This window comes from Miscanthus floridulus, chromosome 1, assembly GCF_019320115.1.
Source record: "Miscanthus floridulus cultivar M001 chromosome 1, ASM1932011v1, whole genome shotgun sequence".
Lineage (NCBI taxonomy): Eukaryota > Viridiplantae > Streptophyta > Magnoliopsida > Poales > Poaceae > Miscanthus > Miscanthus floridulus.
Window position 1 is genome coordinate 9,496,047 of NC_089580.1, and position 72,089 is coordinate 9,568,135.

Genomic DNA, 72,089 nt, shown 5'->3' on the forward strand with positions numbered 1-72,089 from the left:
ATTCATCCTTTTGAGAGTATATGCGAAAATTATGTTGAGCCCGGCTCCTCCATCGATGAGTACTTTAGTTACTGCTACTCCTGCGATAGTCGGACCCAGTACCAGCGGGTAGCATCCTGCGTTTGCTGCACTGGTCCATTGGTCTTCTCTTGTGAAGTGGATGGGGTACTCTGACCAATCTAGATATCTTGGGATGGCTGGCTCAGCTGCCATGATGGCTCTATGAGCTAGTTTATCTTGTCTTTTGCTTCGTGTGTTAGGAACACCTAAAAATATCACCGCTAATTGGCGTTGGGGTTCTTGATAATCTCTTTCAGCTCTCTTTTCCTCCTTCTTGGATTCTTCTTCCTTTGGCTCTGAGTTGTTTTGATTTCTGTTTTCTCTCTTCATGAATTGCCGCTGAAAAGTGCTGCATTCAACTAACTTGTGTCTGGCCCTTGGGTGTATGTGACACGGCATGTTTTCTATGTTTTCCAGCGCTCTTCCTCGATAGTTGTTACTCTGATAGTTGCTATTACTGTTGTAACCGCTGTTGTTACGGTTGTTGCTATTGTTGTAGTTGCCATTGTGATTGCTACCATTGCTATCATTGCCGTTGCCATTGTATCTTCTTTTGTTGTCTGTGGTTGCCACCATATTGTCCTGCCTTGGTCTTTTGTCTTGCTGTCTGTAATCGGGTCTTCTATTCTCTGGGTTGTCCCTAGCAAATCTGTGCCGAGTTCTTTCTTCTGACGAAATTAGCTTCTCAACAACCCTCTTGAAGTCTTCATTTGTTCTTGGGTTCTCATTGAAATAGTCCTTGTATTGCCAATTTGCCCAGATTCCTTCTACAAAGGCCTCTATCACCTCCCTATCAGTAATGTCGTGGACTTGAGCCCTGAATTCTCCAAATCTTCTATAGTATTCCCTTAGACTTTCTCCTCTCCTTTGCTTTACTGCTTTCAATTCGGCTACAGTCATTGGATGGGTAATAATGCCTGTGAAGTTGTTGCAGAAAGCTTCTTGCAAGTCTTCCCAATACCTGATTGATCTTGGCCTCAATTTGTCAAACCATTGTAGCGGCATTGCTTCGAGGGCCATTGGGAAGAATAGAGCCTTGATGTCGTCGTCTCCTCCAGCTAATTCAATAGATTGGGAGTAAACCCTTAGCCATTGTCTTGGTTCGACTTTGCCATCATACTTGGAATGATTTGCTGGTTTAAACTTGTGCGGTAGCTTTAAAGTTTGTAGTCTTCCTACGAAACAAGGGAATCTGTCGTATGGTTCTGTTCTTCTGTAATCTGGCGATCTTGCCCTTCTGTAATAAGACCTGTCTTCTTTTAACTCAGACTCTCCGTAGTCATCTTCTTTGTCAAATCTTCTTGATATTTCTTGGTAGCGTTGGCTTAATTCTGGTTTGTCTCTTTCTTGTTGCTTTGAGTAGTGTTCCTTCCTTTCATTGATATCAGCACTTTCTACTGGTCCTATCCTTTGAAAATTCGATTTTTTGGGTGGCTGCTCCCTTTGTGGCTCCTGTGGAATTTCTTCGCCGAGTTGTTTCTCTGATCCCCCGACTTCTTTCTTCTGGTCTTCCTTTGCTTTCCCGTTATTCGTGAGGGTGTACAACTCCTTTGTTGATTCTTCAATTCTTTCCCTTTTTGTATTTTTTGTGGCTTCTTTTTCTGCCTTCTTTCTGTTGTATTCCGTTAGCTCCGCTTTGTATTTATTCTAGACTTGCTTCCTTTGTTTAGCCCGGTTCCTCCTTCTAGCTTTCAATTTGTTCTTCTTTAGCCTTGCTAGTCTTTGCTCGTCATTTTCGTTGCTGTCGCTTTTCTCATCTGGCGAGATGTTGCCTTCTGATTCGTTTGAAGATTTTATATCTGGTATCTGTAGTGGTTCCAAAGGTTGTTCTAACTGCTCCGCCATGTATACAGTATACCTCTTCCGAGCTCTTCTTGTACGGTATTCCATCCTTCGTTTGGTTGAGCTGTCTGTAGCTTCTGAACTGGATCCGAGTTCTTTTCCCTCTTGATAAGGTAGTTCTTCAATGCGCGTGCCAGTCTGGACTTTGCTTGAGGCGAAAGAACCTGGCCAATGCACCACACAATCTTGCGGGGTCACTGTCATGATCATCCCTTCTTGTGCTCCCTCCAGGAGTATTCTTCTTGCTGAGTTCATCTTGTTTTGGGTAAAGTGTTGATAGACTGATGCCGCGTTGCGCAGTCCGTAAGTTCCCAAGTTCTTCTTTGAGTTGTACGGGTCGTATCCCTTCGCGATCGTTGTTGTGTCTCCGAGTCCAATTAGGCTTGGCTCTTGTGCCATGAAGATTGTCTTGGAATCGGGTTGTATCTCTTTTTCAGAGTCGGTTTCGTATCCGCTTTCTTCCTTATTCCGAGTTGTATCCGAAGTTGAGAGTTTCGTCATCTTCTCGGCGAGTTTGTATTGAACTTTGTCATCGAATTCTTTTTCTTCTCGGAGACGGGTACGAAGCTTGCCATCGCCGTCAGCCTGGCGCGCCAGCTGTCGATGTTTTACCACCGATAGCCTGCCACGGGGGTACCCAGGACAGTTGTTCGGGCTTCGGTGAATAGCGGAATTCGGCGGTTACGCAAAGAGACTCACGATTTATACTGGTTCAGGCCCTTGACTTGGTCGAGTAATAACCTTACGTCTAGTTTTGGCGTTAGCCTGTTTGCGTTGTATTGCTTTGAGTATCGGGTATGCGTTCTTCTCTTACAATGGGTACCCTCACCAGCCCTTTATAGTCCAGGTGCTGAGAGGCGTTGTTTGTGTCCTATTTGGATACAAGGTCAGAGTCCTAAGCTACGCTTCGGGCGCCTTTCCTTGTATAGTTTGAGTTGGAGTTTTGGTTTTGCACGTTGCTTTGCTCCGCGTTCTTCTTGGCGATTGGGCTGTAGGCCTTGTTACCAAGGCCTACCTCCCTACAGTATGGTCTATGGGGGGCCCGTAGGGTTCCCCATCGATAGTAGTATACATGTGATGCTCTATGTTTTTTATAATATTCACGTGTTATACATGAGATGTTCTGTGATTTTTTTATGTTCACGTGGTATACATGTTATTCTATGATTTATTTTGCGATGTTCGCCTAATATACATGTGATGTTCATGCAGTATACAATGATGTTCACGTAGTATACATGTGATGTTCTATAGTGTACTTAGTGATGTTCACTTAGTATACATGTGATGTTTTAGGATGTATTTAGTGTTGCTCACGTACTATATATGCGATGTTCTATAATGTATTTAGTTATGTTCTATGTTGTATTTAGTGATGTTCACATAGTATATATGTGATATTCTAATATGTATTTAGTGTTGTTCACGTACTATATATGCGATGTTCTATAATATATTTAGTGATGTTCTATGATGTATTTAGTGATATTGACTTAGTATACATCAGATGTTCTATAATGTATTATCTTCATAAGATAAATATTCATTAAAAAATTTATCTAAATATATCCATGTGGGATCTAGTTTTAAAGGATTTATTGCAAGAAATCTTATGGTGTAATCGAAATTTAATTTGAATATTTGATTTAAACGTTATAACTTTTTTTAATTCGTTAAAAGTCATTGCATGTGATGTGGGTGGGTGGGCCCTACGTGATGGGACAGCCTGCAAGAGGCCAGCCTCGCGTGCTTGTTGCCACAAGAAGTCAGTGTTGTTCTGCAACAAGAAATGTATTGTTCCTATAGTTGGCCAACGGGCCGGCATGGCACGTCGTGCCTCATAGGGCCACGGCCCTGGCCTTCGGCCCAGGCACAGCCCTATGGGTCGATTTTCGTGCCGGGCCGGTTCACGAAGCATAACTAGAATTACGGGCCGTGCTAGCACACGACCCGTTACCCTTGCATTCACAAACAGATCACAGTTTCACAGAATCTCTAAGACATTCACAGATCATATCACAGTTTCATACATTCACATAATCAAAGTTTCATACATTCACAGATCACAGTTTCATACATTCACAGAATCAAAGTCCAAATGTCCGATTCCGATACATTCTCAGTTTCATACATCCATAGAATCAAAGTCCAAATTTCCGATACATTCATAGATCACAGTTTCATACATGATTTACCCAGACACCAGATTTACGCTTACCAAGGCATGAGGTACCATATGTGCTGTTGGAGCCGACCGGCGTCCCTGTCGCCGTCATCGACGGCGCCGGCTCCGCCCCTCCACCACCGTCCAGATCGATCGGAGCAGAGCTGCTACCGACATCGATACCCAACAACGCAGTAGCGTCGTCATGGATGTCGTCATCGTACTCTAGGAGCAGTCCTGCCGCGATCAGGTCATCGTTGCCGGTGAGTGGATAGACGACATCGTCGTCATCCGCCATGGAGACCTTGACCGTGGACGACTGATCTCTAGCACCGTTCCTCAACGGTGCGTGCGGCCGCCGTGCCCGGTCTATGCCACAAGAAGAGGACGACGAGGCATCGGCAACCGACCTGCACGGAGGAGAAAAACAGAGAGTCAGAGAGATAGAGATACAGATCCAGAGTCAGTCGTTCAGTGGAAGAGACACAAGAAGTGAAGAAGACAGATCTAGGGTTAGGGTTAGGGTTAGTTGAGTACCTGCGCAACTAGAGCCTGGTGCCGGAGATGACGAGGGCCACCCAGAGGAGAGACACCGATTAGAAACGACGGCGAACGACGGAGGAGGGACGAACGGAAACACGGTCACGAACTCACATAGTTCACCGAGAGCGAGAGAGGAGAGAGGGAGAAGGGAGGAGAGTGGAGACAGGGTCAGATAGGCGGATCGAGGTCACCGGAGTCGGGGACGACGGACGAGATCAGTAGATCACGAGAGAGAGCTCAGATTCGCCAGATCGTGGATGCGGCCGATGCGGGCGAGAGAGAGAGAGAGAGAGCAGAGATTGCGCCGCGACGAGCCAGCGTGCGAGTGTGGATTAGGGTTAGGGTTGGGAGTGGACTGCGGAGGCGCGGAGCCGGCCGCCGGCGAGGCGACTGGGCGAGCGGGGATTGGCTGCGCCGCGGCGAGCGAGTGGGGATTAGGGTTAGGGTTGAGAGCGGAGAGCGGGGCGGAGGGGGCGAGGGGCGAGGCGACTGGACTGCAGAGCGAGCGAGGCGACTGGGCGACGACCAGGGACTCCCTGCTTATATATGCGGGGGCAGCGGGGCGCGGGGAGCCGGCAGGTCGGGCCGCTAGCGGGCCGGCTGTTCTGTAGCAGGCCGTGCCGGGCCGTGCTTGGGTCAGGCCAAAAAAATGGGCCTTGGGCCTTGGGCCAGGCCGACGGGCTCGGACTGCATGGCCAACTATGATTGTTCCGCAACAAGAAATGTGATGTTCCACTTAATAGTGCACAGTCTGGGAACTTGGGAAGGAGATCCGCGGGAACTTTTTGGCGGGAAACTGCCGGACCGTGGAATCCGTCCGAACGGCCGCACTCCAGCACCCCCCCGGTTCACGGCGCTGAAGATGCAAGCAGGCGGGGCATGCTTAAACAAGCAACAATACTTTTCCCGTCGCCTGGACATGCTTCTATTTCTTATTAAAAAAAGAATATGTTATTACTAAATTACATGTCTTTTGTTCCAAGGGGGAAAATCAATTCTCAAGAAATTTCTTGGCCTCAAGTAGTGGCCTATGCCCTATTGTCTCGTGATCACCTGATCAGGTGGCGTTACCGAACACTGCAGAACCCGCATCTTTTGTGTTGGAACGGGTACGAATAACCAGACGATATATAGGCCTATAGTGATAGGCGTTACGTATGCATGGTTCGTTTGGAAATCTGTTCGGATCTGATCTCCAAAATAAACATAAAGCGGCATATAATGCATGTTACGAGGCTCTGTTTTGGAACGAAGATGCTGAAATTGGACGTGCTAACATGAGAGGATTTGTACAGTAGCTTTCGTCCTTTCGATGGGCACAACGCAACTTGACGCCGATACGATCCTGCTTTGTTTGACACCGTGTTCCACAGAAAATGCACGCACCTGTTCGCTCTCGATTCTGACGCTACCACTAGGTCAAAAAGGGTTTTTAGAGACGGTTGTGGACTATTTGTAGAGGCGATTTGTCCAGCCGCTCCTACGCAAGGGTCTCTACAAATCATGTATTTATAGGGGCGGTTTCCAGGCCGCCCCTACAAATCGATTTGTAGGGGCGGCTCGTATTATCAGTCGCCCCTATAAATCGATTTGTAGGGATGGCTTGTATTACCAGCCGTCCCTACAAACAGGTATTTGTAGGGGCGGTTCAATCTAGAACCGTCCCTACAGTACGTTTTTCTGTAAAAAAAATTTAAATTTACAATTCAAAATCGTGTTGTCGAACGTCCCACGACCAACGTTCCGAACCGCGTTCGCGTTGCCGAACGCCCCGCGACCGCGACTACAAGCACAAGAGTATTCTATAAACTACAATTACAAGTCCAATTCACAAGAATATATACAATCCATCATTAAATATATAAATTGTATACACATTGTTATCAACGTCCTAGAGCTAGTCTTTCAGTCTTACGAAGATGTTGATACTGAGGATTTGTACCTAACTCAGACTCTCGGTCATGGTAGGCGCCTCTGACATGTACAATCTGGTCCAATATAAAATTGCAAAGGTCGCCGATGAGCTCTAAGAGTTGATCATCCTTGTATGGGTCTCTTTTCATTCCTTTCTCTTCTCTCCACTACAAGAGAACAAGTTTCGGTTTAGTATTTCATACCATTTACGAAGTTTTTATACTACGGGTGAAGAGGTTCAAACTTACCCTTAAGGAGTGTCTCCTGTAGGCACCGGTGTTACTCATTATAGAACATATATAGTATCCACAATATACACTCCCAGGCTTCTGCTTGGAGCACTGTGTGTTTTGCATATGAAAATGTTAAGTAATGCTTTTGACAGCCATGTAATAGAGTACTAAAGAAGTAAGTTACACTTACCGTACATAGTGTTTTTATAGCCAGCTTTTCCTTCCTTGCTGGATCATGCCTTTCATGATGATTAGTGACATAGAACCTAAATGCCCTGTTCGAATTATTCTAGCAAATACAACTTGTTAGTATCCAAAAGTGAACGTTACAAATATGTATACAAACATATAAGCTAATGAGGATTGTCGATATGTATACGTCTTGAGAATCGATATGAAGTCTTTGTATGTCGTCGGGTCCTTATCTAATGAATCAAAGACCCATGCCATGCTCCTCCCGACATCGACGGCTATACAAATCCAGTGGTTGCTGCATGGATTTAATCATAGAACTAGATAAGCTCTTTTGCATCGAATCAAATATATCGAACAAAGCTTTAAGTATAGAGTTGAGCTTACTCGAAATTATATGGTAGCCATATAGTAGAGTGTTGTTGGAGATTTTTGAAAGCCAGGGCAATGTATGCCGTAATCTTAAGGGACTCTTCCCTTAGTTTCGTCGTAGGGATGTGCTCTTTCTCCCGAAGAGTCTTTGCAGCAGCTAGCTCTTTGACATCAAGTGTCCATCATTTAGGGTAATTGAAATTTGTTTGGGCTATAGCTTGAGGGTCTACATACCTGACTTTTACACTTGGTATTTGTTTGACAATGTGCACTTGCATTCTATAAATCACGGCATGGGTTAGTTACAACAAAATTCAAAGATGACATTCATATCATATCGAGAGGGCAAGGACTTACAGGCACCACGTGCGAATTAGATTCATCTCCATTTCTCCTAGGTGAAAGCATGTTTGCATATCATTTAAGTCAAAGACAATTTTCCCGGCTAGGCTTCCAAATGTGCCGGTGGGAAAGCATGCTTGTATGATATTTATGCTCGTTGGGAGAACACGCAAGTACCAATTATGGAACCTTCTCATTCCAAGTGGTAGGTGCTGGATATCCCAGTTTGGTAGGAAGGGCTTGCCTCTTTCATATGTTTTCGGGCAATTCTTTGACCATTTGATGGCATCAACATTTGGATACTGCTTTGCAATTTGGTGGAGTTTGCTAGTGACGGACTCCTCAGAACCTCATGATGGGACTTTTTTAACTTGGTTCTCAGGCTTGAACTGGTCATGGGAATACCACTTGGACACCGACGAGACGTCTTTGATCGGAACATAAACTGGCCTTATGATGATTGGATGCTTCTTTCAAAGTTCCCATTCAGGCACGTCCTCATCTTCTTGTGCTGCAGCTTCTTCAGGAGGCACTCGTTGTTCATGTATCGGCTGTGCTGGTTGAGAAGACTGTGGTATCTCATGATGCACTTGCTCGGTACGAGCTGGAGAAGGTTGTTGCATCTCATCAGGCACATGCTCGCTAGGAGGTGGGGAAGAATGTGACATCTCAGGAATGTGAGGGTCACGAGACAGTGAAAATATCTCCCTGACCTCAACAACTCGCTCTAAATTTAGAAGAGGGGGAGGCGGTGAAGAAGCAGTCAATATAATGTCCCGTTTGTGCCAGAGGATGAACTGCCCCATAACATCTCCAAGTAACACTAGCCCCTCGGGAGTTGCGTAGTCTATCCTCCACTGCATGAACTCGGGCTTCACTGTATGCACCTCGACCCTAGTATAGTCTGGAGGTATCTTATTATTGTGGTGTAAGCCACTAGGAGGATATGCCACACCCGTTGCCACCTCCATCACAGTGTTCTGCTAGCCGCTGAGAAACACCAAGGTGCAACTAGTTGGTTCCCATATGCGATCGACTGGGGTTGTGGCTGTAGTGGAACCTTGGCTGCTAGGAACTTTCAAAGGGCTACCAACTAATGCCAGTTCTCCTGGTGGCGTCTCTAATATTCGTGGCTCCGTAGACAGTCCTTGCTCCTCCAACGCCTTCGTAACTAGAGCCTTCACTTGGAGCTCAAGACTAGTCTCCCTATCTCGGCCATGTTTGTACATGTGCCTATCCTCTTTGAATCCTTGCTTCTAGGTCATCCTTTTCCCTAGCCCCCTGGTGTGGCCTGTGTGTTCCTTATTTCCCAAGCCAAGGCTAAGCTCGTCCCTCTCTCTGGAAGGATTGAATGAGCCCTTCTCCTTGTCTTCGGCATATTTCAGTATCCTTGATACTGCCTCTTGGGTCTCTGGCTTATCAAACTTAAGATTACTGCCGGATGATTCTGTACTCCTCGCATATATCCAGTTCCTTGAGCGTACCTTCAAATTCGTCACATCGATATTCCCAGCAGCTGTGGCCTCTTTGTCCATCTTCCTAAACTGTTCTGCCTTGGCATAGTAGCCACCAGGGCCTAGATGATGGTGGTGTTTGTTCCTCTTCGCTAGCTCGGTGTTACGGGCATTGAGCTCCAATGCCTCCGATGAAGTCTTCTGAGCCATGAGCTCCTCCCATTGACTAGGAGTTATTTTGCCGAACTTGTTGAAGGGAGTTAACCCCTTTTAGATATACTTCGTATTGAGCTCCGACCTCCAACGTCGGAATGACTCTCCCATCATCCTGATAGCATTTTTTTACCAATTCGTGCTTACCCTCCGGAAATCTAAAATTGACCTTCAGCTGCCTATCCCATAGTACATTCTTTGTGTTCTCTGGTACCTCTTTCCAGTTAGGGATTGCTGGGTTCAATTTATCTCTTACTAGGGCCCCGATCGCATTACGGAATTTTCCTCTTAATTTCTTCGGCTCAAGGATCTCCCCTGCTGGCTCGACCTCCGTTATCACATAGCATGCCTTATCTAGATATAGATTTTCTTTTCTATCCCCTCGTTTCCTCTTAGGCTTGGTAGTCGTGGTTATGTCTTGAGTTTGTGGAGCAGAGGCATCGTGATCCATCTCTGTGGTTGTTGCCTCTGCTCTCCTTTCCTCTACTCCATCTTGTCCAGTGAGATGTCGCGGACGTCGACATCGTCTTTTCTGAGTTTTAGGAGGACCTGTATATACGATAGGTCAAAGTGTTAGCAGAGGTAACATAGCCAAAGCTTTAGCAAAATTTACAAGCTAAGCCTTTTTCCCTACCTCCTCGTTTGGGTCAAAATTCTTGTCCAAATCTTTCTTCGTTGGCCTCTTTCTGGCTTCACGTGGGAAGGGATCCTCAGGACTTTCATATCCCTCTTCTAAGTCATCATCATCTTCTTCACCTTCAACAGCCTCTCCTGCTCTTTCTTCTGCTCCCCCTTCCTCCTCGTCACACTGCTCCTGAGTAAGCATCACTTCTAGATCCTTTTCTAACTTGTTACCGAACTGCTCCTGAGTTAGCTGGTCCTCTAGTGCTTGCTCCTCATTGGTTGGGTGCTCATCATGCTCGGGGCATCGGGCTGCACTGTCTGGTGTCCACAACATTATTTCACGCTTTGTTCTAATATATGCAAGAAAGTGTGCTTTAGATACGCGAGAAGGTATAAGAAATCAAAAAGAGCTATAAACCAAAGTAGTCATATAAAACAACAATATATAAAAAAAAGAGTAGTAGCAGTGGTAGAGGCCTCAGAAACATGTCAATCATCATCTGATCTTGAACTTGGAGCATCAAGGCATCATAACAGAGAAGAGAGGAGAAGGTAATGTAGAGACGGCTGCTAATGATGCCAAGTTCCTCACAAGTTCTTGATCATCAGCTCATATTCCATATAATGTATGGACTTGGACAATTTCATCATCGGCAAAACAAAGGAGATGAGAGGAGAGGGGAGATTTGTCAAAAAAAACCAACAGCTGCTTAGCAAACAAAGTGCAGCAGCTGATGGCAAAAGACAGGACAACAAGTCCTGGGCGAGTCCTGGGAGATTTGGCAAAAAAAGCAACAGCAGCCAACAGTTAGTAGCTAGAAGTAGTAGTAGTAGTAGTAGTAGTAGCAGCAGCAATAGCCACTACACACCAGCAGTATATAAGCAAAATAAAAATAGAGAAGGAGTGGTAGTAGTAGAGTAAGAGCAGCAGCAGCCACTACACACTAGCAGTATATAAGCAAAATAAGAACAGAGGAGTGGTAGTAGTAGAGTAAGAACAGCAGCCAACAGCAGCCACTTAGGAGTAGCGAGTAGTAAGAGGAGTAGTAGGAGTAGTAAGAGGAGTAGTAGTAGGAGTAGTAAGAGGAGTAGTAGTAGGAGGAGGAGGAGTAGTAGTGGTAGGAGGAGGAGTAGTAGTAGTAGCAGTAGCAGTAGCAGCAGCAGCCACTACACACCAGCAGTATATAAGCAAAATAAAAATAGAGAAGGAGTGGTAGTAGTAGAGTAAGAGCAGCAGCAGCCACTACACACCAGCAGTATATAAGCAAAATAAAAACAGAGAAGTGGTAGTAGTAGAGTAAGAACAGCAGCCAACAGCAGCCACTTAGGAGTAGCGAGTAGTAAGAGGAGTAGTAGTAGTAAGAGGAGGAGTAGTAGGAGTAGTAAGAGGAGTAGGAGGAGGAGGAGGAGAAGGAGGAGTAGTGGTAGGAGTAGGAGTAGTAGTAGCAGCAGCAGCAGCAGCCACTACACACCAGCAGTATATAAGTAAAATAAAAACAAAGAAGGAGTGGTAGTAGTAGAGTAAGAGCAGCAACAGCCACTACACACCAGCAGTATATAAGCAAAATAAAAATAGAAGAGTGGTAGTAGTAGAGTAAGAACAGCAGCCACTTAGGAGTAGCGAGTAGTAAGAGGAGTAGTAGGAGTAGTAAGAGGAGGAGTAGGAGTAGTAAGAGGAGTAGTAGTAGGAGGAGGAGTAGTAGTAGTGGTAGTAGTAGTAGTAGTAGTAGCAGCAGCAGCAGCCACTACACACCAACAGTATATAAGCAAAATAAAAACAGAGAAGGAGTGGTAGTAGTAGAGTAAGAGCAACAGCCACTTAGGAGTAGCAAGTAGTAGTAGTAAGTAGAAAGTAGTAGAGTAGAGTAAGTGTAGCAGTAGAGTGGTAGTAGTAGTGTATTTTTAATTTTTACTAAAACTTGAGGATCATCATAATACTGACAAATGATAATGTAAGAAGAATAATATAAATGCAAACAGTGCATAGCTCCTACTTGCGTAAAGTTGGACAGCAAGCGACGGCGTAAGCGATGGAGTAATGGTCTATGTGCAACTCACTTGGGCCATTCCTCTTATGTAACAAAACGTTCAAATTATGGTGCTGATGAGGTAGCTAGAGAGAGAGAGCTACTAGTGGGGATGGCTGCATGGATGTGTCATGGGTCATGAGAGAGAGCAAAAGGTGATGGCTCAAAAAAGGAGATGGCCATAGCAAACCCTAGGTAGCAGCTAACAGTAGGACAGAGAGAGAAGAATGGAGAGCTCAATCAGTGTGCAGCTAGGAGGAGAGGAGGAGGAGGAGGAGACATGGACGGCGCCACTAGAGAAAGCGGAGGAGGCCGGCCGGGCTCCAGCACGCAATGGAAAATGGGGATCGATCGAACACGAGGAGGCGAGATGAGAAGGCCCTCTGCTAGTGCAAGTGGATTGAAGACAACAGGCCAATTAAAAATGGCTTAAGCTATCCTGGCCAAGACTGGTGACAACAAAAACTGGGACTTGTGGCATGGGGCAAGTGACAATTTGTTGGGAACTGAAGTTTCTAAAAAGTGAGGAATAAAACTGGATGTCTTGGTAACAGCGTAATGCAAGCAGGAATATAGACAAGCCACTGCGTTAAAAAAATAGACAAGCCACACCTCAATCAACCAATGGCACGAGAAATGATTTGTGGTTGCAAAGAACATTGAGAAGCATGCAAACTCTGCAATGAAGTCAGAATCAGCAATAATAAGCACATAATGAAGTTTAGTAGTGACTAAAAGAAACATCAATGCATAGCACGTCATACTCATCATCTTCATATTAGCATGTATCAACTAAAAATTACCAGATAAGAACCAAAACAAATTGATAGAGCTTTAGAATCAGGGAAGGTGGCCTCACAAATAACTGCATTAAGTACTAGTGGTAACACTGTAAGTGCTATTTCTTCCTGTATATGAACGACATCAGCATAAGAGGAGAACATCCTATGTAAGCCATGCAATCAATCAAGTCAACTTATAAAAGCATCTATTTTCTTCTGTTTCATTTCTATACATCAAAAATAAAAATGCTTCAAGCATGGGCCACTGGGTCAGGGCGTCAGGTATATTGTTATCAGGCTGGGATTATCCAAAAGCAGCACAAAAAATTAGATGCATCCATAAAAAAAATCAGGTCAAGTGCAGACACATCAGCAAGAGCTATCTATCAGCCCATGCCTCCATTATTCAGCTACAAATCAGCAAGTAGAGATCTGATACTTACCAGTCCAGATGGACAATGTGCACTTGCGTGCGGGGGCGGGACGCCGAGGGTCGGCGCACGGGGGCGGGCGCCAGGGGCCGAGCGCGGGACGCCCGGGGTCGGCGCGCGGGGGTCGACGCGCGGGGGCGGGCGCCGGGGGCCGGGCGCGAGACGCCGGGGGTCAGCGCGCGGGGGCGGGCGCCGAGGGCCGGGCGCGGGACGCCGGGGGCTTGTGTGGGCGGGCGCGGGACCGGCGGCGGAAACCCTAGGCGCGGGTAGCCTGACGACGTCGGAGGAAGAAGACAACGCCTAGACGATGACTCCCGTGCGCTTCTTCCTATTTATACTCGGTACTATTTGCAGGGGCAGTTCCTGATCCAGCCGCCCGGTTCCTGATCCAGCCGCCTCTAGAAATGCATTTTTAGAGGCGGTTCCTGATCTAACCGCCCCTACAAATATTTTCTGTTTTTTTAAATTATAAATTATATATTTTTTATATCATAAAAACACAAAGTAATATAAAAAAATTATGTATATGCACAAATATAATATTTTGTATTATTCTATATACGAAGAAATATATATATAAACAATTGTAGTCAAAATAATATAGAAAACAAAAATTAAAAATTTGAATTTTAAAACTTCGACTACAATTTTATGACATTAAATGAAATAAAATGAAAATATTGTAAACATAAAAGTTGTATAACTCATCAACATGTACAACTTTTATTTTGGTCATCTTGTCATGTGACTTTGTTTGAACGATTCAAATTTTGAAATTCAAACAATTTTAACTTGAAACAATATTTTGAAATAGTAAATGATTTCAGATGAAAAACTCATGAATATCAAAGTTGTAGAACTCATCAATATGTACAACTTTTATTTTGATCATATTTTCATTTGACCAAATTTGAATAGTTGAAATTTTGAATTTTACTAAATGGCAACTTCAAACAAGATTTTAAGACCTTAAATGATTTCAACAATAAAAGTCGTGAACATAAAAGTTGTTGAAATCCTCACTATCTACAACTTTTATTTTGGTCACTTCTTCATGTGACAAAGTATTAGTAAACATTGTTCATAAATTCACATATGACTCATAGTTTCATGAACTATACGAGAAACATGTTGATTTTTGAACAATGTTTAGTATCACTTTGTCAGATGAAGAAATGATCAAAATAAAAGTTGTAGATCTTGATGAGTTATATAACTTTGGTATTCATCACTTTTTCAGCTGAAATCATTTAATGGTTGAAAATCTCGTTCGAACTTATCATTTTTTTAAATTTGAAAATTTGAAGTGCTCAAACTTTGTCAAATGAAAAGAATGACCAAATCAACACACTAACTTGATAGGGTAAGATTTTAGAAAATTTTAGGAAAAAAATCATCACATTTGGAGTTAGTATGAGGGAGAAAGACTAGTTACAAATTTTAACCAGAGATTAAAAAGAAAAATCACAGCTGTTCATGATGATAAATGATGAACAAGTGTGATTTCTCTTTTTAATCTGTGGCTGAAACTTGTAACTAGTTTTTCTCCCTCATACTAACTCCAAATATAATGGTTTTTTCCCTAAATTTTTCTAAAATCATGCTCTATCATTTTAGTCTAGTCATCTATCTTTGTCACTAATTTTGAATAATTCAAATTTTAAATTTCAAAAAATGACAGCTTCAAACCTGATTTTCAAACACTAAATGATTTCAGCTGTAAAGGTGATGAATATAAAAGTTGTATAACTCATCAAGATCTCCTACTTTTATTTTGGTCATTTCTTCATTTGATAAAGTGTTAAGTGATTTCATAAAGTTTTAGTAGTAATAGAGTGGATGTTCAAATAGAGTCATCTGGATGTTGCAAAGGGTAGTCTCACACACATGCATAAAATGTAGTTTTATACACATACAAAAATATATAGTCTTAAACACGTACATGAATATATAGTCTCACACGCATGCATAAACGAAGTCTTACAAACACACACTTACACAAACACTACATGTTCAACAACTAGCTAGCCCGCTGTAACGACTTTCCCCTTAACACCTTTTTGTTCCCATGGCATTATGTCTTTGGGGAGGTTCTTTTCCACAACGCTGATATTTTTAGAAAAGTCTGTGAATAGCGGCATCTTATCGTAGTTATTGTAAGCTTTAACATCGTCCATGCCATCAACTCCAATAATGTGCTGTTTTCCGAAGTCAACCACGTGTTTTGTCTTCTTCTTCGGGGGGAGGTTACTTTGTGGGTCAGACATATAGAAAACTTGTGCGACACGTGAAGCGAGCACCCAAGGGTCATCTTGGTAGCCTAGATTCTCAAGGTCCAGGACTCTCAATCCGATCTCGTTCAGTTGGTGTTGTTTGATCCAGCGGCATCGAAACAGGGCCACCGTTATATCCCTTCCATAGTCAAGTTCCCATATCTCTTCAATGATGTCAAAGTATTAGATCTTTCGCCCCAATCCATCGATAGCCTCTATTCGAACACCGTTGTTTTGGTTCACATATTTACTATCCTTTGCGTGGGTATAGTTCGTATACCCATTAATGTCATAAGCATTCTAAGATGTCATTTATCTCGATGGCCCCTTCGCTAACCTACTGATGGTAATAGAGTCTATGGTTTCTCCAGACGGTATGTTTTGGTCCTTCAACCATGTAGTTAGTCGTTGCTTGTGTTGTTTCATGACCTAATCATCTGAACGGCTATTTCTCTCCGCCATAATGATAACCAAGTGTTCATTAATGTACGGTTGCATCAGTTGTGTACTCTGTAAGACACTGTAATGCTTGTGTAGTTAGGCAGGTACCACGTTACCAAGGCAGGAATTCTTCTCTGCTTTGCGTCGTTGCCTAATGGAGTATCCTCTGGGGGCTGAGATTCTTATACCACCTTTTTTATACCCTTCTTATTCCTCTTTTTCTCTGTGGAGGTTTTGTCCCCACCGTAAAGGTCATTGTTCTTGTACCGGCTAGCCCCACACCGAGGACATTTATCTAGTGACTTGAACGTTTCGCCACGAAAAAGTATACAGTGGTTGGGGCATGCATGGATTTTTTCAACCCCCATTGTCAATGGACTTATGACCTTCTTCGCTTGGTATGTGTTGGTGGGAACTAAGTTTGGTTGTGGCAGCACCCATGACAGGAGATGCAATAGATCATCGAAACTACAGTCTGACCAGCCGTACTTAGCCTTCAGAATGAGCAGCTCAAGCACAAAACGTAGCAATGTCCAATGTGTCGGACAACCCTTTTCAACACCATACACAGTCTCCTTCGATGCTTTTGTCACCCTTTCCAAATTTTCTAGACCTTTCGGGCTATTTAGTAAAATCTCTGGTCTAAGGGCTCGAATCATGACCTCCAAATCATCTTCATCTCCGACACGTGCTCCACCATCATTATTGGCACCACATTCGTCGTTACCATCCCAACCACCAGCATCACCACCTTGTTCATTGTCAAACTCGAAATCCATTCGTGCATCAAGCTCTGCTGAATATTGGGACATGGATTCTATGGTTTCGTCGTCGTATTCCTCCTCATCCTCGTCGTTAACAATAACCGTTTCACCATGATGAATCCACACTGTGTAGTCCTCAACAAATCCTCGCATAATCAAATATGATCTGATGATAGTCATATCTGTCCACGTCATACGGTTCTTGTAATCTTTACATGGGTAAATAATTGTATCCTTATTCTCTTTTAATGTCATTGCATGCTTCTTTGCGGCTTCAATAAATTTATCCACCTCTTCACGGAAACCTGCCTTGAACCTTAACGAACCATACATCCAAGAGTTTCTGTACTCCATCTTTTACAACAACAACAAAACAAACATTAAAGGACTACTTATTTAGATATATATAAAAATGAAACAAATTAATAATTACTTGAGAATAATTATATATACTTCAGATATATATGAATATAAATCTAATATAATTACATGAAGCATACAAACACACCATGGTAAAGAAAAATTAATTAATGGCCCATTTATTTATAAATAATTAAAATACATAATTATTGATTACAATAAACATTTTCAAAGACAACAATTAGCAACAATTATACTTTACCCAATATCTTTCATACAAACCCTAGTCCAATTTCATCAAACATAAATTTACAAAAACGAAATTAATAAAAAAACCAAACCATAGATATAGATCCACATGCACATGAAACATCCATAAAACTAACTAATTGTTCACTAAAATCAAGAAACATGGACCAAATAAGGGTATGATCTTGTTCCCCTCCCTAATTTACCCTAGTACATTTAAAACTTGGGTCTAATTTGCTTCATAAGTAGCTCAAGCACCAAAGAAGAGAGAGAAAAACAAAACTCTAATTACTCACTAACCAACCATTAAAACTTTAAAAAAAGTATGGGATAGCATTTTCTTACCTTCTACAACTTCTCCACCAAATGATTTGAGAGCAAAACCTCCCCCCCTTAGTAGAGCAATTTTTGGGAGGTGCCCAAGGCCTCCCCACCTTTCTTTCACGGGTTGGAGTGAGTGACCCGAGGAGGAAGAAGGTGCTGCATCTGTTTTATATGGAGGGCATTTGTAGGGACGGCTGGTGATTGAGCCACCCCTATAAATCGGAGCTATAAATACGGGGCCATTTGTAGGGGCGGCTCAATCACCAGCCGCCCCTACAAATAGCATTTCCAGGGGCGGCTGGTGATTGAGCCGCCCATACAAATCAGATCTCATTTGTAGGGGTGACTCGTAACACCAGCAGCCTCTGCTGTTCCATTTGTAGGGACGACTGGTGTCTGGGCACCCGAGCACGCCACTGTAGGGACGGCTCCATCACCTGCCGCCCCTACAAAAAAATCGAATCATTGCTAAAAATCGTTTTTTACGTAGTGTACATAGCTCTAAATCGCTGGAACAAAAGAACACACATCATCAGTGCCGCGAAATCAAAAGAATCAGATCGTATACTGATAATAGCTTGGCCTTGAAAAGAAGAAAAAGAAGAGTATACTATACATATCCTGCAAGGAACACAAAAATGAAAAGTTGATTGGACCGATGCCAGCACGAAGGAAGAGGAAAAAGACATGTTCGTTTGAACTTATCAGCTAGAATATATAATATTTTTCTCTCACAACAAAACAGCTTCAGCCGGCTTTAATACCAGCCGAACAGGCCCTAGAGAAAGATTCATACTTGAGGGTATAAGTAGTTGCATGTGTCAAAACTCAAAACGTCGATTGTATCTTTCTTAATTCTTATTAGTGATCAAATAAAGGGAGTGATATTAGGAATCTAGCTGGGCAATAAAATTTACGTGACCTTAGAAAACTGGTGAGTACGATGTGAAAATCTCTGATCCAATTAACCTACTGATTATGTTGTGACAAACTTGCCCAAGAGGTTGCAACCAAAATCATCGCGAGAGAACAACTGGTAGTTTGGGTGGAGCGTGGCTTTTTTTCATAAAATTTGGGTGGAGCGTGGATTACAGCCTGTTCGCTCGTTGGTTTCAGATATAGTGTTTTTCTCTCACAACAAATTAGCTGTACAAAACAGTACGAGCGGCTTATGAACCAACAAAGAGGCTGTTAGTGGGACGCGTTGCATCTTGCATGGCAGAGCCGTACACGACTACTCGGTAGTTTGGGTGGAGCATGGCTTACTGGGATGTGTACACGTGTCCACGTCGACCGCCGAACTGTTCAAATAAATGACACTTGCTTCTATAGTACTGGTCGGTGGATTGCTCGAGCTCGATCAAGAGTCGAGTCTGTCCTTTTGAGGCTTTGACTATTGACTTCTATCGCCAAGTGGGATCCTAGCTACTTCCTGTGACTATTACAGGTTAATAGCATGTGGTTGTGGTTCGATAAAAAAAACTAACTAATAATGTACTTATTCGTACCTATAAAATTTCCATCAATAAAGCACTTGTAATAAGGTCGTCCTCAACAGTTAATCAACTGCAAACCCTCTTCCATGTGGTGCGGGCGCGTGGTTTCATCAGTGGCGGAAAAAGAGCAAGCTTATTATATATTTTTTTAGAGACACGGCAAGAGTTTTGCTGAGATTTTATTAGATGAGGAAAAAGAAAAAAAACATCGATTACAAAAATAACAACTTGGCTACTTTTACGGCTACAATACTACGGCGCGCAGGCCGTTGGACGAAACGCAACACCGAAGCTGAAACAAAACAAACAACTAGAGACCATCTCAATTCTACTGGCTCTATGTAACGTTCAAAGCTACTCTTTTTGGACTGTCGGTTGTGTTGCAAACTGGTATTGCACTATATCATATTTGCAAAGTAGAGCTACTTGGCTTGCTTGTAAGCATTTCTGTTGGACAAGCCTATTATATTATTATTAGGTTATCATATTCATTCTTTTGTGATGTCTCGTTCTAGAAGCTCTTGCACAATCACAGCACCTTTATAAGTAAAAAAAATATGTGAATGGTAGTGAAGATAGTGTGTTGATTTTGCTGCTGATCTTGTGATGCAACCTTGTTAGAATAGTAAGTTTTTGCTAAAAAGTAATGATTGTTATTGACCTTAGAAGATACATTGAAATAGGTAAGCTCGTCTGGACACTTACTTTCTGCAAAAGAAATCTGTGCTAGCTATAGTGATTGAAACACTTACTGTTAGGCAACTTATTCTTGCTGGAAAGGAATTCTATATTGTTGTAGGCCATAAAGAACAAGTAACTAGTAACTTAATCTTGACACTACTGATACAGACCTTATGCTACTGCTTGACACTACTGATACAGGGTTGTGTTCTCTTTAGGATTTTTTGCTTCTACAACTTGTGTTAAGGATACTGATATTGATTGCATCTTGATCCTGCAGGTACCATGCCAACAGAATGCTTAGCTTCTATGCACCAGGTGAGTTCTCTTTAGGATTAGAAACTGTTCTATGATTTCTTTTCAATGAACAGATTTTTAATTTTTTCATGGATGCTAAGTTGAATTTAGAGTAGTTTTTCAGTCTTGCATATGTTTAGCTGTGCAAATAACTAGCTTATAGCCTTATACCATGCCACACCTGTTTTAGAGAACCTGAAGATAGCTTGACATCTACAATTAAAGCTTTTGCTTTACTGCAGTTTTTTATGCAGATTGTATCTGCCATCTATAATCAAGTAATTGTATTTTCCCCCTTGCTCATAATGACACATGTGCTGCATTTCTACCAATTTAATATATATAATTTGAGTCCCATTCTGAAAAAAAGTGTGAACTCAAGTTTCATTCTGAAAAAATCTATCAATTAACCTAACTAGCCCAAACTTTGAGGAACATGTAGGTACCTAAGCAACATGTGCTTGCACTGCAAGTTCAAGCTCACTCAAAGTATTGGTTCCTAAGCAACATGTGCTTGCACTGCAAGTTCTAGCTTCTTTTCTAAATAGGGCATTTCACATGTTCTTTTTATAAGAAAATTACTAGGGGTATAAATGTGATCAAAATCTCAGGTCTTCACCATATAAACTACTGTATGTTTGCCTAATAGACTTGACCTCCACCTGACTGTTTCTGCTCTTTTTAGATGGGCCAACAAGGAGCATACAACCAAGGAATGGGTTATATGCAACCTCAGGTGATTGACAAACTTGAGCATGTTAACTAATAAGCCTCTTCAATAAGCCAGTGACAAAACATCTCACTTATTTAAGCATGTTAACTTGACAAAACATCTCACTTGTCAGGATAGATAAAATTAATAGCATGGTAAATTCAATAAGGTAGTGACTTATTTAGGTATCAGTAATGGTACAGTAGACAGGGCTACTCTCTGCTACCCCTGTGTTGGCTGCTATTTCCAAAAGTGTTGTGTTTGTCAGAGTGTCAATGTGGATGACAATAGTTGTATGATTTCTGTTGGTGCTTTGAATGGTTTACGGAACAATATTTAGAATATCCAAGGTGACACTTTCTTGATTTTCTCTTAAGCTGTAAATTCTATGTCTTAATTTGACAGCACTTTTATGGAGCTTTTGTGATTGATAATTCATTTCTTAATTTGTGTGCCTATGAACCTATCATTATAATCTAGCCTTGTTTTATTATCATTTAGATTTAGATTTAAAATAGATACAAGGAACATGTAGTCATCAACTAATTATCAAGGAACCTATAGTGAATTTGACTTGCCTAACTATTTCTGTTTTCTGGATACAGGCATTAGATTACTGCCATTCACAAGGTATTATGCACCAAGATGTGAAGCCCCACAATGTTATGATAGATCATGAGCTTTGGAAACTCCGGCCGATAGATTGGAGCCTTGCTGAATTCTTGTGAATTGGACTTATAATGGTAGTTTATATAATGCTCTTGTGCTTGTGGTCAAATTTGAATTATATATGTTCAGGTCAGATTTGAATTAGTTCGAATTTGAATTATATATATATATATATATTCCGGTCGAATTTGAATTATAAATTCAAATTTTTTTTGCCAAATAATGTACTGTAAGGGCGGTTCTAGACTGAACCGCCCCTACAAACAGGTATTATAGGGGCGGCTGGTACTACAGCCGTCCCTACAAATCAATTTGTAGGGGCGGCTGATAACACCAGCCGCCTCTACAAATCGATTTGTAAGAGCGGTCTGGGAACCGTCCCTACAAATACATGATTTGTAGAGATGGTATGGTAGGGGCGGCTGACCGAGCCGCCTCTACAAAGCCTCACCAGCCGCCTCTAGAAATCATTCCTGTAATAGTGAAATAATCCATGCATAGAACTATCCGTACTCTTTTTATGTTGTATTCACAACCTATCTCCGTTTCAAATGGGTAATTTAGAGGTGCCATGATACTTGAACAATCTAGGTCCATTTTAAACAATACGGGATACTTCGCTAAAAAAAGTACAGGATAGATCACTTTACCGTTATCCAATTTTTCTACTTCTATATAAAGTTTATATAAGAACTAATATTTATAGTATCAAAAGTAGTTTCATTAAATTATTCAAGAAATATCCCTTAAGGTGAATTTATTTAAACTTGTAGGTTTTAATATATTTTCTGTAGAAACATGGCCAAAGAACTTTTTGGAGTTATCAAAAAGGGTAATATAGAGGGGTGGTTATGGTTCAAATAGTTTACTAGGTGATGTGTTTTAGTACCGAGTCAAACTATTTTGAGTTTGATCAAATTCATTAAAAATATTAAGATATTAAATGAGTGTCATTAGATTTGTCACGCAATATTTTTTATAATACATTATTTTATGCTACAAATTTGATAGAGTTTATATCAGATTAAGAAAAACTTAAAACTATATTTTCTTCTGAACATTTGGAGAGTGCGTTTTAAAAAAAACTGATGGAAATATAATGACGTTCCTCCAAAATAACTCGGGGTGTGCAGCCGTGCAGGACTGCAGTCTTGGGCGCCGGGCGGAAACGGAAGGTCGCGGCTACCGGCTAGGAGTACGTACGTGTTGCACGGATATACATGCTAGATCGAGTAACGGTCCGTGGCCGAAATTTGAGACGCTGTTTCTTCCTGACGAAGCAACGAGTACGTGATGCGTGCTCGAATTTTCAGAGCGTTGACTGAATGACTTTGACGGGCTTTAAGCCAGTTTTAGCGATTTTCCAAGCTCCAAAACTGAACAATAAATTTCAGAGCAGTTTTTTTCAGAGCGTGTTTAGGTCCAGGAAGTTGGAATTTTGGGCTACTGTAGCACTTTTGTTTTTATTTGGCAATTAGTGTTCAAACATGGACTAATTAGGCTCAAAACGTTCGTCTCGTAATTTCCCACCAAACTGTGCAATTAGTTTTTTTTTGTCTACATTTAATGCTCCATACACGGGCCGCAAATATTCGATGTGATAGGTACTGTAGCACTTTTTGAGATTTTGGGTGGAACGGAAGACGCGCTCAAGCAAGTATACTCCGTACCCCCTAGCTGAATTTTAGGAACGCCGAACGCCGAGTGGAAGCGCCATCGTCATCATGGCAACAATGCAAATCTGATCCCTCACCTCACGTCATGTCGTCACACCAATTCATATCCCTCGGCATGACGGCTGTTTCCACACGGGTCTACGGTCTACCGTCTACGGCGCCGCCGCCGCTGGCCACCGGTTGAACAAGTGGCTGGAGATTGTTCAACTAGCCTCCACCATTTCTTTCTCTGAAGAGGAGGATACTTTAGTGTGTGGCAGCTTAACTCTCAGAGAGCAGTGACGAAGCTAGAAAAAAATTAGGAGAGGCTGAACAAAAAAATAGAAGTTTTTTTTATTTTTTCTTAATCTTAGCTCCTCCTGTCTAATATATATATGCATAAAATTTTAAAAGATGACTTAGGGGGCTCCATGTGCCCAGGATCGGTAGGGGAGGCTACAGCCCCCCGAGCCCCACCGCCGGCTTTGTCACTGTCAGGGAGTGTATTCATCTCAGGCCCCGTTCGGCTTATCCCATATTCGGTTTCTTTTTTCAGCTGGAACAGTATTTTTCTCTCACAACAATTCAGTCAGAACAGTGTTTTTCAGCCAGTTTCAGCCAAAATTCTACCAGCCGAACGGGGCCTCAGTCTTTATACAGAGTCATTAATTTTAGAGGATCACTCCTGTTTTTATTCCTGCTGTCTGGTCTCTCGAGTCTCTCCAAGTGTGCATTTCTTTCTCTGGCTTTTATCAAAGAACAAACTGCTCACTAGAGACAATTTAGCTATTAGAAGAAAAGTAGACTCTTCTTGTCTGTTCTGCGCAGAAGCTGAATCTGTTCAACATTTGTTCTTTGATTGTGTAGTTGCTAAAAAGCTTTGGACCTTTATGTCTGAGGTTTTAGATAGATGTGTTGGCTCTGATTTCATTTCTGTAGGCACTATGTGGCTTAGTAATAAAAAGTTTCTGGTGGCTAATAACTTCTGTGCCGCTGCACTGTGGGGGCTCTGGAAACTAACGATCAGCTTGTGTTTTCAGGGTCTGTCGTGGAAGGATGGACGTGTGCTGCTACTGAAGGTAGCTGCCATGCTCCAGAGCTGGAGTGCTTTATGCCCAAAGGAACATGTCCCGGATTTTATGAGACGTCTGGACAAGTTGAAGTTGATTGCCACAAGAACTCACATGATGCCTGGCCTAGCAAGCTAAACAACAAGTGGGAACGCCTGCTTTATCAGTCAGGTGGCAGCCAGGCACAGGGGCGTACACCCTGGATTTCGCTGGGCTCGGGGTCGTGCCAGCCGACCTAGCCGAGCTGGACCGGCCGTTCACTGAAGATGAGGTGCGGGCGGCAGTATCGGATATGCCGTCTGATAGAGCACCGGGCCCCGATGGCTTCACCGGCATCTTCAACAAGTCGGCATGGCCGGTGATCAAGAACGACGTCATCGCCGCGCTGAACGCTCTATTCTTCGGAGACAGCCGGTCATTTCATAAACTGAACAACGCCGCCTTCGTGGTGCTGCTGCCCAAAAAGCCCGACGCTTCGTCACCGGCCGACTACCGCCCGATCACAATGATCCATTCTTAAATCATAGACTAATTAGACTTAAAAGATTTATCTCGTAAAGTAGTCGTCTGTATAATTAGTTATTTTTAGTCTATATTTAATACTCCGTACATGTGTCAAATATTCGATGGGATATGGTGTAAAGTTTTGGGGCTCTTGCGTTTGTACCCTTGTTTTGTATCGAAATTATGATTTTGCCCCTATTTTTTCGACTTTGTGGATTTACCTCTACTGTGCCATTCACGAAGCACCAGTTTGCCCCTGCTTCGTCATCCACCCCTAACGGTGTTAAACTTTGTACAAAAGATATGAATGCCCATGCGATTTTGCCCCTTGTTTTAATGCCTAATTGTGATTTTGCCCCTGTCTGGCCGAGGCTCGGTTGCGCACGGCGCGGGGTCGACCGTCCGGCCATGGCGCGGCCACCGGAGATGCGGTGCTGGGGCCTAGCCGCTGGGGCGCAGGGTCAGGCTGTGGCCGCTGGGGGTACGGGGACGGGGCGCGCGGGGAGCGGGGCCGGGCTGCCTGTGTGCCGTGCTGAGGACACGAACGCCACCGGGGGAGGCGCGTGGATAGCGCACGGGCAGCTCTCGATCTCGTGCTGCGGGGAAGAGCAAGCGTACGCGAGTGCCAATCTGGCGCCTGCGCGCACGCCCAGTAGCAGCTTGGCCGCGGCCGCGTGCACGAGGGGTAAGGTTGATGACGTTTCATCTACCGGTACGGTAGTACAGTGGTTTGCACTTATTATTACTTGCGTCCAATCCAACGCAGCAACATCTCCGAGCACCGGAAATATCACAAGAAAACAAGCCCAAAACACGGCCGCGAAGGCGCAAACCATTTGCACACCGCACACGCATACGACCTACGGCATGGCAGTCCCCAGAAAAGAGCATCTCCTACGCCGCGCTTGCTCCAGTCTCCACTCTGTTTCCAACCCACCCACCGAGGCTATATATCCCCCGGCGTTCCTAGAGATGACCCACACCCCGCGTTCGGCTGCCGTCTTGCGTGCCTTGCGCCGAGCCGCGCGGCACCCGCACGCCCCCGCACCAAGCCCCGCGCGACGCGCTCGCGGGCGGGCACCGCGGCCCTGCGAGCTTTGTGCCCTCGGCCAGGCGCTGCCGCTGCCCCGCGCCTTGACCCAAGCATCGCGGCCGGGCGCCGCTGCTGTCCTACGCGCGCCGCGCTCAAGAGCGGGTGTCGCAGCCCTACAAGCACTGCGCCCCGCGACCAGGTGCTGCCGCTGCCCTGCGCGTGCCGGGGCCCTGCGAGCGCCGCGCCCCGCGGCCAGGCGCCGCCGCCACCCCGTGCCTTGACCCAAGCGTCGCGGTCGGGCACCGTTGCTGCCCTGCGCGCGCCGCGGTCGTGGGCGAGCGCCGCGCCCCGCAGCCAGGCGCCACCGTCCCCGCACAACGCGCCCCACGGTTGGGACCGGCCGACGCCCCGTGATGCTTGCTAAGCTGACACCGACCACTCCGGAGGAGAAGCGTGCACCCCCGCTCGATCTATCCCCGACCCTTGCGGTTTGCCTGTGGCTGGAGTGGCTGGACGAGCAGGAGGTTGAAGATAAGATGATGGGCAACATGGTCTTTTTGCCTCTGTTTGTAGGGATTTTGATTTTTTTTAATTCATTTATTCCATGTCCATCTAACAGACATCCAAACCAGGGGTAAACGGATGGTTCGTTTTAAAATAACAGGTGCAAAATCATAAAGTTGAAAAAGCAAGGGCAAAATCACAATTGAACTGCTGGACAGGGGCAAGAACACCATTTTCTCTAAAGTTTTAGGGTGGAAACTAAACGAGGGCTTAGTTATAGATTTATGCTTGTTAAATATAAATAAATCTATAACTAAGCTATACGTGATCCAATGAATATAAATTTTTTACAACAGTTGAAGCATATAATAATTAGTCCACCATAAAAATTTCACCACAGTTGGACCATAGAAACTGCAGTTATGAATTATTTTAATTAATTACAGAAAAACGTAGATCTAAAGCTATGGCAAAAACTTTGTACTAAAACATACCATATTATATGTTCACTGTGTAGATCTACTCATGTAGAGTCCAACAAAATTAAATTTTCCATTTTATGAATTTTCTGTGATTTACTATGATTTTTTAAAGATTCAGTCGAAATAAATAAAAAAGAAAAAAATAAAATTGCCTTCAATACCGCTTATAACAGGGCGGGGCGGCGAGGTAAGATGAACGGTTTTAAAGGTTTGGGGGGACATGTTTTGCCCGGTTTTGGAGTTCAGGGACGAAAAGTGGACTTTCGTGAAAGTTGAGGGATGTAATGTAGATTTTTTCCTAAATATTAATGCATGCATACATATACTCCGTATTAAATATTAATGCATACGTCCTTATGCATACATACTCCTTTAAAAAACGTATGAATAAATACTCCTTGCAAGAAAAAAAATATACGTATATACTCCTCTTCAAAAAGTATTATGAATATATACTCCTCTTCAAAAAGTATGAATATGTACTCCTTATATTAAAAAAGTATGTGTATATACTCTTCTACACATGTATATCCGCAACAAACCAGATATGCTATTTTATTGGTTCAATTCGTTACAAATATGTACCACGTACGTATGCAAGGCGAGAATCACGCCGGCAGTGCACGGATATGCTATTTTATTGGTTCAATTCGTTACTAATTAATTGGTTACTTAGGCTTCAAAAAAAATTAATTGGTTACTTACGTGTGGTTAAGTGGATAGTCCGCATCTTTCAAAGAAACGGATCCTCAGTATGTTTCCCCAAGCCCGCTAGGAACGTTGACAGTAAAACAGGAAGGGAGTAGATACTCCTGGGAGTAGGGAAAACTCACCCAAAGTAATAATATAAAATTTAATATTTTTTTCTAATAATTCATACATATAATTAAGGAATAAATAGAATAAAATATGCTAAATGTATCTCGGTTACACTTATCACCGATGAACAATAAAACTAAATGACTATTTGAACTTAAAAAAACTAAATGACTATATTAGTGAGTTAAATAAAAGTAGAAATAATTAGTTATTTATATTACATTAAATAATTATTTTTTTGCATACTAGTCATGTATGACAAAATATTCACACTGTCGACACAGCATTTTAGATTTTTAATACATAGGATTAGTATACCACTGGGACAGATCTCTGTATTATTTTATTAGAGAGGAGAAAGAGACAAGTATACTTCTAGCTGTTCTTGTAACAAATTTCACATGGAAGAATTTAAAGATGTCCACTTGATTCGTTAAAGAGAAAAGCACTTCTATCTTGTTTAAATTAATATTAGGTTAATGATATAAATATATACTATATAGGTATCTCTGTTAGATTTAATCTGATAGACAATATGTTGGGCAATATTCAAATGAAAAAAAAAGATAAGCTAAAACTTAATAGAGCTGACCTAAAATAATAGAAATGATTCGACAAGAATATCAAAACAAATTGTTAGTAATGGAAAGCGTGATGATTAACGTCAACTTGATACCAGGCAAGGTCTCTCCGAAGCCAGGCAAGCGTGCTGGTTGCCTAATGCCTGGTCCAGGCTGAAGACCATGAACAGGCAAGTTCCAGGCTCCCTCCAGACCAGGACGTGAAAGCCCAGGGAATAGCTTCGAGGTTGGAACGGATGCCGTCCCTCTCTCCCTCAGCTTGGCCGCTCTGGCCTCGGCGTTTGTTTGGCCCGCGACCAGAACGTCTGGACGCCGGTGCGACCGCGGGAGTGTGGCAGGGGCGAATCTATACGTCCCGTTCGGTTCGCTGAAACTTAGTTGAAACTGGCTAAAAATTTATTCTAGCTGAATTGTTGTGAGAGAAAAACAGTGTTTCAATTAAAAAAACAAACCGAACAAGTCGGTTTCTAAGTAAACCGAACAAGTCGGTTTGGCGAACCTGGCAGGCCAGCTCACAACTCACAAAAGAAAAGCCCACCAAAAGTCACCAACGGGCTAGAAGCCCAAAATTCTAGCGTGAACAACTGCTTGCATCCTTGTAGATTGATCTACGCTACAGACTCATCGCCTACGACGCCCTTTCAGCTTACTAGTTCGTTCATCAATCTCTGCCTACCGCAAGAAGGCGGCCGCGCCTCATGGCCACGAACAGACGGCTGGCACTGTGGGGCATCTGTTCGAGCCTACAAGCTTGTAGTGAAGGTACACCAAATTAATCCGCAAACTTGTAATTGTTGGATTAATCTATCCGTTCTTCTGCAATTCCCTTTAAAAACCTAGCCGCGTGCCCTATTGGCTTGCGACTCCTACGAGGTATTGATGTCTAATGTCTTAGATTTGTTTTTGTTTTATCTCAGTTGTTTGAGAATTGAGATAATTGGAATTCAGAAGCAAACATGTCATAGTAGTTCCGTCCATAGAAAGAGCTTTCTTCTCTTAATTCGCTGTAATTTCAGGTAAGAAAGTTAGTGATTTCTAGTCATATAGGTGTCGCGGCTTGCACATTATTCATTATGTGCTTTAGTTTTTAATTGTGTTAACTAATTTTATAGGCAATCAAAGGTCAAAGCACACTAGAACGCTTCTAGTTACAGTAAGAGGTAACCACCATCGTAAAAATTTTATTGTCTCCAATTTATGGTATTGCTACTTTTATTCCTTTACAAATGCTTAATTTTGCAATTTATCGTCGTTATTAATATTTATGTATGTTATGTATGGTGTTAGATTACTACACAAATGCTTAATTTTGCGGTGTGTCACCGTTATTAATATTTATGTTATGCATGGTGTGTTAGATTACTACTGTAAGTTTAGGTCACGAGTCTTTGCCGACTCCGACGGTAATTTATCCTAGATTCGCCACTGGAGTGTGGTTGGACAAGGACGGTTCGTCTCGGCTCTGCTCGGAGGAAGACGACGAGGCCGGGCCGATCCTCATCCTCGTGTGGAGCCTCCGCTCGACGCCACTCACCCTGTCAGACCTGAATTTCTGACAAGGACCGATCGAGCCAACTGTCGGTTACCTGGCTCGAAAATCCGCTCAGGATTTGTCTTTCCTCGCGTTGCACTTGCTTAATTGCTTTTGGTTGGCAGCACGCAGCAGGCAGGAGCGATGATTTTGGTGGTTGGACACTCCTGCGTGGAAAGCGCTCGTTCCGGGATCGCGTAATTCGATGAGAGTGGGAGAGATTATCAAATGTCAAGGAATGACAAAATACATAAGCCAATTTTTGGTAATGCGTATGCTTGCAGTCAATTTGAATTTTGTCAACTCCTGGAGATGGGTATAGGCCTCTTCTCCAACGTGCCACCATGGCTTGCAGTCCCAACCTCCACCTCTGCACTGATCATCCATGTCATCTCGAATAGCGGCTCCACAGCATCACAGAGCGTCTTGTAGAAGGTGTGGATGCTTCGACTGACAAATGGTGCAAGCCACTGCTTTTGAAAGAAAAGCTAAGACAGACTGGGAGAGAGCAAAGGCTGACGAGCTAGCAGGTGTCCGTGTAGAGAGAGACACGTAATGAGATAGCAATAGCTGTTCGCTTGGGTTTGTTTGGCTGATAAGTCATATCTGAAAGTATTGTTGGCTGATTTAGTACGAGAGAAAAGTACTGTTCATTGACTGAAAAAAGTATGACTTATAAACCAAACAAGCTCAAACGAATAAGATGGCTAACAAATAAAGTGATTAGCCTTCAATGTAAGAGAACTTCAACCATTTTTTATCTACATGGCGGCTAACTTTTGATCGAGGCCACTAGCACTGCTGCCTGCATAGGGGCTGCCCTTGCGAGCGATATTTTGCGTGTCAGGAACAGGAAGGACGGCGAAATAAAACGATACGAAATAAAGCACTATTATTTAAGAAGAGATGAAGGCAAATAAAGTAAATTTTTATTGGAGCATGAAAAGCCTTTTATCTGATTTAGGCCCATGGGCTATCTAGTGGTACACACCAACCCATGGGCTCCCACTCCTCCCAGACCTATCAGGCCCAACAATCCGCCCCAGCGCAACGTGAACACAATGGTCAGCGACAGTCAAACACCGGCCCGAATGACCGACACCTGCACCCAGACGGTCCAGCCGTGGCCGCAACCAACCCAACCCACGGCCGCCGCACCGGAGCGGAAGAACCCACCACCCTACGTCGCCGCGGCAGTCGGCGCGGGCAGGGATAATGGTGGCGATCTCGATGTACCGCGGCAACCTCCACATTGGCGGTCACGACAGCGGCGCCCCTGCCCCGCGCCGGTGGGAGGCGCCCCGGCGGTCGCTCGGCGCGAAGCGGTTCCGCCGCCTCGTGCGCAACCGCTCCCGCGCCGTCGCGCGCCTCGCTGGGACGCCACCGCGGCAGGTCTCCACGACCTCCTCGGATATGAATGGCGGTCGGCGCGCCGCGGACCCCGAGCGGGAGGCACCGGATGAGGAGGAAGCGGACGACGGGGGAGAAGAGGAGCAGGGACAGCTGCAGCAGGACCAGGACCAGGAACATCAGGAGGAACAGGGGAATGGGGAGGCGGAGCAACAGCAACAGCAACAGGAGCAGCAGGAGGAGGAAGAGGAGGAGCAGGAGGAGGGGGCGGTGGAGGACGCGGTGATGGAAGATGCGGGGGAGGTAGTTGTTGAAGGGGATGGTAATGGCGATGCGGAAGAAGGTCAGGGTGAAAGTGAAGGTGTTGACCCAAACCAGGAGGAGGTGAGGGCCGTCCGAATTCTTCATTACCACTTCGCTATCAGTTCGTTGTTTGATGATTGGTATCTGCGTGCAATTGCTTTGGGACCGTGCCACTGCTAATAGCGATCGGAAATTTGGGGAACTGTGTAGATAGTGAGATTGTATATTGCAAGTTAAGCCGGAAAGAAATTAAGTGTTGCAGTTCCTAGGACTGTAGGAGGATATTGATGGATGTGAAGAAGAGTTAGGTTCCTCGAAGGAATTGATGACAATAATGTGTTCTGAAAATAGATTCTATAATTTGGCATCTGCATACATGTTCAATCTGGCAAAAAAATAAAAATGGCAGCTATTTCCATCTTGCAGTGAAAAATGAAGCTTCTGAGATAGATTAATCAGCACTAAACATTGTAGTTGCCCAAAAGAGGATTATGTTCTTCTGTTAGGAACTTGGAATACTTGATTGCTACTGAACACAAATTTAGCCAAGGCTGTCGTATTACTTGGAGACTTTCTCTCGTGCTTTTCGAAGGCACAAGTACTTGAGTAGAACCAAGTAAGGTTGCATATTGCTTGCATCTGAATAGGTGTCTAAACATTTGACCTTTGTGCTTTGTTTTTGTTATGTTGCATGTTCTATTTATCTACGTGGCTTTATTGAAACAACCACTGTTTTACATTTGTTCCAGGTGAGTTATCCTGATGGAATTGACGAGAAGAAGAGAAAGCTTAATGAAAAGCTGGATATCCTAAATAAAAAGAAGCATGGTCTTGTGCAGATGCTGAAGCAGGTATCTAATTGTGCCATTATTTATATTTCTGGTTGATTTGTGTGTGGTTATAGTTTATAACAAATGAGTATTTGCTGCATATTCATCTGCTGAATAAGTACTGGGCTATGTCAGATGGCACCCAATCTTTGAGTGATGATCAATTTGGTAACATATTGGTCTGAATGGATTTAATTAAACAATAATAACCTTTCAGTTCCAAATATCAGTTGACCCCAAATGAAGCATAGCTCAACCTGTGTTGTTCTGGAACTTCGCGATTAGTTGTAGGAAAAATTTGCTGCAAACTAGGACGAGTTGCATATATACCCATTGGAAATGAAATGTGCAAAGGTAAGTTAGTCTGTATGATGTATGAGTATAGGTTATAATAGTCTGGCCAGTTTTTAATCATTGTGTCGCATATGCCATTGCATCCAGGTGCTTCACAGCATGATTGGACATTTCAAGTAACTTCCAATGTGCATGGGGCCTTGAATTGCTTTAGCATAATGTCACTACTAAAGTTTTGGTATCTACTTCCTCTAAACCTAAATATCAATGTTTTTTTAGGCGCTAGGCGTTTTCAAGGCGGTGACCCCTCGCCTAGGGCCTAGGCGTTTTCTAGGCGTTTTTCCCTTTTTGTATTTCAGCATATATATAGCTGAATAAATTATATAAATAATTAAATATAGTAGCAGAGTGAATTGTATAAAAGGAGATAAGGTCCAATAGACATACCTTAGTTGATACAAAAGTGACATTCATGCTTAGTTCATACATTGATACATAGTTGATAGTTCATACAATACAAATGTGATGTTCCTACAGCAATACAATGGACCATATCAGTAGTTAAATACAAATGGACAGCAGACCATATGAACAATACAAGTTAAAAGATACAGGTTAGATACTTATCTGAATGATCTTAGCCTTCTCCTATCCATCAGACATTATCAGCACTCAGCAGCAAAGGAAAGCCATTTCAGAACACAAACATGTAGGGATAACAGTAGCAGCAAAGAAAATTAAATGCATAGCAGACCAGTAGGACAATACAACACATAATTCAGTTCTCAAAACACAGAAGTACAGAACACAGGCACACAGGCACAGACTGCAGGAGTTCTAAGTTCATAAGTTAAAAGATACAATTAAAAGATAAACATGACATGATAAAGCCCCACTGCCATATCTTCTTCAATAGGCCACATGTTCCTTCAACCGATGGATCCCTCCTTGGCTCCGATGACCACAGAACTTGCACTCGACCTTGTCCTTATTGTTTGGATCCACCAGAAACCCATACTCCCATCCCACATCATCTGAATTCCTTTTCAGGACATTCACTTCCTCCGGAGCAACTTCTTGCTCCGACATTCTACATGAAGAGAATGCAGAGGCATATGAAACTATAATTCTACAAACATGCAAAGGCATATAACAACAATTCAAGAAATTAAGCTGCAATCTACAAACATGCAGATAGTAGGTACACAACAGACATCAATCATTCAGATTTCAGGCATATTAGATAGCAGATGTTAGTACATCACAGATGCAGATAATAGATGCTAGATACAGAGCAAGAACAACAGGCATTCAGGCATATTATATAGCATCAACCAGATCTCCAAAGGTAGTAGGTAAACAGCAGCAGCACACAGGCACACCGCACACAGCAGAACAGCACAGGCGTACAGAGCAGGAAGATGGAAGGGAGCAGTCGAGCAGAGGAGAGAGGAGCAGGGGGTGGGCAGACCTCACCTTGGGCTTGTGGAAGGCGGCGACGAGGACCTCTGGACTCAGTGACTCCCTCCCCTGGTGGGCTCGAGGAGGAGCTCTGGACTCGCCTCCACCCTTCCCTGCAACGAGCCTCGGCGGGACACCGGACTCGCCGGTGCTACGGGTGGTGGCCGGCAGGAGAGATGAAGACCGGCGGCGGACAGCAGTGAGGATCTCCTTCTCCTATTCTCCTCTCTCTCTCTATGTCTCTGTCTCTCTCTAATCCTTTCTATAGGCACCGGCGCTCTGCTCTTTTCCTTCCCGCGCAGCCGCTTTCTTTCCCGCGCTGTCGCCCGCTCTCGCGCGTGCGCGCTCCCGCCCGCGAAAACAGAGTCCCGCGCCCGCGCGCTCCCGCCCAGCCGCCGCCTCGTCCGCCTACTCGCCGCCCAGGCGCCACGGAGGCGTCGCGGAACGCCGCGGAGGCGCGCGGACCGCCTAGATGTACGCCTACCACCGTAGGCGCCGCGGTAGGCCTCCACCCAGCGCCTAGTCGCGCCTAGGCGACCGTGGAATCTCGCCTTGCCGAACATTGCTAAATATAGGTCTATCTATGTTTGTTCTAAGTCAAACCTTTTCACCTTTTGAGGACACAAAAGTGACATTGATAGATTCATTGTGGAAAAAATACTTTCACAATATATAACTAATTTCATTTTAATTTTAAATATTATTGTTATAGATAGCACAAAACTGTTCGCAAAAAAAAAAAAAAAAAAAAAAAAAAAGATAGCACAAAACTGACTTAGGGAAGACCTAGATGGACTTATATTTGTGATCTCAGGAAGTATCTCCTATATTCAAATAAATATTATACTTGTCATTTTGTCCCTCATTCCATTATTTAGAAGGAATAAATAGCAGCATATGTATGCACTGTTATTTGGTTGGTTTGCTGCTTTCTTTTATTCTGATTGAGAACTTCATTGTCAGGGTACTAAACACCATTGTTTTGGCTGTTTGAATAGGTCTTAAATGCTGAAGAAGAAATCCGAAGGCGTAGCATGCAGGCTTCATTGCGTGCTGCGATGCCTCAGCCATCAGAAAATGCAACAGATGGAAGTTCTGTTTCTAGGTTGGCCCCTAGAATGACTGTTGATGTCAATTTTGGTGATGTTGCTGGCGATTCAGATGCTGGTTCCAACCAGGGCACTCCTGGACGCCCCTTGCATCACTTCCACAGTATCTCTCCTTCAACAGCCTCTTTTGCGAGGTCACCGTTTGGTTCTCTACAGGTAAGCTGCTCGAATGCTCATTCAATAGTCTTGTTGCAAGTCCATATCTACTTTTGTCTGTGTTACATGTTTTGGCAAGTGTTTAAATGGTACTCCCTTCGTTCCAAATTATAAGTCACTTGGACTTTTTTGGTTCATCCATTTTGCTATGTATGTAGACATATTATTATATCTAAATGCATTGCAAAATGGATGTAACAAAAAAGTCAAAGCGACTTATAATTTGGAACGGAGGTAGTAGCAAATTGCAAGAGTTAAACTTCAAAATCAGCTGATAACTTAAGTAGTAAATAAAAATGATTCTTTCAATGCTGCCCAGTTTGCTTATATACCATTTCTGACTTTCTTTGTTGGGTTGGTTCCCAAATCAGCTGGTAACTTAAGTAGTAAATAAAGACGATTCTTTAAATGCTGCCCAGCTTGCTTATATACCATTTCTGATTTTCTTTGTTGGGTTGGTTTTAGTATTCTCACATTGCTAAAGCACCACATCTAATGTTACAGGGCCACACTCCAAGGAGTCCGGCAACATTCTCTACGGCAAGTCCATCACGCTTCGCCACAAATATACACCAAGGACAACCTCCTGCTCTTTATTCAGCATCATTGCCAGGAAGTAACTATGTAGCCTCATCACCTTCCCCGGCTGCATCTGGTGGTTCTTCCTCGGTGTTCAGGGACCCTCGCCCACCTAACTCTACATAGGTTCTATGCATTGTTCGTAGTTCTACCGCCGTGTGGGTGTTATTTATTGGCAATGTTGCTAAAATCTCTTAGCTACCCAGGGATTTAGGTAATGTTGTGCTTCGGGCAACACTAGTGGAAAAACAAAACTCGTGTCTGTATGTGTGGACTGTAATTAGCATGTAACATCACTGAAATTATGTAAAAATTAGGATATTCGTTTTCCTGCTAGGTGCTAGGGCGCCAGATCTTCTGGACAATGTTATAGGTAAATGTATTATTACTAGGTTCGAAGTGTCAATTCACTGCGCAGTTCCTCAAGTATTTGTATCATTGCTTGCGCTGAAATCAAGGCTTGTCAAATTGAGTTACGTTGCAGTAACCAAAGGTAAATGTATTATCATGGTTGTCAAATTGAGTTCCGTTGCAGTAACCAAGGTTTGTGCTGAAATTGCAATTGCAAACTTCTTTTCTCCATCTTTATTTACTGCTGAACGATCGTTTCACTGTGATGAAACAAGCAACTTCATATTTGCTACCTGTTCTCAACATCATTGCGTGTAGAGAGAGTAACAAATGGCAGTGTTCCAGCTCGTTCAAGGTTCATACAATCCATTTAAGACGTCGAAGGCAGGGAACTACAGGAAGTTGCAAGAAAAAGGATTAGCAGAGTAATTGGAGACCAAGTTTAGAAGCATATAAATAAATAGAAAACGCATGGCATTAGTTAAGATAACGAGTTATCTGACGCTTTAGACAAGATAGTTGTCGATGCATGTCTGCATCAAGAAATGGGCATTAAGAGGCAATCAATGGAATATCTGACCACAACTCTCTTGTATTTTAAATGCTCAAGTTTTGTTTGCAAGACACGTCTCACTGCTCTGTGCGTTAACTGCTCTTGACACCAGCAACAAGGCAAAGATGTGTAAAATATGGCCAATCTGAACCAAACTTTGGATAAATAAATTACTAGGTAGTAAGTTCTGTTATTGCAACACCACCCCAACAAAACCTAACACAGCTAGAGGTGGCATTATCAGAACACGAAGGTGAACACTAGAACTATACACTAATAATACACATAAATTGCTGTGGGCCCCAAAAAAAATGAATTCGAGCTTGTCTGGGAACCAACCGATAAATGTATACTGCTGAGAGCTTGCATGATGAGATGTGCACCCACCCACAAACGGAGAGGAGGAAATAAGTGAAACAAACTCTAGAAAGTGATCAGGCAGCCTGTTGCATTTGGAAATAAGGAAACATACATATGCCCCAGTAGATAAGTTTCCACCCAACTGAAACTGTTCTTTAAGCAAAATATACCTTACCAACTAAAACTGCCATATATTATTTGTAAACCGTAGCTGACAATTTATTAGCAATATAAAAATGAAAGATAACAGGTGATGCAAATTTTCATAATCAAAATGCTATATTACCTCATCCAATGCTGTTGTCAAATCGTAGGCCTTCCCCATCCCCTAAAATTGGGCAAAGAAGTCCTGCAAGGTCCAAAACAGTAATTAGATCAAGCAAACTAAGGCTGTGTTTAGTTCGCGAAATGAAAATTTTTGAATGTCACATCAGATGTTTCGGGGATGTCGGAAGGGGTTTTCGGATACTAATAAAAAAAACTAATTACATAGCTCGCCTGAAAACTGCGAGACGAATTTATTAAGCCTAATTAATCCATCATTAGCGCGTGTTAGTTACTGTAGCACTTATGGCTAATCATGGCCTAATTAGTCTTAAAACATTCGTCTCGCGATTTCCAACCAAACTGTGCAATTAGTTTTTTTCGTCTATATTTAATACTCCATACATGTGCCGCAAGATTTGATGTGATAGTTTGGGGCGAATTTTTTTGAAACAAACCAGGCCTAACATAGGGGCCATATATCGAACTCAGTGCTGGAGAAAGGTCATCTTCCCAGTCGGAAGGTGACATATAGTCGCACAAAAAAAAAAAGAGTTAAATGCACTCCATTAACTTGTGAGGAAGTTTTAGTTGAGTCCATCAACTTCTAAAGTGGTTTTTTGGGTCCATGAACTTTCAAAATGGTTCACTGCAGTCCATATCTATTTATTTAACCTTAAATTCAAAGCACATTTGTAGAAAACCCCTTCACACACGCATGCAGGTGCATGCATGGCCGGGTTCAGTGCTTTACTGTAGCTGGCGAGGAAGGGAATCAGCGCCGCGCTCTTCTCGGTGTCCACCACCGTCTCGTCCTTCACCAACGGCGGCCTGCTCCCGATGAACGAGAGCATGGCGGTGTTCGCCGCGAACCGTGGCCTGCTCCTGCTGCTGGCGGCACAGATCCTCGCCGGCAGCACGCTGCTCCCGGTGTTCCTCAGGCTGGCGGTCAGCGCCACGAGAGGGCTAGCGAGGGTGTTGTTCTTGTTCACCGGGCGAGGAGGACCCGTCGAGGAGCTCGTACCCATGGACATGGAGAACAGCGCCGCGGCGGCGGGCTTCGGCCACCTGCTGCCGAGCGACACGCGGGCGGCGTCCCTCGCCGCCACGGTGGTCGCCGTCGCGGCCGCCGCCGAGGCGCTCCTCTGCTGCCTGAACTGGAACTCCGCGGTGTTCGCTGGGCTCACCGCCTGCGAGAAGGTCACCAACGCGGTGTTCATGGCCGTGAACGTGCGGCAGGCCGGGGAGAACTCCGTCGACTGCTCCCTCGTCGCGCCGGCGGTGCTGGTGCTGTTCCTCGCCATGATGTCAGTCATGCTCCTCCGCGCGAAATTGAAGCATACGCGACAGCATATTGTTCGATCATTGACAGATTTTGCATGCCAACCGACGACTTTCAGGTGCATCCCCGCGTCGGCGACATTGTTGTCGGTGCACGACGACGGCGGCGAAAAGAAAAGGAGCGGCGCTGGAGAGCCGGAACGCAAGGATGGAGAGAAGAAGAGGAGACTGTCGCTGAACAGCATGCTGCTGTCACCGCTGGCCTGCAACGCCGCAGCGGTAATGCTCGCCTGCATCACCCCTGGTCGCTCCACCACCCGGAGAAGCTGTACGGTTGTCATGGCAGGTGGCGGTCGCCTCCGCTGCCGGCAGCAGCCTCGAGCAGCTGTAGCCAGTGGACAGACCCACGTTCCCATAAGCACTGCATCCATGCAGGAATCCATATGTCAGTTTCAGAAGCTCCAGAATCCATATATGGGCTGTGAACTGTGATGTTCGTCGATCGTGCATGTGCACCTCATCTAATCACCTCGAAGATCACGTTGAACGTGGAGAAGTTGAGCGGGTCGCCGGAGATCGATCGCCTCTCGGTGATGCAGGCGAGCATTACCGCTGCAGCGTTGCAGGCCAGCGGTGACGGCAGCATGCTGTTCAGCGACAGTCTCCTCTTCTTCTCTCCATCCTTGCCCCGCGAACACCGCGGAGTTCCAGTTCAGGCAGCAGAGGAGCGCCGCGGCGGCGGCCGCGACGGCCACCACCGTGGCGGCGAGGGACGCCGCCCGCGTGTCGCTCGGCAGCAGGTGGCCGAAGCCCGCCGCTGCGGCGCTGTTCTCCATGTCCATGGGTACGAGCTCCTCGACGGGTCCTCCTCGCCCGGTGAACAAGAACAACACCCTCGCTAGCCCTCTCGTGGCGCTGACCGCCAGCCTGAGGAACACCGGGAGCACCGTGCTGCCGGCGAGGATCTGTGCCGCCAGCAGCAGAAGCAGGCCACGGTTCGCAGCGAACACCGCCATGCTCTCGGTCGTCGGGAGCAGGCCGCCGTTGGTGAAGGACGAGACGGTGGTGGACACTGAGAAGAGCGCGGCGCTGATTCCCTTCCTCGCCAGCTACAGTAAAGCACTAAACCGGACCATGCATGCACCTGCATGCGTTAGGGAAGGGGTTTTCTACAAATCTGCTTTGAATTTAAGGTTAAATAAATAGGTATGGACTGCACTGAACTATTTTAAAAGTTTATGGACCCAAAAAGCCACTTTGAAAGTTGATGGAATCGACTGAAACTTCCTCACAAGTTAATGGATCTCTGATGCATTTAACTAAAAAAAAAAGTCGACTGGTGACATACATCCAGGCACATCAATTGCGTACATACCGTGTACATATTTTGGTTGCTAAATATATTCAAACTATGAATGCATCTTTATTATTAGTTACCTGCGATCGATCTATCATTCTTTGTTGAACCCTGCTAAGCCCTAGGCATGTTGCAAATAACCACTGCCTAATAGTTACTGGCAGCTGCTCGTTGTTACCGGGCATGCGCGCAAGAGCAACGTGGGCGCAGCGTAAGCGCGCCTACCGTGCTAGTACCCTGTTTAAAGAAAGGTAAGACAATCTCCTACAATCCGTACATAAATCAGGCGATCAATTCTAGAAATTGGGTTCTGCACAGTAAATAGGTCACGGACCTAAAATCTTGTCTCTCCAACAGTCCACCGCGCCCGCCCAAAATATCTCATCGTCTCCTCCATCTCTCATTCTCTCTATCCGTCTCTCTCTCCCTCACTCCTCGTCCCAACCCCCGTGCCTTCGCCCGCACCACCCGCGCCATGGCTCCCGTTCGTGCCCCCTCCCCTCCCGCCTCCCCTTTCTCTCTCTCCCTCTCCCAGTGCGGCGGGCGGGCTGGAGCGCCGCCTGCTCCTCACGCTGCTCACCTCCACCCCCATACGGCGTTGCTCATCACCGGCGGCGGGGGAGCAGTCCCAGATCCGGCGAGGCAACCAAGGCCGGCGGTTCCGGAGGTGCTCCCACGGCGAGCTCGCCTCGCCGAGACGGCCACGCCCCTCTCCTCCTCCGGCCGTGCACCTCTCTCTCTCTCTCTCTCTCTCTCCACCGGCCCCCCGCGGTGCTCGCCCGCGCGGCGCTCCGGTGCGGCCAGGCCTCGGCGGTGTCCGCAGCCACGACCGGGCCTCCGCGGTGCCCGCCCTCCGCCCCCAGCACAGGCGCGGGAGCCCCTTCCTCGGCCGGCGGCGCTAGGGCGAGCGCCCCGCCGCGGTCCTCGCCGTCATCTCGTCTGCGGGCCCAGGGCGCAAGATTTTTTCATCGTCTCTCCTCGACGACGCTTATTTGCCTCACGCGTCGCCTCCGACCCAAAATAGCTGCTGTGTTTGCGTACTCGGTTGGAAGCTGTTTTTTTTTTCCGCTTATCCACTGTGCACGACGCATTTTCGGGGATGGGCCGCGTTATTTGAGACAGTCTAAGAAGAAAAATGTAGATAGTATGTGGTACCTCTAGTGCAGACGTTGCCTCTCCTAAAACTTCCAATAACCAAAATGATGAGAGTCATAATTTATTTTTTAGAAGAAAAAGAGTATAATCCCAAATCTGTATTGGACATACTCCCTCTGTTCCATAAAAAATGCCATTCTTTGTTTTCAAGAAGTCAATCATTTTTAACTTTGATTAAATATATAAAAATATTAATATTTATAGTGCATAATTATATTTATCATTGAATATATTTTTATAATAAAATTATTTAAAGATATAAATGTTGCTAATACTTTTTACAAATGTTGCTAATACTTTTACAAACCTAATCAAACTTAAGAAAATTTGACCAGCACGTATCTCATAGCGATATTTTTTTAGGGATGGAGATAGTATACCCTATTCTTCCCCATGACGATAAAAATGGAATAATGGAACATTTCCACCATGGCGTAGTTTTTTTTGGCGATTTACACAAGTACAGACGCAGACGTTACCTTTATGAGCACCTCCAAAAGACTGTGGTGACACATATCAAGATTGACGAAGTCACCATATGTGCCTGGCTGTCGATGAGAACGTCGCCTACCACTGAAAACACAAAGCCGATAAACCCTGAAATAAATCCAGGATGATACGAGCATCCATGTCAAGTCGAGGACTTAAACCAAAATAGACAGATTCTACCATAAAAAAACATAACCAACCGAGCTAGGTTCAATTAGCCACCATGGTGTAGTTGATTAGACAAAGTGCTCGCAATAGCTAGCCTCTGCGGCCATGACAGCTCGTTGAGGCAACCGCCCCAACTCTCCATCACACAAGTCAAGCTAGGTGTACGTCTCTTTAATACACATTGTAATTTGCTATGAAATTTTGATTTCACACACCTATTATGCGTCAATTAGTATCGTTGCCTCACAAATATTTTCTGGCTCTGTCCCACAACCTCCGACCCGTCTGGCCATCTGGGATCTAGTGTCGATGTGTGGATATGTGGCTTCCTTGGATGCACCAAGGATGGTTAGCAGTTCAAGAAATCATTCTCCAAAAAAGTCTATATAACCCGTCAACTATTCAGGATGGACTGCTTCACCCTCTTAAAGGTCCTAATGGCTAGAGGAGTGTGAATAGCCTATTAAAAATTTCTACAACAACACTTAACAAACCAGTTAGATAATTATAAGGCGAAACAAGTATTGCGCTAGCCTACTAAAATAGCAAGTCACCTACCACAGTTCTAGTTTATATAGTTTCTATCCACACAAAAGCTATGACACTACACTAAGTTAATGTGCTCTCAAAGGCTAACTAAAGAGCCACACTAATCAAACTAACAAGCTCTCACAACTAGCTACACTAAAGAGCTTCACAACTAGTTTGCGGTAAAGTAAAGAGAGTGACCAATTTGTTTCTACCGCCATGTCGAGGAAGGAGCCAATCAATCACAAGAATGAATACCAATGAAGACCAATCACATCAGAATCAAATGATGAATACAATGATTTTTTACCGAGGTTCACTTGCTAGCCGACAAGCTACTCCTCGTTGTGGCGATTCACTCACTTGGAGGTTCACGCGCTAATTGGATTCACACGTTAAACCCTCAATAGGGTGCCGCACAACCAACACAAGATGAGGATCACACAAGCCACGAGCAATCCACTAGAGTACCTTTTAGCTCTTCATCGGGAAAAGGTCAAGAACCCCTCACAATCACCACGATCGGAGCCGGAGACAATCATCACCCTTCGCTCGACGATCCTCGCTGCTCCAAGCCGTTTAGGTGACGGCAACCACCAAGAGTAACAAGCGAATCTCGTAGTGAAACACGAACATCAAGTGTCTCTAGATACAAACACTCATGCAATGCACTTGGATTCTCTGACAATCTCACAAAGATGTTGAATCTATGATGGAGATGAGTGAGAGGGCTTTGGCTAAGCTCACAAGGTTGCTATATCAATATAAATGGCCAAGAGAGTGAGCTTGAGCCGGCCATGGGGCTTAAATAGAAGCCTCCACGAAATAGAGCTGTTATACCCCTTCACTGGGCACAACACGGGGTGACCGGACGCTCCGGTCATATCGACCGGACGCTGGACCTCAGCGTCCGGTCACGCGATGCGTGCCACGTGTCCCCTCTCTTCAAATGTTGATCGCCCGATCTCAATGGTCAAGTGACGACCGGACGTAGCAGCTTAAAGTGTCGTTTCTAGTAAGCATCCAGAGACAACTTTTCACGACCGGACGCGTCCGGTCATGCTCGACCGGACACACCCAACATCCGGTCACTCGGCGACTCATCTGTCCACTGCCACGTCAGCAGGACCGGACGCACCCTGTCAGCGTCCGGTCACTGTATGACCTAGCGTCCGGTCACTATGTGACCCAGCGTCCGGTCAGAGACCGACGCTGCTCGCCCTCTGCTGCCACTGACCGGATGCGTCGGTCCAACCGAGACCAGCGTCCAGTCACTTACAGTGACCTCCGTCTTTTTTATCTAGGGTGCCGGTGGCACCGTCGGACTGTTCGCACTCACTCCACCGGTGAAGTTCCTAACCCTTGCTCAAATATGCCAACCACCAAGTGTATCACCTTGTGCACATGTGTTAGCATATTTTCACAAACATTTTCAACGGTGTTAACACTCCACTAGATCCTAAATGCATATGCAATGAGTTAGAGCATCTAGTGGCACTTTGATAACCGTATTTCGATACGAGTTTCACCCCTCTTAATAGTACGGCTATCAAACATAAATGTGATCACACTCTCTAAGTGTCTTGATCACCAAAATAAAATAGCTCATACTATTTATACCTTTGTCTTGAGCCTTTTGTTTTTCTCTTTCTTCTTTTCAAGTTCAAGCACTTGATCATCACCATGGCATCACCATCATCATGTTATGATCTTCATTTGCTTCACCACTTAGAATGTGCTACCTATTTCATGATCACTTGATAAACTAGGTTAGCACTTAGGGTTTTATTATTTCACCAAAACCAAACTAGAGCTTTCACCCCTAAACTATAAAGCCGGATTTTCTACCCCCTTGAACTTTTCAAACCAGTCAAATAACCCCCTCAAGCGGTTTTGGACGGTGGTTTTGCTATAGTGACGGTGATTTTGTCTTTTTCTTTTTTATTTATTTTCACTAAATCTTTGAAAAATCATAGTAAATCATAAAAAATCATAAAATAAAAAATCTAATTTTGTTGGACTCCACATGAGTAGAGCTACACAGTGAACATATAATATGGTATGCTTTAGTACAAAGTTTTTCTGTAGCTTTAGATCTATGCTTCTCTGTAATTAATTGGAATAATTCATAGCTGCAGCTTCTATAGTCCAATTGTGGTGAAATTTTTACGGTGGGCTAATTATTATATGCTGGAACGGTATTAAAAATTTCATACTCATTGGATCATGTATAACTTAATTATAGATTTATTTAGGTTTATACTTGTTAAATCTATGCTTTTATCTATAACTAAGTTATACATGATCCAATGAGTATAAAATTTTTACTACAGTTCAAGCATGCAATAATTAGTCCATCATAAAAGTTTCACCACAATTGGACCATAGAAGCTGCATCTATGAATTATTCCAATTAATTACAGAAAAGCATAGATCTAAAGCTATAAAAAAACTTTGTACTAAAGCATACCATATTATATGTTCACTATGTAGTTCTACTCATGTGGAGTCCAACAAAATTAGATTTTTTATTTTATAATTTTTTTGTGATTTACTATGATTTTTCAAAGATTATGCGGAAATAAATAAAAAAGAAAAGGACAAAACCATCGTCACTTTAGCAAAACCACTGTCCAAAACCGCTTTGGGGTTATTTGACCGGTTTTAGAAAGTTTAGGGGGGAGAAAATCTAGTTTTATAGTTTGAGGGTGAAATAGTGCACCTTGAATAGTTGGGAGGGCTATGTAGACTTTTTCCGATCATTCTCCTAAATGTGAGGTGATGTATTGTGAGTTTATTCTATGAATTTTAGTGGATGACTCTATTTATCATGTTTTTACAAATGATAAGTAATCATTAGCTTGTGAGAAATAAGACAGTAATAGACCAATCCATTTCATTTCATAAACTAGACAAAAGAATAAAAATAAGAAAACGATGGATCATCTTATTTCTTGAACCAAACATCCTGTAATCGTATAATACATGTTGTATATAGAGGAATTAGTGAGTCGTGGCAATGACAACTGCTTTAGTCCAATATTCTCTTCGACAATGTGGTTTTGCATATGCATGTTCCTTTTGTCTTTGTGAGCAAGATTCAAAGTTTACCTAGCATTACCACTTTGTTTTTTTTTCTTTTTCATTCAAATGTCTCTCTCATTAGGGGGGGGGGGGGGGGGGGGGGGGGGGGGGGTTGCATTTTGGCCGTTTGGGGTCTGGTATGTTCTATTGCATTTGTACAGCACACTAGCAGCAGGGCAACGGAATGATGGCACTGCAAAACTGTACCAGACTTGCGGCACGGCAACGGAATGATCGCACTGCAAAAACTGGTACAGTACGCACTCCGTGTCTTGCTTCAGACGTGTGGAAGTGGAACGTCTTCCTTTGACCGCAAACGAATGTGACCTGTTGTGGTGCTACTGCCAATACTCCTGCCTGAAGAGGTGTGCTACTGCAAAAGGATTCGCATTTCGCAGCAAATCGGTTCGACGTGCTCGATCTGTGCTCATATACGTTCTCAATCACCTTCGACTTGGCCCACACCAAGTGCCAGTGGCACACATCACACACGCATGAGCGAAAGACTGCTACGGGCACCAGCGCTCACTTGCCAAAAGCCACGTGACCCCACACCGGGAGTGTAAGCCATTTCCAACGGCAAACGACACCGTCACTTATGCTAGTTATGTTAACGAATGTAATTACCTGATGCAAGTTGCACATCTTACTATTTTGGGTGTTCATAAGTCCGTTATTCAATATGTTTAGATACTCTACCTACCTTTGGTTTATCTTGAATGATAATTATCTTGCATTCTAGCATGCTTCTTGGGTTCGACCCTCATGGACGATGCCAATTGTTGAGTTATAGGCTGCCTACACTTTCAGGGTTGAAGGGGATGAATCGGTACTATAATCCACAAGGATAGTAGGAGGGCTGAATGAAGGTGCATTGTGGTTCCAAGATCGAACCGAAGGTGCAACGGTGCGAGCTTCGAAGTTCACAAGTAAAGGAAGGAACACATGATACGAGATACTTTGAGAGTTTTGAAGATCACGGTTAAAGGGAGGAACACATGGTACAAGATACTTTGAGAGTTAGTGCCTGTTTAGTTCCCAAAATTTTACAAAATTTTTCAAGATTCCCTGTCACATCGAATCTTTGACGCATGCATGAAGCATTAAATATAAATAAAAAATAAAAATAATTATACAGTTTAGACGAAATTCACGAGACGAATCTTTTAAGCCTAATTAGACTATGATTGGACACTAATTGCTAAATAACAACGAAAGTGCTACAGTACCATTCCTAGAAAATTTCGCCAACTAGAAAATTTCGCCAACTAAACAAGGCCTTAATAAACAGTGTTGTATGGGCTTAGAATCCCTCTCTACCGGTACATGACGAGGTATTATTATAACGTACAATGCATGCAAACTGGGTATTATGGACTACCCTTGACCTACCAACTAAATTCTACGGTTATTCATGGGCACTGGCGGAGCCAGAACCAATATGCAGGGGGGGGGGGGGGGGGGGGGGGGGCAATTTGCCAATGAAAACTATATGTACACAGGTCATGGAGAAATTAGTTTTAGTACTACTATGCAATTTGGGGCTTAGAACAAATTAAATAGCAAAGATATCAATAGACAACAAATTGTTACTCAATTAGTAACTTCTAGTACGTATAGCCTGTAGATTTTAGAGATTAAAGAAGGAAGCAAAAAAAAAAAACTCATAAGACCGGGCTGTAACGAATAAAAAATCCATTCATCAGCCGTCTAAAAGCTTCTGCAACGTGTCGGCAGCTTTTACCCTTTTTAATCAATGATGACGCGGGCCCTATTCTCTGACCCATGAGACTTTATACGTTAGAGAAAACATGGAACAGCTCAAGTTCGACACAATGAATTTACAATCTCCTGGATCCTGATGGCTATTAGGATGTAGTAATAGCACATGGACTTAAAATTACGGAGGCAAGAGGGGGGCCATGACCCACAATGGCCCCCACGTAGCTCCGCCTATGTTCATGGGTAAGCTCAGCGCAGGCATGGCATGCATCTCTCTTGGACCCCTAGTTGATATCCACTCATATTAGAGCTCAAGTTAGCCCTCCACTCGTATTTGTTTGCTAGTGTTTCCATTCTTCGTGAGAGTGGAGTATCCTAGTGTTTGAGAGATTACATTGATTTGCACTAGAGATCATGGTTGTTGCGTGGTTTGCTTTGTTACCCTTGGTGGTTGCCACCAACTCCGTCGAAGCACTCGATTGAATATTGTGGGGTACTCTTGCGATGAATTGTGAGGGGCTATTGGATTCATCCCCGTCGAAGGAGGCGAAGAACCACTCTAGTGGAAAAGACGCTTGGAGACTAGAGCGTCGTGTGTTCAAGCCGGCTCAAGATCAAGTGCTCACATCGGAGCCAACCTTGCAGGGTTATTGACTTGATAAAGGAGCGTGATTCTCGGGCTTGCCTCAACGTGGATGTAGGTGAGTGGCAAGTCACTGGACCATGTGATATATTTTGGTGCCATCCCTTGTGTGGTATCTTACTTCATCACTCTACTATTGCACTTTACTTTGTGTTGTTGCAATTTCTAGAGTAGAGATATTAGGACTTGTCATCCTAGAAAGCAAATCCAGCCAGAACTATTCAATTCTAGGGGGCATAGGTTAGTTTATGCCTTGGGCGCTAGAATTGTATAGGTTACTCTCACCTTAGTCTTGCAAAACATAGCTAGGCGTAGAATTATTAGGATCTCCTTTGAGTCTAACACTTTGTCTAGTGTTTACGAGTTTATAGATTTTAAATTTAGGCTATTCATCCTCCCCTATAGCCATCTAAACATCCTCTCCATGAGCTCGCCCGCCCCCTAGCTTTTGGATGGCATGCTTGCCTCAAATTCGACACGAATCGCTTTGGGGGCGATCTCAAGATGTCCTCAGAACCAAACATGCCATTAGTGATTGTTTCGCTGCACTCGTATTCACCTCAATCCATGTGTACTGGATTGACTTGGAGTGAAAATCAATTAGTTTCCACTCCAATACATATGGATCGAGGTGGATGTGAACAATAGGGTTGGGAATGGGTTGTGTAGTTGTCTCGACTCACAAAAGTAAGGGCAACAAGTCTATAGAGTTGGAACCCATTAATCTAATGGGTAAGATGAGTTGACCCACTTGTTGCATAATAATATTTTTGTTTAATTTGTTGGTCTTCTTTATTTTTCGAATAAGCATGATTGGTCATAACTTATAAAACATCAAGGAATATCATTTTGAAAATGAAAAAAAAAGATATACTAAAATCATGGTTCACTTGCAAACATACTTAATTTGATGTATTGTTAATAACCACAATATGCTATCATTACAGTTTTCAATCTTGTATGTCATGTTTTTTGAAGTGTTTGACAGTATTAATAGCCCATAATAGTAGAAAAATATTTTGAGTCGACCCATACCATCCATGGGCCAATGAGACCATAGCATTGATAAAACGTGTGACCTCTAAATTTGGCCTCTAGAGCACAGGACTAGGTTGGCTAATTCCTATTCATGACTGCCAAACGAGGCCTCATAGGGGAATTCCAAAAATTGAGGATCGAGTTCATTGCCATCTGCCCATCTCTAAGGGCCTATTTGATCTCTAAAAAAACTAAAACTAATATAGAAAAATCATAAACATGGATTTTTGTTATGCAAAGACAATAATGCAAACAAGATCTAAAGATCGTTCATTTCTAATCTAAAATATATATTTTATATTACTACTCCCTGTCTCCCCCGTCTCAAATTATATTTCAACTTTTTTGAAGAGTCAAAGTATCTTAAGTTTGACAAAAGTTATGTAATAAAATAATAACATTTATGATACCAAATAAGTGTTCTTATATTCTTCATTAATTATATTTTCATACTATACCTACTTGATGTCATAATTCTTTGTGATTCTCTCTATAATTTTAATCAAACTTGAAATGCTTTAACTCTCAAGAAAGTTTGAATGACTTATAATTTGAAATGAAAGAAGTATATACTTTCTTGGTTCCTTTGACTGTCGTGCTCACTTGCGAAAAGCCAAATGTACTCAACTTTGACCGGATATATATAAGAAAATATTAATATTTATGATATATAATTAATATCATTAGATAGATCGTTAAATTTATTTTTTATAATAAACTTATTTATAGATACAAATATTAATTATTAATATTTTCTACCAATCAAATCAAATTTTAGAAAAATTTAATCATCACAATACAATAAAGACGTTTAAAAGGAACAGAAAGAGTAGTCTAGAATCCAAATTTTTTTAGAACGATATGGGCCCGCTGAACGGCCGTATTCACGTACTGGGCCTGTTCGCTGGTTGGTTTCTGGGCTGATTTAGGTTGGCTGATACTGGTTTGTTGTGAGAGAAAAATACTATTGACTGACTGGTTTAGACTGGCTGAAACCAACGAGCGAAAGCGAAGGGCTGTACGTGCGAGCGTGAGACGAGAGCGCGCACTGCCGTGCATGCCACTGCCATCGCCGCCTGCGCACGGCAGCAGCAGCAGCAGGCTCCGATGCTGCAGCGCCAAACTCGCGCGGCGCTTTCACCGAGACGGCACTAGCGCGCACGGTACGGCGGCCCTGGCCCGCGCGCCACGCCGGGCGCCCGGCAAAAGGAGGCTTCATGGCCGCGCTGGCCCTTGGCAGGACGCGCGCCTGCAGCCCCCGGCCAGCTGCTCTCTGGCAGAAGACGCGCGCCTGCAGGCTGCAGCGCCTGCTGCTCGCCCCGGCCGGCCGGCCGGCCATGCGGCTTGGTGCCTTGCAGCCCAACGGCCCAACCGAGAAGGCTGGTCCAAATTGAATACTCTACTCTATTCTACACGGGAAGGACGAGCAAACAAGATAAGATGACGATGCTTATATAACCAAGAAATCACAGTTCATTATCAAATTAGATTGGGGCTTTTATTTGCATACAGCCTGTTCGGTAGGCTGGTTGGGTTGGCTGGTGCTGGGCTGACCAGCCGCACCAGCCAAACGGCTGGTCTTATACCCGTTGCTCGGTCGCGTCTCTCACTTTCTCCCCTTTCTCTCGTCGGTAGCTAGGGTTCCACGCACACGCTCCGCTCCTCGCCATCGCTCCGCGCATTTACCGTCGGTAGTCTGCGTCGCGTCAACGGGTGGCGTCGGCGGCCACCGGATCCGGGCGCGGCCGCCTCTGTACGTCCTCCTCCTCGTCGAGGCTACGGTGACAGTGTCGTCGTCCTCTTCCCCCACCCCGCCTCCATCGACGGTGCCTACGGCTAGCCAGGTAACCCGAATCCCACGCCTCTGTCCTCTCACCTGGCCGCCTCTGAGCCACAGCTGGTCGTCTTGTAGTTTGACCTCCGCGCGGCTAGGGTTTCCCTCACTCTCGCCGGTCTTGGTGACAGTGGTCTCGGCCTCCCTCCCCGGACCCCGCCTCCATCAACGGCGACTCCTTCTAGAACGGTAAGCCCCCCCGGAACCCGACGCGGCCGCAGTTTGAACCCGCCAGATCTGAGATCTAACATGTACTCATGTCTGCTCCTCTATGTGTCCGATAGAAATCCCCACATCTTATTTCTATATTACAGAAGTGCTCTACGTACATATTTTAGGACTATGTTTCAGAATACTTTCCGAACAGATCTGGTAGATGATGCTTAATGGCTTAGTTAACCTTCGAATCACCTTTTGCTAACCGTTGTTTGGGTTTGCAGTCAATTTTTGCTACTAGTAACATAGTTCCCGAACCATTTATGGTTATTAATGTTCTCATCTTGTTTGGTCGGTTTGTAAGGTTGGGCTCGGTATAGTGTTGAGGTGTAGCTGCAAGATGTCATGTCATTTGTTTGGTACACATGTTCTATAATTTTGTTTGGCAACTGGTTGGCCATGAGCTACTTAGTTAGGTTGATCCCCCTGATAACATAAATGCTCTTTAATTACTCCTGTTAATCCATCTATTTAAGCTCATTCTTGCCTAAGTGGTGAAAAGTATAGCTTAAGGCTTCATTAGTGTTAACTTCGTACACAATGAATTCTCTATTGATACTCTAGTTTAGATTATGTTAGACAGTACACATGTAATGTTCTTCACCCCTTTAAATGTTCAATTTTTCAGATTATGTTTTTCATCTTACAAGTGTGCTCTATGATTGCACTGCAGACATAGAAGGGACATTTCGTCCGGTTGTGATCAATGCTGCCCAAACTGGCAGCGTCGTCGGCTTCGTCTTGCTCTCCAACTGCTGGCAGTCACTACAACCTCCGCTCAAAACGCCGCAAACGGCCACAAAAGGCAAGTTAGGGATATGATTTGTCAATTTGCTGTTTGGATTTGGGGTTTAGTTCTCTTTTGGTCATGTTATAGTGACAGTGAATGGTGGTCCTTACGCACCATGGTCATTCTTGTGGTTAATTTGCTTGCTTCATCTCTTGCTTTTCACCATGAAATTTTGTATGTATGCTCAGTTTTCAGTTTCCAACATATTCTTGCTTGCTTCTATCAGATTCTAATACAGTGCTCAATTTTCAGTTTCCAACATACAACAGATTCTTGCTTGTGGGGCAGTCCTTAAGACATCAAACCTTTGTGATTTTTAATTAAAAAATTGGACTTTGTGCTTCTATGATGCCTTGGTTTTCCCTGATGGACAATCTTGGCTTAGGCATTTGGTTTTGGAAGGTTGTTACTTGGTTGGACTTTACAGCATTGAAAAGACAAGACAAACTATATTATGGTTGACATGTCTTCCATTCCATTGACAAGTATGGTGTGTCTTCTGTACGACAGTCAACCATCTAGTTTGTTTTCTTAATGTGTTCACAATAGACCTGCTGTCTCCCCCTTTTGGCAGTTCGCCTTTTGGTGTCCACCACTTATTGTCTGAGTTGCCAACTTGATATGCAGGGGTTCCATCCTCCATTATGTTGACATAAGCCACATGGTTGTGATTTCTCTCTCTTTTTGTGTGTGTTGGCTCAGTTTTCAGTTTCCAGCAGATTCTAATACAGTGTCCTAACTGGTGATTACATTTTGCTACTGGTGCATTACTAATAGCTTTGTCAATCCTTGAATCAGATGAGCCAGGACCATGCTTGCTGGGATGACAGAACAACCTCTCTGCTTCTTGACCTAATCATCAAGCAGAAAGACCTCTATCATAGGACCGGTGCCCACGGTCCAACCTCACTAGGGTGGAGCAATATCGTTCATGACTTCAATGAAGTCACGAACCTCGGGTACAACAAGAAAGTGTGCCAGAACAAGTACAACGAGCTAAAACGTTGTTACTTCAATTGGCGCGACGGACAGACCCATACTAGGCTAGGCCGTGACCCACTGACTAGAGAGGTTACAACTGACCCTGAGTGGTACGGCGCCAGCCCCGGGGTACTAACTACACACATTTCTTTGAATTTTTTGTAGCAATTAGGTTCCTACTAACTCAGTACTAACTTCGTCATCACTGGAACACGTGCAGGAAAGTAGCCAACCCGCTAGAAACAAGTTCAAACAGCCCCAATGCTGTGAGCAACTGATCATGATTTTGGGATGCACCCCACGTGACAGGGGCCAGTTGGTATCGGCGGGGGGCATCGACCTGACAAGTCACCCAGTAATGGAAGCCCTCGCACTCCTCCATCCTTGTCGGATGAGTCGGTCATTCTACCTAGTAGTCATCAGTCCTTGAAGCGAGTCCATAGAGAATATTCAGTTAATAGTCCTCGCAGCAAGAAGAGTAGCCAAACTCCATCCGTAGAAGAGTGCCTTGAAGACCTAGGCCAATTTCTCAGAGAGGCTAGGTCCTAGAAGGCCTGTCGTAATGCCGATGCTCAGAAGTTGGCCCAAGTCAGGACATTCTGATTCAAGATGGTATCAGTGAGGCTGATGTAGTATTCGTGCAAGCCCTAAACCTTTGTAGAGACAGGCTCCGTCGTCAGGGTTTTCTTAAAATGAAATCTAAAGAGAGCCGGCTCAACTGGATCAATGTGATGTGGGTCTTTGTGTGCTCCAACAAGTCCTAGTGATCAGCACATTTCTTGTTTTTCTACTGTTTGTGGATATCTGCCATGTGCATGTTGAGTTCATTATGTTTGTTGTTTTGTTATGTTCATTTTTTTTGTATTACCAAAGACATTATGCATGTATCACCAATCTGTTGAGTGCATGTCGTTGTCTCGTGTTTTGAATAAAAAAATTTGTGTATTGCTGTGAGTGTTGTAAGACATTATGCATGTAGCGCTGACCCCAGAGCCAGACACGATAGTCTCGACGTCAGTGACAACGGTGCCCATGGTCTATGCCCACGCCCTAGACGAGAAGGACTCGAAGATGTAGATGGCATTGACGTGCTCGGGGTCAGCGTCATGTGGGTCTGGGTTGAAGGCGATGACAACGGCGGGGTCCCCATGCACGCTGAAGTCGAGGGTGAAGGCGGTTGGGCTGGTGACATAGTAGGTGGTGGAGCAGTCACTGCGGAGGTGGACGATGCCCTGTGCAGAGGTGAGCATGGCGATGGGCTTGTGGAAGAAGGCGGCGAAGGAGGGTTCTAGGACCAGCTGCTCGGTGGTGAGGTGGCCAACGTCGAGGAGCCTGGTGGCGCCCGGCGTCACGACGCCGTAGTCCTCCCAACCGGAGATGCCCTAGACGAGGTCCCTAGGCGTGAGGCGTGGGTCGGAGTAGTCGAGCTTGCGTGTGACATTGTAGCCCATGATGGTGTCGTCCGGGACAAAGGAGAAGGTGATGATGGTGAGGCCTGAGATGATGCTGACCTCGTGGAGGCGCTTGGGGTGAAGGACGTTGCCGGCTTTGTGGTCTAGCTGGAGCAGCGACAAGCAGGAGCCTATCGTCAAGCCAACATCTAAAGGCACTCCAAGGCGTAAGGGGCGTTGTAGGAACTATGGCATCTATGGCCACTGGAAGGAGGACTGCAAGAGGCCCAAGAAGGAGCACAAGGAGGAAGCACATCATGTGTATGCGGAGGGTGAGTAGCCAGCACTCCTGCTGGCCACAGTGAACGCCGTGCACGTTCAGCCACGCGATGTTGAGCCATCGGTGGCGTGAGCGATGCGTTAGGTCGTGCACCTCAACGAAAAGAAGGTATACCCCACCGATTGCGATGAAGACGAGAATGTCTAGGTCCTCAACATGGGGGCTAGCAACCATATGACAGGGCATCGTGAGGCACTCACATCACTAGACATGTTCATGCGCGGCACGGTGCGTTTCGGTGATGGTTCACTCATCAAGATCGAGGGCATCAGATCGGTGATGCTACGGACTAAGAAGGATGGGCACAAGGTACTCACAGAAGTCTATTTCATTCCTAGCTAAAAAGCAATATCGTGAGCTTAGGCCAATTGGAGGAGGGTGGCTACAAGATTGTGATTGAGGAGGGGTTCTGTAATGTGTTCGACGTCGAGCGTTCTCTACTGGCGCGAGCACCCTGTGTCAAGAACCTCTTGTATTTGCTAAAGATGCAGCTAGCTGCTCCTGTCTATCTGGGTGCTCCAAGAGCTCGGTATGAAGGGAATGGTGGAAGGCATGCCGCTGCTGGATCGGGTGGAAGAATTTTGTGATGGCTGTGCTCTAGGCAAGCAGCAATGACACCCATTCCCACAAGTGGCAAACTACTATGTGAGCAGGCCTCTAGATTTGGTACACTCAGACCTCTATGGATAGATTCGACCAAAAACCCTAGGTGGTAAGAATTACTTCCTGCTCATTGATGATGATTACAGTCGTTATATGTGGATGGAGCTTCTGACAATGAAGGATGGGGCGTTCAATTGCTTCAAGCGCGTCAAGGCATTGGCGAAGATCGAGCATGGTAGCAAGCTCCATGCATTTCGCAGTGATCACGATGGCGAGTTCAACTCCATCAAGTTCAAGGAGTACTGCGATGAGCATGGTGTCAAGCACTTCACCACCACACCATACACACCGCAACAAAATGGCATGGTTAAGCGTCGCAACCTTACTATGGTGGAGATGGCAAGATGTTTGCTAAAAAGCAAGAACCTGCCGAGTGAGTTCTAGGGAGAAGCAGTGTTGGTAGCCGTCTATCTACTGAACCGTTCCCTGACAAAGAGCCAATAGGGGAGAACTCCCTATGAAGCATGGCACAATAGGAAGCCCAAGGTACACCATCTACGTACATTTGGCTACGTTGTTCATGTCAAGAAGATAGGGCCTGGCATCTCAAAACTTTCAGATAGATCCTCACCAATGGTGTTCATCGACTATGAGGCAGGGACAAAGGGCTATTGGGTCTATGATCCTATAGCCATGAAACTCCACATATCTCGTGATGTCATCTTTAAAGAAATTCGGGCTTGGGATTGGAAGCAAGAGGCCCGGGCTGATCCAGCGACAACGGTGTTTGAGGTGGAGCAGTATACTATTGTCGTACAAGGACCAGTAACTGAAAGTGCAGCAGAAACTAAACAAACAACAGAACTTGTGTTTCTAGATCAATGATCTCCTTCCCAAGTTCAGTGGTCAATCAACACTGACTCAAGTGCTGCATCAAACCAAGCAACACCTCTAGGGAGCCCTGCTACGCATAAGAGGTTGAGTTTGCAACACCACAAATTGGAGAATCAGTGAATTCAGAGGGAGTGCAAATGAGATTCAGAACACTAGACAACATCAATGACACTACTAATGAAGTCATTGATTTTGAGTATAGTGGTTTATGCTATCTTGCAGTAGAGGAACCAAGGAGTGTGGAGGGAGCATTGAGTGAGCAGTGTTGGAGAGAAGCTATGGTAGCAGAAATGGATTCAATCTAGACCAACAAAACTTGGGAGCTGTCAGCATTGGCTATAGGCCATCGGGCAATTGGGCTCAAATGGGTTTTCAAAGTTAAGAAAGATCTAGCTGGTAATATAGTCAAGCATAAGGCTTGGTTGGTGGCAGAGGGGTATGCACAATGTGAGGGGTGGACTTTGATGAAGTTTTTGCCCCAGTGGCAAGAATAGAAACAGCGAGGCTGTTAATTGCATTGACTGCACAGAAGGGTTGGCAGGTGAATCACATGGATGTTAAGTCGGCATTTCTAAATGGTGATCTAAGGGAGGAGGTGTATGTTCAGCAGCCTCCTGGATTTGTTTTCAAGGGTGGTAGTGGATACGTACTCAAACTGAAGAAGGCCTTATATGGGCTTCATCAGGCTCCAAGGGCATGGAATGCAAGGCTAGACAGTGAGTTGCTGAAACTTGGGTTTGTGAGAAATCCCCTAGAACATGTTGTTTATAGAAGATTAGATAATGATGGCTTCCTTCTGGTGGGAGTATATGTGGATGATTTAATAATCATAGGTTCAAGCAAAGCAAACATTGAAGTTTTCAAGAAGGAGATGATGAGAAAGCTTCAGTATGAATGACTTGGGACTACTCAACTATTATTTGGGTATTCAAGTTGATCAAAAGGTGGGAGTGACCACATTGTGTCAGAGCTCATACACTCTAAAAATTTTGGATCAGGCATGCGTGAAGGGATGCAACTCTTGTCATGTGCCATTGGAGAATAGACTGAAATTGAGCAGGAATGACAAGTCACCACCTGTTGACAAAACCAAATATAGGAGTATCATTGGGAGCTTGAGATACCTAGTCAATACGAGGCCAGACATTGCATATGTCGTGGGTATTATCAGCAGATACAGGGAAGAACCTAGAGCAAGCCATTGGGCAGCAGTTAAACAGATACTAAGATATCTAGCTGGTACAGTGTACTATGGCTGCATTTAAAGGAAGCTAGGCACATCTGAATCAGAACTTGTTTATTTCAGTGATAGTGACTTGGCTGGTGATGTTGATGACAGAAAGAGTACCGGTGGATTAGTGTTCTTGCTGGGGACAAGCCTGGTAACTTGGTGTCTCAGAAACAAAGGGTGGTAGCATTATCATCTTGTGAGGATGAGTACATTGCTAGTGCTAATGCAGCTTGTTAAGGCATCTAGCTCAACCGGCTTCTAGGTGAACTGCTTGGTATTCAGGTGCCAAAAGTGATGTAAATAGTTAGTTGCATGTTCATGTTTACATTCTAAACTTAGCTAGCTGTTGCATGTACTGAAATGGTGTAAAGGCCAGAATCGTGCTGCGTTCACGATGTGGCCCAGCGGCTCCTTCGCCACACCATGCATGAAACGTTCCTGTGCTTTAGGCGGGCACGACATAGCATGAGCGGGCATGGCGAGGATCTCTGATCTCAGATCTAAGCACCATGGAATAAAGGAAAGAAAGAACCACCGAAAAGGTCGCAACATTGGGCGATGAAAGTCTGTGTGTACTCGTGTTCACGTGTGTGTCCGTGAGCGATGTCGTGAGCGCGAGAGTTACCGATCGCCGTCGAGCTACAAATTCCGACAGCTGACGCCAACACTCAAATCGATTTGATAAGACTTAAATAAGACCAGCAGTAAATTTTTACATAAACGCCTGCTTTTAACCAATTAAGGATCGTCACGACGTGGGCCGATGGTTTGAACAAGCTCAATCTTTGTTGTCGACTTGTAGCACAATTAAGGATGTTTAAGTAGTTAGCAATCCTTGGTCTGGTTAAATCCATCGTGCGAGCTAAGGGGCCTACAGCAACCATGTTAACAATTCTCTTTGGCGGACGCTTCTGAGCCAGTGCTTCGTGAAATGGCCACCTCTTCAAGAAGTCAAGGTTCAACGGATGTAGGTGCTCATTAGTATTCTGATCTTGGGCGAAACAACTTTAGGTCCTTGCATTACCACCTAATTTGGGGATCCTGTTGAATGGTGTTATAGCCACAACATGTATCATTGGTTCTACATTCTCTATCCCTTTCACCTCAGACATTGCTTCTGATGGGGAGTAAAGCTACCGGATAAGAAAATTGATTGGTGGCTCACTCAGTCTAGACCACCTCTTCACCTATAAGGAAAGGGTAGGCTCACACTCATTGAGTGTGCATAAGGAACCATGTAGCAGTGAGAGACTGTTGAAGTAATGCACATCGTGAAGTTTTATAGACTCCAACAAATAGTTCAAGAATATGGCACACACCATCCTTAGCTGCAGTGGCGCAGGTTTGTGCTATCATATTCAAAGAGTATCTTGCAAGCAAGCTTGACAGCTTCTAGGCCCATCAGAATGATTCCATGATCACGACCGGAGCAGAGTCCCTTATCACTGTAGTCTGACTCAAAGTCTAAATGTATGGTCCGTCCATCAATCATATATGGATTTGAAGCTGAATCCTTGTACTCGAACACCCCGTTCTTATTCTCCCAAGCGTAGTTCCATCCTTTCCTTTGGTCACTTATCAGTTTGAAGTAGTATTGTTTATCACCTTCTTTATAGGTTACTTTGATGTAGATAGTGCCACTTATGGCTGTTGTGAAGATTGTCTTTTGTAGCTCCAACAGACTGCTGACATTAAGAGCTTTACCATGCACATCGATGTAAAGTCTGATATGTCCAATACACTTATCATATCCTGCCTAAAGAGCTAACAGTGGTCCATTTAATGGCCAGTGCACAATATTCTGCACAAATGAAATTAAGGAAAGACTATTAGAAACTTCGATTTATAGAATTGAACAAGACAAACTTTGAATTAAAATCAATTGGGAAAAAGAAAGATAAAGTAACTTACATGTACGGGCCCAATAGCATCAAATAGCGGTTTTAAGTCAGATGTGTCGGCTTCAGGAATTGTCGAAAACATCCGCCTTGCAGGTGGCATGAAGCCCCCGCTAATGGTCATGCCGGATGCCATGCTCGGCCATAGGAACATGCCTTGTGGTTTGCAGAGGAACGTGCCATGTGGTTTGTAGACGCGGAAGCTGCTCTTCCTTACCGGCCCGTCTTAGCTGTCCTGAAAATAAAAGGCAAGGTTGTTTCTATAAATGCAGCAAGCAAACTTAGCAAAGACATAGCTTTTTTTCTTTTGCGAGGATATCAATGTCAAAGCTTCCCTGTAAATTGAATAACTGAAGACAAAACAATAATAGACATGGTTTCTCAGTTCTCATTTTGTTTGAAATTACTGAAGACAAATTAGTAACAGGCATGGTTTCTCGGTTCTCATTTTGTTTGAAACTAACTTCTAGATTTTTTCTAGTAGATAGTGTTGCTGCACGCATGCATGTACCTTCATACAGTCCACCCTATGAGCTAAAGGGCCTATAGCAGCCATGTGAAAGGACCTAGGATGCCGTCTAGAGGGGGGGGTGAATAGCCGTTTCTAAAAATTAACACCTTTAAATGTGGAAACGATTTGTAAAGAGAGTTTCCAAAATAGAAACTCCAAATTAAGTGTAGTACCACCCCTCACAAGTTAGCCACAGAGTAAACAAGGTATAAAGAATATAAATAGAAGTTACAACCCTGCAATACAAAGTTAGAACAGAGAATGAATATATTCAGCACAGGCAAGAAATACCGGATGTGTCTGGTTGGTATACTGGACGTGTTCGGTATGGACGTATTCTATAGAACAACCTGGCACAGTGATCAATACCGGACATGTCCGGTAGCTATACCGGACGTGTCTGGTATACACGGTTTCAGTGGAACAACCCTAAACTTGCTTCTTTCGATTTCTAACTTCAAATCAAATTACATGTACCTATTAGATATGACAATATATACAGATAACATGCACAAGAGCAAGAGCAACACAAATATTGAATGAAATGCGAATTGAGACACGATATTTGTTTTACCGAAGTTCGGACTCATTCGAGTCCTACTCTCCGTTGAGGGAGCTGCGGGCGACCCAGCGAAGGTCAGCCCTAAAATATACCACGAAGGTCACTCTAGCCAGAGTCTTTTCTAACTCCTTCTCCTCCTTCCACTAGTTGATTTTGAGGCAGCGGAATCGACCATTACAAACTTTTTGAGACACACCACAATTTCTCGGGTGCTCTCAAGCGACGTCTAACCGCCTAGGACCAAAGAGTCCAAGAGTAACAAATGCAAATCATGAAATAGACAATATGCACAAGTGCTCAAGTGGTGGCTTGCTCTCTTTTTCAAATTCTCTCTTAACCCACAAATGGATTTTGCTATTTGGATCACACTCACTAAAAGAGGGTTTGGGAGAGTTGGCAAGGCTCAAAATGTGTATGTGTATCAGTAGAATAAGCAGCCTCCAAATGTGGAGGCTTGGGGGTATTTATAACCCCCTTGGAAAAACTAGCCGTTGCCATACCGCATACCGGGCACGTCTGGTATGACTTACACTGCGTCAATGGTAACTAAGTTATAGTGACAATGTGAGGCGTCAGAACTCTCGATGAATGCCAAAACTCCCGACCGTTGGAACTCCCGACTCTCAATGGCATTTGATAACTAGCTGTTGGTCTCTGGTCATCCATACCGGACACGTCCAGTATGAATACCACAGTGAACTCTTCAAGTCAGTTATAGCGCGAGACATTGGAACTCTCGACCATTATCGGAACTCCCGACCATTGGAACTCCCAACTTATGTCGGAACTCCCGACGAACCAACCCGAGAACAACAATTTTACCATTACTGGGCAAATACCGGACACGTCCGGTATGTCCGGTATTGCTAGATCAGCAAGAAATCAGTTAGCTCTTTTGTCTCTTAAATACTCAAAACTCATATGGGTTGGCTTGAGCACTTATGAAACATTATCTATCAATATGATGCATCCCTCTTAATAGTATGATATACCTATTAAACTCAAGATTAATGGAAAAACGAATTTATACCGCTTGAGTTGACCTCTTTTGAATTAATGTCGTCTCTTTCAATCTTCATCAAGTAAGGGTGCCAACATGTTGATATTGATCTTATCACTTGAGCATAGCCATCTTGAGTACATGACTTGATTCCATTCATCAAATATGAATAACTCCAAATGCATCAAGTCACTTTAAACACTTTGTCCAATATAGATTTGATCCTCCACATCAATATGACCATCGTAGCTTGATTAGTACCTCAACTAAATGGAAGTACTTCCTTCTTCACCCTAGCTAGGTTCTTCGATCACCAAGCCATCGCTTGCCCTTCACCCTTGCTTAGTACCTCGAAGCCTTTTTTTGCTATCTTCACCATCTCAAGCCATCAAGTCACATCTTGTGTTGAATCAACCATTCATTTGTATTATTATCTTTTTCATCTCAATTTAGCAAGCTTCAAATATGAGACCATTCCATATGTAATCCCTTGTCTTATTAATTAATTCTTACGAGCTTGTTTTCACATAGAACATGAAAATCCCACAACAAATAAGCCTTTGCATGAATTCCATTTGCATTGTTATCTTGTGCTTGAACTAGATTGTTTTATACAACAACGTGTCATTTTGGCTTTTATTAAGTACCTGTGAGATAACCTATTACCTGTCCACACTTAGCAAATGAGTTAGTACTTTAATCACATTGTCATTCAACCATCCAAAACCCACTAAAGGGCAAGATGTACTTTCACCATGTCACCAATTCTCTTTAGCGGATGCTTCTGAGCCAGTGCCTTGTGAAATGACCACCTCTTTAAGAAGTCAAGGCTCAATGGATGTGGGTGCTCGTTAGTATTCTGATTTTGGATGAAACAACTCCAGGTCCTTGCATTACCATCTAATTTGGGGATCTTGTTGAATGGCGATATAGCCACATCATGTATCATTGGTTCTAGATTCTCTATCCCTTTCACCTCGGACATTGCTTATGATGGGGAGTAAAGCTACCAGATAAGAAAAATGATCTGTGGCTCACTCAGTCTAGACCACCTCTTCATCAGTAAGGAAAGGGTAGGCTCACACTCATCGAGTGTGCACAGAGAACCATGTAGCAGTGAGAGACTATTGAAGTAATGCACATCGTGAAGTTTTAAAGACTTCAACAAATAGTTCAAGAATATGACACGCCATCTTTAGCTGCAGTGGCATAGGTTTTGTGCCATCATATTTAGAGAGTAGCTTGCAAGCAACCTTGATAGCTTCCGGGCCCATCAGAATGATTCCATGATCATGACCGGGGCAGAGTCCCTTATCACTATAGTCTGCCTCAAAGTCTAAATGTATGGTCCGCCCATCAATCATATATGGATTTAAAGCTGAATCCTTGTACCCGAACACCCCATTCTTATTCTCCCAAGCGTAGTTCCATCCTTCCCTTCTGTCACTTATCAGTTTGAAGTAGTATTGTTTATCACCTTCGTAGGTTACTTTGATGTAGATAGTGCCACTTATGGCTATTGTGAAGATCATCTTCTGCAGCCCAACAGGCTGCTAACGTCAAGAGCTTTACCGTGCACATAGTTGTAAAGTCTGATATGTCCAATACACTTATCATATCCTGCCTGAAGAGCTAACAGTGGCTCATTTAATGGCCAGCGCATAATATTGTACACAAATAAAATTAAGGAAAGACTATTAGAAATTTCGATTTATAGAATTGAACAAGACAAACTTTGAATTGAAATCAATTGGGAAAAATAAAGATAAAGTAACTTACGTGTGTGGGCCCAATAGCATCAAATAGCAGTTTTAAGTCAGATGTGTCAGCTTTAGGAAATGTCGAAAACATCCGCCTTGCAGGTGGCATGAACCCCCGCTAATGGTCATGTCGGATGCCATGCTCGGCCATAGGAACGTGCCCTGTGGTTTGCAAATGTGGAAGCTTCTCTTCCTTACCGGCCTGTCTTGGCCGTCCTAAAAATAAAAGGCAAGGTCATTTCTGTAAATGCAGCAAGCAAACTTAGCAAAGACATAGCTTTTTTCTTTTTTGAGGATAACAATGTCAAAGCTTCTCTGTAAATTGAATAACTCAAGACAAATCAATAACAAGCATGGTTTCTCACTTCCCATTTTGTTTGAAATTACTGAAGATAAGTTAGTAACAGGCATGGTTTCTCGGTTCTCATTTTGTTTGAAACTGACTCTCACAATTTTTCTAGTAGATAGTGTTGCTGCACGCATGCGCTTACCTTCATACATTCCACCCTACGAGCTAAAGGGCCTGCAATAGCCATGTCAATAGTTCTCTTTGGTGGACGCTTCTGAGCCAGTGCCTCGTGAAATGGCTAGCTCTTCAAGAAGTAAGGTTCAGTGCATGTGGGTGCTGGTTAGTATTCTGGTCTTGGACAAAACAACTCTAGGTCCTTGCATTACCACCTAATTTGTTGATCCTGTTGAATAGCGTTATATCCACAACATGTATCACTGGTTCCAGATTCTCTATCCCTTCCACCTCAGACATTGCTTCTGATGGGGACTAAAGCTGCCGGATAAGAAAAATGATCTGTGGCTCACTTAGTCTAGACCACCTCTTCATCAGTAAGGAAAGGGTAGGCTCACACTCATCGAGTGTGCACAGAGAACAATGTAGCAGTGAGAGACTATTGAAGTAATGCACATCGTGAAGTTTTATAGACTCCAGCATATAGTTCAAAAATATGGCACATGCCATCTTTAGCTATAGTGGTGCAGATTTTGTGCCATCATATTTAGAGAGTGGCTTGCAAGCAAGCTTGATAGCTTCTAGGTCCATCAAAATGATTCCATGATCACAGCCGGGGCAAAGTCCCTTATCACTGTAGTCTAACTCAAAGTCTAAATGTATGGTTCGCCCATCAATCATATATGGACTTGAAGCTGAATCCTTGTACTTGAACACCCCATTCTTATTCTCCCAAGCGTAGTTCCATCCTTCCCTTCTGTCACTTATCAGTTTGAAGTAGTATTGGTTATCACCTTCTTCGTAAGTTACTTTGATGTAGATAGTGCCACTTATGGTTGTTGTGAAGATCATCTTCTGCAGCCCCAACAGGCTGCTAACATCAAGAGCTTTGCTATGCACATAGTTGTAAAGTCTGATATGTCCAATATACTTATCATATCCTACCTAAATAGCTGATAGTGGCCCATTTAATGGCCAGCGCATAATATTCTACACAAATAAAATTAAGGAAAGACTATTAGAAATTTTGATTTATAGAATTAAACAAGACAAACTTTGAATTGAAATCAATTGGGAAAAAGAAAGATCAAGTAACTTACGTGTATGGACCCAATAGCATCAAATAGCGGTTTTAAGTCAGATGTGTCGGCTTCAGGAAATGTCGAAAACATCCGCCTTGCAGGTGGCATGAACCCCCGCTGATGGTCATGTCGGATGCCATGCTTGGCCACAGGAACATGCCCTGTGGTTTGCAGACGTGGAAGCTTCTCTTCCTTACCGGCCTATCTTGGCCATCCTAAAAATAAAAGGCAAGGTCGTTTCTGTAAATGCAGCAAGCAAACTTAGCAAAGACATAGCTTTTTTCTTTTGTGAGGATATCAATGTCAAAGCTTCTCTGTAAATTGAATAACTGAAGACAAATCAATAAGAGGCATGGTTTCTTAGTTCCCATTTTGTTTGAAATTACTGAAGACAAATTAGTAACAGGCATGATTTCTTGGTTCTCATTTTGTTTGAAACTAACTCAAACATTTTTTTCTAGTAGATAGTGTTGCTACACGCATGTGCTTACCTTCATATAGTCCACCCTACGAGCTAAAGGGCCTACAGCAACCATGTCAACAGTTGTCTTTGGTGGGCGCTTCTGAGCCAGTGCCTCGTGAAATGGCTAGATCTTCAAGAAGTAAGGCTCAGCGCATGTCGGTGCTGGTCAGTATTCTGGTCTTGGGTGAAACAACTCCAGGTCCTTGCATTACCATCTAATTTGGGGATCCTATTGAATGGCGTTATAGCCACAACATGTATCACCGGTTTCAGATTCTCTATCCCTTTCACCTTGGATAATGCTTCTGATTGGGAGTAAAGCATCTGGATAACAAAAATGATCTGTGGCTCACTTAGTCTAGACCACCTCTTCATCAGTAAGGAAAGGGTAGGATCACACTCATCGAGTGTGCACAGAGAACCATGTAGCAGTGAGAGACTGTTGAAGTAATGCACATCGTGAAGTTTTACAGACTCCAGCAAATAGTTCAAGAATATGGCACACGCCATCTTTAGCTGTAGTGGTGCAACTTGTGTGCCATCATATTCAAAGAGTGGCTTGCAAGCAAGCTTGATAGCTTTCGGGCCCATCAGAATGATTTCATGATCATGGCCGGGGCAGAGTCCCTTATCAGTGTAGTCTGACTCAAAGTCTAAATGTATGGTTCGCCCATCAAACATATATGGACTTGAAGCTGAATCCTTCTACTTGAACACCTAGTTCTTATTCTCCCAAGCATAGTTCCATCCTTCCCTTCCGTCACTTATTAGTTTGAAGTAGTATTGGTAATCACCTTCTTCGTAAGTTACTTTGATGTAGATAGTGCCACTTATGGCTATTGTGAAGATCGTCTTCTACAGCCCCAACAGGCTACTAACATCAAGAGCTTTACCGTGCACGTAGTTGTAAATTCTAATATGTCCAATACACTTATCATATCCAGCCTAAATAGCTGACAGTGGCCCATTTAATAGCCAACGCATAATATTCTGCACAAATAAAATTAAGGAAAGACTATTAGAAATTTCAATTTATAGAATTGAATAAGACAAACTTTGAATTGAAATCAATTGGGAAAAAGAAAGATAAAGTAACTTACGTGTACGGGCCCAACAGCATGCAATAGCGGTTTTGAGTCAGATGTGTCGGCTTCAGGAAATGTCGAGAACATCCACCTTGCCGATGGAATGAACCCCCGCTGATGGTCATGTCGGATTCCATGCTTGGCCACAGGAACATGCCCTGTGGTTTGCAGACATGGAAGCTTCTCTTCCTTACCGGCATTTCTTGGCCGTCCTAAAAATAAAAGGCAAGGTCATTTCTGTAAATGCAGCAAGCAAACTTAGCAAAGACATAGCTTTTTTTCTTTTGCGAGGATATCAATGTCAAAGCTTCTCTATAAATTGAACAACTGAAGACAAATCAATAATAGGCATGGATTCTCACTTCCCATTTTGTTTGAAATTACTAAAGACAAGTTAGTAACAGGCATGGTTTCTTGGTTCTCATTTTGTTTGAAACTGACTCTCACAATTTTTCTAGTAGATAGTGTTGCTACATGCATGCGCTTACCTTCATACAGTCCACCCTACGAGCTAAAGGCCCCGCAACAGCCATGTCAATAGTTCTCTTTGGCGGACGCTTCTGAACCAGTGCCTCGTGAAATGGCTAGCTCTTCAAGAAGTAAGGTTCAACGCATGTGGGTGCTGGTTAGTATTCTGGTCTTGGACGAAACAACTCTAGGTCCTTGCATTACCACCTAATTTGTTGATCCTGTTGAATGGCGTTATAGCCACAACATGTATCACCGGTTCTAGATTCTCTATCCCTTTCACCTCGGACATTGCTTCTGATGGGGACTAAAGCTGCCGGATAAGAAAAATGATCTATGGCTCACTTAGTCTAGACCACCTCTTCATTAGTAAGGAAATGGCAGGCTCACACTCATCGAGTGTGCATAGAGAACAATGTAGCAGTGAGAAACTATTGAAGTAATGCACATCGTGAAGTTTTATAGACTCCAGCAAATAGTTCAAGAATATGGCACATGCCATCTTTAGCTGTAGTGGTGCAGATTTTGTGCCATCATATTTATAGAGTGGCTTGCAAGCAAGCTTGGCAGCTTCTGGGTCCATCAGAATGATTCTATGATCACGACTAGGGCAGAGTCCCTTATCACTGTAGTCTAACTCAGAGTCTAAATGTATGGTTCGCCCATCAATCATATATGGACTTGAAGCTGAATCATTGTACTTGAACACCCCGTTCTTATTCTTCCAAGCGTAGTTCCATCCTTCCCTTCCGTCACTTATCAGTTTGAAGTAGTATTGGTTATCACCTTCTTCATAAGTTACTTTGATGTAGATAGTGCCACTTATGGTTGTTGTGAAGATCGTCTTCTACAACCCCAACAGGTTGCTAACATCAAGAGCTTTACCGTGCACATAGTTGTAAAGTCTGATATGTCCAATACACTTATCATATCCTGCCTAAATAGCTGATAGTGGCCCATTTAATGGCCAGCGCATAATATTCTGCACAAATAAAATTAGGGAAAGACTATTAGAAATTTCAATTTATAGAATTGAACAAGACAAACTTTGAATTGAAATCAATTGGGAAAAAGAAAGATAAAGTAACTTACGTGTATGGACCCAATAGCATCAAATAGCGGTTTTAAGTCAGATGTGTCGGCTTCAGGAAATGTCAAAAACATCCGCCTTGCAGGTGGCATGAACCGCCGCTGATGGTCATGTCAGATGCCATGCTCGGCCATAGGAACATGCCCTGTGGTTTGCAGACGCAGAAGCTTCTCTTCCTTACCGGCCTGTCTTGGCCGTCCTGAAAATAAAAGGCAAGGTCGTTTCTATAAATGCAGCAAGCAAACTTAGCAAAGACATAGCTTTTTTCTTTTGTGAGGATATCAATGTCAAAGCTTCTCTGTAAATTGAATAACTGAAGACAAATCAATAAGAGGCATGGTTTCTTAGTTCCCATTTTGTTTGAAATTACTGAAGACAAATTAGTAACAGGCATGGTTTCTTGGTTCTCATTTTGTTTGAAACTAACTCCCACATTTTTTTTAGTAGATAGTGTTGCTGCACGTATGCACTTACCTTCATACAGTCCACCCTATGAGCTAAAGGGCCTATAGCAGCCATGTCAACAATTCTCTTTGGCGGGCGCTTCTGAGCCAGTGCCTCATGAAATGGCTTGCTCTTCAAGAAGTAAGGCTCAACGCATGTGAGTGTTGGTCAGTATTCTGGTCTTGGGCGAAACAACTCCAGGTCCTTGCATTACCATCTAATTTGGGGATCCTGTTGAATGGCGTTATAGCCACAACATGTATCACTGGTTTCAGATTCTCTATCCCTTTCACCTCAGACATTGCTTCTGATGGGGAGTAAAGCTGTCGGATAAGAAAAATGATCTATGGCTCACTTAGTCTAGACCACCTCTTCATCAGTAAGGAAAGGGTAGGCTCGCACTCATCGAGTGTGCATAAAGAACCATGTAGCAGTGAGAGACTATTGAAGTAATGCACATTGTGAAGTTTTACAGACTCCAGCAAATAGTTCAAGAATATGGCACACACCATCATTAGCTGTAGTGGCGTAGGTTTTGTGCCATCATATTCAGAGAGTAGCTTGCAAGCAAGCTTGACAGCTTCCGGGCCCATCAAAATGATTCCATGATCACGGTCAGCGCAGAGTCCCTTATCACTGTAGTCTAACTCAATGTCTAAATGTATGGTCTGCCCATCAATCATATATGGATTTGAAGCTAAATCCTTGTACTCGAACACCCCATTCTTATTCTCCCAAGCGTAGTTCCATCCTTCCCTTCTATCACTTATCAATTTGAAGTAGTATTGTTTATCACCTTCTTCGTAGGTTACTTTGATGTAAATAGTGCCACTTATGGCTGTTGTGAGGATCACCTTCTGCAGCCCCAACAGGCTGCTGACATCAAGAGCTTTACCATGCACATAGTTGTAAAGTTTGATATGTCCAATACACTTATCATATCCTACCTGAAGAGCTGACAGTGGCTCATTTAATGGCCAGCGCATAATATTCTACACAAATAAAATTAAGGAAAGACTATTAGAAATTTCGATTTATCGAATTGAACAAGACAAACTTTGAATTGAAATCAATTGGGAAAAAGAAAGATAAAGTAACTTACATGTACGGGCCCAATAGCATCAAATAGTGGTTTTAAGTCAGATGTGTCGGCATTAGGAAATGTTGAAAACATCCACCTTGCAGGTGGCATGAACCCCCACTAATGGTCATGTCGGATGCCATGCTCGGCCACAGGAACGTGCCCTATGGTTTGCAGACGCGGAAGCTTCTCTTCCTTACCGGCCTGTCTTGGTCGTCCTAAAAATAAAAGGCAAGGTCGTTTCTATAAATGCAGCAAGCAAACTTAGAAAAGACATAGCTATTTCTTTTGCGGGGATATCAATGTCAAAGCTTCCCTATAAATTGAATAACTGAAGACAAATCAATAACAAGCATGGTTTCTCACTTCCCATTTTGTTTGAAATTACTGAAGAAAAGTTAGTAACGGGCATGGTTTCTCGGTTCTCATTTTGTTTAAAACTGACTCTCACAATTTTTCTAGTAGATAGTGTTGCTGCACGCATGCGCTTACCTTCATACAGTCCACCCTACGAGCTAAAGGGCCTACAACAGCCATGTCAACAGTTCTCTTTGGCGGACGCTTCTAAGCCAGTGCCTTGTGAAATGGCTAGCTCTTCAAGAAGTAAGGTTCAGCGCATGTGGGTGCTGGTTAGTATTCTAGTCTTGTACGAAACAACTCTAGGTCCTTGCATTACCACCTAATTTGGTGATCCTGTTGAATGGCGTTATAGCCACAACATGTATCACCGATTCTAGATTCTCTATCCCTTTCACCTCGGACATTGCTTCTGATGGGTAGTAAAGCTGTCGGATAAGAAAAATGATCTGTGGCTCACTCATTCTAGACCACGTCTTCATCAGTAAGGAAAGGGCAGGCTTACACTCATCGACTGTGCATAGAGAACCATGTAGCAGTGAGAGACTATAGAAGTAATGCACATCGTGAAGTTTTATAGACTCCAGCAAATAGTTAAAGAATATGGCACACACCATCTTTAGCTGTAGTGGTGCAGATTTTGTGCCATCATATTTAGAGAGTAGCTTGCAAGCAAGCTTGATAGCTTTCGGGCCCATCAGAATGATTCCATGATCACGGCCAAGGCAGAGTCTCTTATCACTATGGTCTGACTCAAAGTCTAAATGTATGGTTCGCCCATCTATCATATATGGACTTGAAGCTGAATCCTTGTACTTGAACACCCCATTCTTATTCTCCCAAGCGTAGTTCCATCCTTCCCTTTTGTCACTTATTAGTTTGAAGTAGTATTGGTAATCACCTTCTTCATAAGTTTCTTTGATGTAGATAGTGCCACTTATGGCTATTGTGAAGATCGTCTTCTACAGCCCCAACGGGCTGCTGACGTCAAGAGCTTTGCTATGCGCATAGTTGTAAAGTCTGATATGTCTAATTCACTTATCATATCCTACCTAAATAGCTGACAGTGGCCCATTTAATGGCCAGCGCATAATATTCTGCACAAATAAAATTAAGGAAAGACTATTAGAAATTTCGATTTATAGAATTGAACAAGACAAACTTTGAATTGAAATCAATTGGAAAAAAGAAAGATAAAGTAACTTACATGTACAGGCCCAATAGCATCAAATAGCAGTTTTAAGTCAGATGTGTTGGCTTCAGGAAATGTCAAAAACATCCGCCTTGCAGGTGGCACGAACCCCCGCTGATGGTCATGTTGGATGCCATGCCCGGCCACAGGAATTGAGTGATTGCATCTAGAGGCACTTGGTGTTTGTGCTTCACTGTGAGATTCACTTGTTACTCTTGGTGGTTGCCACCACCTAAATGGCTTGGAGCAGCGAGGATCGTTGAGCGGAGGGTGGTGATTGTCTCCGGCTCCGATCGTGGTGATTGTGAGGGGTTCTTGACCTTTCCCCGGTGGAGAGCCAAAAGGTACTCTAGTGGATTGCTTGTGGCTTGTGTGATCCTCATCTTGTGTTGATTGTGCGGCACCCTATTGAGGGTTTGGCGTGTGAAGCCAATTAGTGCGTGAACCTCCAAGTGAGTGAATCGCCACAACGAGGACTAGCTTGCCGGCAAGCAAGTGAACCTCGGTAAAAAATCATTGTGTTCATCATTGATTCTGAGGTGATTGGTCTTCATTGTTATTCATCCTTGTGATTGATTGGTTTCCTCATCTACATGGTGGTATAACTATCTTGATCACTCTCTTTACTTTCCCACGAACTAGTTGACAAGCTCTTTAGTGTAGCTAGTTGTGAGAGCTTGCTTGCTTGGTTAGTGTGGCTCTTTAGTTAGCCTTTGAGAGCACACTATCATAGGGTAGTGTCATAGCTATTGAGTGAATAGATACTATCTAAACTAGAATTGTGGTAGGTGGCTTGAATTTTGAGTAGGCTTGCGCAACACTTGCTTCGCCTCATAATTGTCTAACCATTTTGTTAAGTGTTGTTGTAGAAATTTTTATTAGGCTATTCACCCCCCCCTCTAGCCATTAGAACCTTTCAAGTGGTATCAGAGCCGAGGTCACCGTGATTTGAGGCTTAACAACCTTCGATGTAAAAATGGCTCAAATCAACAACACCAAGAAACCACCCCAATTTGATGGCACAAATTATCCTTATTGGAAGTCAAAGATGACCACACATATCAAGTCAATCTATAGAAAGGTGTGGAAGGTGGTAGAAACCAAAATTGAGATTGGTGATCCGTAGAATCCCACCGCGGCTGAAGAAGTACTTCTTTAAAATAATGACATTGCTCTAAGTGTCATTCATGATGCAATTGATGTGAGAACATTTGAGCAAATAAAGAATATTGAGATGGCTCATCAAGCTTGGAAGAAATTGGAAGAATCATTTGAGGGCACTCAAGCCATGAAGGGTGCAAAGGCATATATTCTCAAAGAGAAATTTGCAAGCTTCAAGATGAAGGAAGATGAGAGTGTGCCGGACATGTTCCATCGGATGAAAGTGATTGTCAATGATCTCAAAGCACTTGGCGAGAAGATAGAGGACAAGAACTTCTCCAATAAGTTCTTGAGATGTTTGCCTGCAAGATTTGGCATGTTAGTCACCTTACTAGTGAGGACCGGTTTGAACACAATGACACCAAACCAAATCTTGGGAGATATCATGACCGATGATGCTTATAGAGATGATGATGAGAAGGAAGAAAAGAGGGAGAAGAAAGATGAGAAGAAGGATGACAAAAAGAAGAGTGTGGCAT

The 72,089-nt window shown here is 43.8% G+C and overlaps 2 protein-coding genes across 2 annotated transcripts; one reads left to right on the top strand and one right to left on the bottom strand.

Annotated features, from left to right (window-relative positions):
* Window positions 1–30,762: 30,762 nt before the first annotated feature.
* LOC136472502 (acidic leucine-rich nuclear phosphoprotein 32-related protein 1-like) lies at window positions 30,763–36,213 on the top strand. The gene is made up of 4 exons (XM_066470207.1): window positions 30,763–31,372; window positions 32,041–32,142; window positions 34,875–35,141; window positions 35,646–36,213. The coding sequence occupies exons 1-4, from the start codon at window positions 30,854–30,856 to the stop codon at window positions 35,844–35,846; spliced, it is 1,089 nt and encodes a 362-aa protein (XP_066326304.1). The 5' UTR covers window positions 30,763–30,853; the 3' UTR covers window positions 35,847–36,213.
* Window positions 36,214–38,781: 2,568 nt separating this feature from the next.
* Window positions 38,782–50,052, bottom strand: LOC136451876 (cation transporter HKT2;4-like). The gene is made up of 3 exons (XM_066452560.1): window positions 49,690–50,052; window positions 39,140–39,638; window positions 38,782–39,050 (listed from the first exon to the last, which is right to left on the bottom strand). The coding sequence occupies exons 1-3, from the start codon at window positions 50,050–50,052 to the stop codon at window positions 38,782–38,784; spliced, it is 1,131 nt and encodes a 376-aa protein (XP_066308657.1).
* Window positions 50,053–72,089: the final 22,037 nt, after the last annotated feature.

Coding starts and splice junctions, on each gene's coding strand:
- LOC136472502 (XM_066470207.1), top strand. CDS start 30,854: ATGGTGGCGATCTCGATGTACCGCGGCAACCTCCACATTGGCGGTCAC. Junction 32,143..34,874: donor TTGTGCAGATGCTGAAGCAG/GTATCTAATTGT, acceptor CTGTTTGAATAG/GTCTTAAATGCTGAAGAAGA. Junction 35,142..35,645: donor CACCGTTTGGTTCTCTACAG/GTAAGCTGCTCG, acceptor CTAATGTTACAG/GGCCACACTCCAAGGAGTCC.
- LOC136451876 (XM_066452560.1), bottom strand. CDS start 50,052: ATGGCCGGCCGGCCGGCCGGGGCGAGCAGCAGGCGCTGCAGCCTGCAG. Junction 39,639..49,689: donor GTTTCAGCCAGTCTAAACCA/GTCAGTCAATAG, acceptor GCTTTACTGTAG/CTGGCGAGGAAGGGAATCAG. Junction 39,051..39,139: donor TGGCCTGCAACGCTGCAGCG/GTAATGCTCGCC, acceptor CGAGGTGATTAG/ATGAGGTGCACATGCACGAT.